We start from the raw sequence: 60948 nt of genomic DNA on the forward strand, positions 1-60948 counted from the left end.
CTCCTGTGTGATTATGACTGCGTCTAAAACTTACTGTCTTAAAAAGGTATAACACTACCTCCTAGAAATTGAGATACTGCTCAAATTGGATATGTTGCTTCAATTTGGAAGAATGGATTGACAAAAACAAAAATATGGCGCTTATGGAATCCAACTAATTACCACATTAGTTAATCTAGAATTACCCAAGAGAATTAGACTTTATCAGGTTAACATGGCAGGGAAAAGTGACTATATCCAGTTAATTAAAATGTATGAGACACTACGGACAAAGGTGGAGAAAAGAGGACAGAGCTTGGAAAATTTTGAGGCAAACATAGAAGAAAAAAAAAAAAGACATCATCTCATTTTATTTTCAAACCTGAGCGTACCACTGAGAAAGAAACAGGCTCTGTTCTTCATCATTTCTTTGTTCGTTTTTGGCTGAAACAAATTAAGGTCATCCACCCTGGGAATAAATGAGATTTGCTCTGAGGTCGTTACCAAATCAGCAGTGGCACAAGTAGTCCTGCTAATGAAAATTATCCCAACCGTCTGACTCAGACATCATCTCAGTTTCAATTCCCTGCAGCCATTTGGTTGAAAAGATTTCATAATGATTTTTGAGAGACCATTTCAAGTTTGTATTTTATCTTAAGGAAAGAGGGGATGTGTTTGTTCTCTGTTTCGAATAAGAAATAAGCTTGACTTCATAAAGACTACATAGTGAGAACATTCACCCGTAGTTCCTTTCTTTCTTTTTTCTTTCTCTCTTTTTTCTTTCTTTCTTTTTTAGGTAAGAAGTAAGTTGATTGAGAGAGATACACAGTCCATAGACGGAGTGTGGACCATCTCAGAAAGGGAGAGGTCACACCTGTGGCTTCTTAAAAATTATTCCTCATTGCATCTTTCTTCCATTCAATTTCCCAGTAGTTGGAAAACCAACCCGTCAGCCTTTCCTTACCTACGTCTATGGTACTCTACTCTTCAATTATAACATCAGAGCTTATTATTCTTCTGCAGTGTGGTAAGACACATCAGTAAATCTCTAGTTATTATTGATTTATTTGGTACAGTTTGCTTCAGAACTTCTATGTGCCAGGTACTGTGTTGATGCTAGGGATCCAAAAATGGATGAAATAGATCCTTACCTTCAAAGTGGTCACTGTCTAGTGGGAGTTAGACAGATAAGTAGATAAATATTTCTTTGATGTGTTCATATTATCAACAATATGAGCAGCTATTGCATTCTAGGTGTTCATGGTAGGTGCTGGGCATCTGTTCTTCACCAAAAAAAAAAAAAAAGTATTATGACCCAAGTTAAGCAAAGATAAATTCAGAAAAAGAAGTAATTTAAAAAGTAGGAAATGAGCATTCTGATATGAGCTATGTGAAAATGAGACAGACTTTGTCTGAGATAGTCCTAAGCCTTTGAAAATGAGACAAAAGAACATGAAAAGGGCAGTCAGGAAGAAAGAATGAGAAAGAAAAGTCAATACCCCAGAAGCTCTGCCTGGTGAATTAGTAGCCTGACAAGGTGCCCCCATCTGGCTTTAAGGAGGCAGGCCAACCTAGGTTCTCCTTTGAGATTTTTCCATCAGTTGCATTAATGCAGCAAATTAGCATATTATTTACACTACAATCAAACCTGGGTATTGAGGGGTGGGGATGGAGGGAATTGGTGGTTAGTAGTTGAGTGTAAAATTATCCTAACACTACTATTCTGGTGAGAATTATCAACTGCTTTTTAGACACATCCTATTACCCATTTACTTTGATTCCAATCCAGCACCATTCTTTATGTTTACTAAGCTTTGGGGCTTATATTGACTTCCAGTTATTTCACTTGAGTAATACCCTTAATTAGTATAAGCATGAGTCCTTTATTTTCTCTGAAACACTGCCAAATTCAGTTTTCCCCTCAGCAAGGGGAAACTTAATTAACATTTTGTTAATTTCTAGAACCATTTCAATTTTCCCTTCTCTGGGGTTTCCACCTGCTTAGAGAAGGAGGAAATGTTCATAGATAAAGAAAACAGTAGATGAGGCATAAAAATTAACATGGAACTAATCCAATTCTCAAGATGATTCAGAAAACCTAGACTGTTTTGAGAACTATTGTGTATATGAAGTATTAATTCATATATAACAGGGAAAGGGGAGCCTTGAGACACCCTTGCAATCCCTTTGTTTACCCTATAGCTCCCACCACCTCTTTAAACTAATCCTGGCCTCTGCTGCCCTAGGAAATCTTAGACCATCATTGAAATTCAAATAGGAACAAAAGAAGTTAATTTTTAGCTTTTAAACATACAGAGTTGAGGTCCTGCCATAAGCAATAGATTTGGAAAACTATTTAACCATCCACCTCTTCCATCCCTTCCCCATTCACCAATGAGGAGAACAAATAAACCTTTGCGGATTGGAGAGGGTGGCAAGAGTTTGGAGAAAAGGCAAAAAAATAAAAAATTAGAAATTATATGAGAGTTCTGTTCTTTGTCCTGCCCAGCCAGGGACCTGTGGGATAAAAGGGAGGTGGTTCTTCCTTTAAGACTAAGGATATGAGACAGACCTCAGTAAGAAACTCCCCTGCTGCTGCTGCTGCTGCTAAGTTGCTTCAGTCATGTCCGACTCTTAGCGACCCCATGGACTGCAGCCCACCAGACTTCTCCATCCATGGGATTTTCCAGGCAAGAGTGCTGGAGTGGGGTGCCATTGCCTTCTCCAAGAAACCCCCCAGGTAAAATTGTGGGCTGTCTGGAAAGCCTGGAAAGAGCCCTAAGTTTCCTCCCAGTCCTTGAGTGGCATAGCAAAGCATCTGAACTTCCTATGCCTCAGATGCCAAGAGACACAGAAGTTAGCACAGAGAATTACAGCCCTGAGGGTCCCACAGTGTAGCTGGCAGAATTCTGATTAATCCCAAGATTCACACCCCCTTGTGTCTGCCCTGTATTCTCTCCTTCCCTTGAGTGTCGGGAACATTGGTGAATATAATGAAATTTTACAACTGGAATTATGCTATCTCGTATCATAAAAGTGAAGGTAATTTGAAGATGTAATTAAGGTGCCTAATCTGTTGACTTTGAGTTAATCAAGAAGGAGATTAACCTGCATGGCCTTGGCATAACCAGGTGAGCCCTTTAAAAGGCCTTCCCTGTAGGGAGAGATTGGAAGTGAGAGTTTCTTCTATTCACCTTGAAGAAGAAAACAGCCATGTTTGAGGAGGACCTGTGAGAGGGCCACATGGCAAGAACACCCAGGGCAGCACTAGATGCTGAGAGTGGCCCCTGGCCAGCAGCTAGCAAGAAAATGAAGACCTCAGTCATAACACCACAAGAAAATGAATTCTGCGAACAGCCTGAATGAGCATAGAAGCAAATGTTTCCCCAGAACCTCCAGGTGAGAATATAGCCTGGCTGACCTCTTGAGTTCAGCCTTGGAAGACATAGAAAAGCGGACCCAACTAAACTGTGCCTGGACTTCTGAGTCATAGAAATTGTTGGATAATACATGGATCTTGTACAAACAGGCCACTCAAGATGGCTATTCTCTTGCCCTCTGTACACCCCATGCTCAACCAGTTCCTGCTTCACCTACACCCTACCCTCCTAGCTGACCTTCCTTCTTAATTATAGAGCCGCATCAGTAACTCCCCTCCACCATCTGCCCCTGCTGGTGGTTGTTCTAATCTTTGATCAGAACGTCTCCACCATGATAGTTTATCAAAGCGGAAGTGAGGGACATGCCCCTCTGCTGATTTCCCTGGTAATCAATGAGCCAGAAAGTGTTACGTCACTCAGTCATGTCCAACTCTTTCCGACCCCAGGGACAGAGCCTGCCAGGATCCTCTGGCCGTGGGATTTACCAGGCAAGGATACTGGAGAGGGTTACCATTTCCTTCTCCAGGAGATCTTCCTGACCCAGGGGTCAAACCTGCATCTCCTGTATTACAGGTAGATTCTTTACCATCTGAGCCACCCGGGAAGCCCCATCCTAATGTCAGTCCTACCTGTAAGTGGTAACCTCTCTTTCCCCCAGCTAGAGAAGACTGAGACTGCTGCCGTGACCTGCCTGTAATCTGCTATAGATGGTGGAGTGTTGCTTCAGGAACTTACTTCAGACATGTAAGAGCCCCATCCAATAAACCATGATGTCTCCATTGCTAACTCCCAGCTCTTTTTTCAGTCTTACAGCTGGGCAGTTCTAGGGCTTGCGGGCTTGCAGGGTGCAGTCCATATGCCACTAGATGTGTGGTCATTTGTTATCCAGCAATAAAAAGCTAATTCACATAGCCAGGTATGAGAGAATACAGGCTTGTACCATGAGGCTAAAGACTGGATGGGTAACAACTGGGTAACAATTCTGTGGATGCTGGCCAGGATGGGAGAGCCAGAGGCTCCACAGGAAAAGCCCTTTCTCGGGGAATAGCAACAAAGACCTAGACACGCAGAACTCTCCTACCTATTTGGGATGGAATTTGAACCTCTCCACAAGTAAATCTTAGTGGTAACTCCAGGGACAATAAAGTTGTGGAAGGTGCTGTTAAAAATCCTAAATTTTCAGGTTAACAAGGAAATCAAAAGAAGAACTCTAAGTTGTGTGTACCTAAATGACAAATTCAATATAAAACCCTGAAAATTATATCCAAATTTATAACACTCATATTAAGAAAATTGTAAGAATAAAAATAAACATAAATATTTTAAAATAAATAAAATTGTTTTAATTTTTAAATAAATTTTAAAAATAAAAATCCTAAATTTTACTGAAATGTGTAAGAAAAATGTCAGAAGTATCTGAATTTATTCCTAAATGTTGGGAGTAAGATATCTGCCTTATAGTAGGGATTCAGGCTAGAAATTCTCAGTTGTGGGGGAGGGAAAAGTTTCATTTTTGTGGCATGTGCTAAATCCATTTCCAGCAGGGCTCATCTTGCTACAATGGGCCCTCCTAGAGAAACACAGAGTCAAGGGTAGATAAATCTTTTCTCCAACATTGTTACCCTGAGAAAATCAGTTTAAAATGAATGCAAGGGCAGCCTTTAAAAGTTGCCTTGAAACTCCCAGGGTAAAATGGCAGAATGAAGCCAGAACACAGGCCCTTGCCCACTCCAAACTTAACAAGGAGAATAGCAGACACAGATTAAGAACCAGCAGCCCTCAGAGGAAGGAACACAGCTTCAATGCAACATTTGAAATAGTGACTGGACGATAGAGAAATAGAAGATTCCAGGGATCAAGGTATGGAGTGTGCCTCTCCCTGCACACTCTCACCCTCAGCCATCCCCTACCTCCACTCTTCAAGCAACCTATGGGACACATGGTGAGGTGAGAGTCCTGGGCAAAGTTCACCAGTTTTCAATGATGCAAGAGGTTCATGGAGAGGGAAAATAGCAGCCAGAGAAATATCCAGGGGACCCCTTGATATGAGAATCTTCTTCACATAAGCTCACCATTTTCCTTCTAGCCAAAAGAAAGCAAGCAAAGGAGGGTTCTACCGAAAATACAGAAATAGCATCAAAAGAGCTTTAAGAAAAATGTAAAAACCCAACAGAAAGATGTATAATATTCAGACACAAATGTCTCAAAAGAGAGGAAACAAAAATTATAAATATGTAAAAAAGTTTAACCTCATTAGTAATTAGTAAAATTGCATTAACATCATAGTGAGATTTTCTTTTATGTCTAGCTGACTGGTAAACACTAAAATGTGTGGCAATAATGAGCATAGGTATGGATGTAAAGGAATGAGGATTCTCATAAACTTCCAGTGGGGATAGAAATTATAAGCCCTGGAAAGCAGTTCAGCTTTGTTTTGGATTGGAAGAACTCATACCACATTTGGGTGTGTGCTCTGATCCATTGACCAAATAACCCTTAGGCTACCAGTTTTGAGGGGAGCCCAGAATTAAAGAAGTCTCTGCAGCAACTGCTATGGAAAATAGTATGATGTTTCATCCAAAAAATTAAAAACAGAACTACTCTATGAACCTGTAATTCCACTTCTGGGTATTTATCCAAAGAAAACAAGAACACTAATCAAAAATATTTATGTATCCCCATGTTCACTGCAGCATTATTCATAGTAGCCAAGCTATGGAAGCAATCTAATTGCCTATGGATAGATGAATGAATAAAGATGTGAGATACATGTATACATATGAATACTACTCAGCAGTGAAAAAAGAATGAAATCTTGTTGTTTGTGACAACATGAATGGATTTACACTAAGTGAAATAAATCAGACAGAAAAAAATATTGCATGATCTAACTTATATGTGGAATGTAAAAAACAAACAAACTCATAGGTACAAACAGGTGGTTGCCAGAGAAATTGTGTACAAAAGGTTCAAATTTTCAGTTATAAAATAAATTGTGCACAAAAGGTTCAAACTTTCAGTTATAAAATAAGTAAGTCTTGGGACATTAATGTTCAACATGGTGACTACAGCTAAATGAAAAGACCTCCTCTCTGCAGGAGGTCCAGGTTTCTATGCACTGCCGCCTTCCACTCACTGCTCATCATCAGTAAATTCAGGGAGCTCCAGGATTAATAGAGAAACGGTATGGAGTCACTGGTAAGCCCTAATAAAAGAATGACAGCAAAGACCCTTAGGGTCCTCATCTGTTGCTAACTACTCATCTTTTTAAAAATAACATCTCCTAGCTTACTCCTGGGCCAGTTGAGACTAAATGCTCAACAAGACCCCATTGCCCATCATCATCTGTTGGATCCACTGTTAATGGCACCTATTGCTGCAAAACAAATCACCCCAAAACATACTGGCTTACAACAAGAACCCAGATTAACAGAGTTTACCATGCAACAATCAGAAACGAGAAATGTGCTCAAATGATTCTTAAATCCCCTGATGATTTTTAAGACAGTCACAGATTTTAGTAACTTTTGAACTGTGGTGTTGGAGAAGACTCTTGAGAGTCCCTTGGATGGCAAGGAGATCCAACATGTCCATTCTAAAGGAGATCAGTCCTGGGTGTTCTTTGGAAGGAATGATGCTAAAGCTGAAACTCCAGTACTTTGGCCACCTCATGCGAAGAGTTGACTCATTGAAAAAGACTCTGATGCTGGGAGGGATTGAGGGCAGAAGAAGAAGGGGACGACAGAGGATGAGATGGCTGGATGGCATCACTGACTTGATGGACGTGAGTTTGAGTGAACTCCGGGAGTTGGTGATGGACAGGGAGGCCTGGCATGCTGCAATTCTTGGGGTCGCAAAAAGTCGGACACGATTGAGCAACTGAACTGAACTGAACTGAACCAGTGAGAACTTTCTGCCTCACTCTGCAAATAATTTCCAGACTTTCATTGACTTAAACAGTTATGTCTATGAACTGTGGGAATAGGAAACTGTAGGAACAATAGGTAGTGTGAAGTAGGTAAAATATGTCCTATATAAATCCTCACTTTCCCATAGTACAGTGCTTGAGAAAATTTTGGAACATCATTACTCTGAAATCATAATGTCAACAAAAGACACTGTTGCTGCTTATTCTCAAATGAGTCCTTACTAGGAAATCAATCTTGGCTTGCAAATCTTGGCTGCAGAAAAAGATGGCAAATACTTCTAGTCTCTCCAGCATAACTCTCTCAGCTGCATCTTTTCCCAGACAGTCACAGAAATGGGTCTTCTGAGAGTGCATTTTAAAGAAAAGGGAATTAATACAACACCAATAATCAGGGCTTCCCAGTGGCACTAGTGGTAAAGACTCTGCCTGCAAATCCAGGAGACACAAGAGATGTTGGTTCAATCTCTGGGTTAGGAACTCTGGGTTAGGAAGATCCCCTGGAGTAGGCAATAGCAACTCACTCCAGTATTCTTGCCTGGAAAATTCCATGGACAGAGGAGCCTGGCAGGCTACAGCACACGGAGCCACAAAGAGTTGGACACAACTGAGCACACAGACACAAACACACAAAACACAATAAGCAGAACTGAACAAATGACTGTCTCCAGCTCCTTAGATGAGCTATGTGCTCTCTGACAGACATATCAGCATCTGGAGGCACATTCATGCTATATCTGTACTGTTAGAAATTGCCAGACACGGTGAACAGAAGAACCCAATCTGTATAACTTCTGAGACCCCAGAACTACCACAAAAAAATCTTTGGTGAGATTTCCAGCTAAGATTTAGAATACTTAGCCAACTTTCAAAACTATTCCCAAGCACAGCAGTCCACTGGAATTTCTGAGGTAAAAAATAAGTGGCTCACTGCCATTTCTCCCGTTCCATAAAATCAGCAAAAATTTTGATTAAAAGGTAAATCTTATCCTGCTTGGGGCCACATCCAACAGAAATTACATATGAACCATTTCAGGTCACTAGAGTCATTCATATCATTTCTACTTCAAGTTAATGAAGACAAGGTCAAGTTTTCAGCCCCCTGTTGGATCAGGCAGCATCTCTGTTCTCTGAGCAGTGTTCAGCCCTCTAGACGGCATCCCACAGATATTATCAGAACCAACCTAAGTATCTTGTTTCCTTGCTTCCTTGCAAGGTCCCTTTAAGAACCAGAAACATCATTTGAAACTATTTCTCACTGTCTGACCTGCAACTTACCTTCCCATCATCATTACTGTTAAACTACTGATTTAATTATTGGCTCAGGTGTGAGTTTCTTAAATTCTGTGCTTCCTATACCTCTCCAGGAAGTATAACTAGTCCTATCTCCTTCAAACTCCCAGACCCTTGCACACTTTTCCTGCTTAGCAACATTATGCTAGCACTTACCTCACTGCAGTATCATTGTGGGGCTCCCCTGTACACCAGAAGACCCTGAAACTGTGTTTGGATCACTGCAGTGAATTCACTGCTTAGCACAGGGCCCAACACATGGCAGTTTCTAGTCAGTGTTTTTTGAATGAATGATCTGGTTTCTTGATTATAACCCTGAATTGCACTTTTGAATTTAGCGTCCAACCACAATTTCTTCCCCATGGTTTGGACCTTTTACTTAAATTCTGGCCTGGCGTTCAGTTAGGAGCCCAACCAGTTGTAGAGCATTCTGATCAAAACAGTCTGCTGCTCTCTCCTGGCCACAGCCAGCCTTGTGCCACCAGCAACTTTTTCTCTATCCCAAGTGAGAAATCTAACATGGTGGCTCAGATGGTAAAGAATCTGCCTACAATGCAGATTCAGGAAGATCCCCTGGAGAAGGGAATGGCTACCCACTCCTGTATTCTTGCCTGGAGAATCCCATGGACAGAGGAGCCTGGCGGGCTACAGGCCATGGGGTTGCACAGATTCAGACAGGACTCAGTGACTAACACTGTGTTCTCTACTACTATGAAGGGAATGGCAGAGACTAACACTTTTCAAGTGAGAAATAAAAGTATCCTTGAATACAAAGGTAGAAGAACCAATGCAAATCGATATCTGTTCATTGAAATACAATTCTAAGTAGTCTATCTGATCTGATCTGCCAGAGACCACATACACAGTTGACTACCTACCAAGTGATAGGCACATGCTATGTTTTACAGTCATCCTCTCATTTAAAGCCAACTTTGAGAGGAAGAGATCATTATGTCCATTCTATACATGAAAAAGTAAGATTCAAAAGTTTATGTAACTAGGACTTCCCTGGTGGTCTATTGGGTAAGACTCTGCCTGCCAATGCAGGGTACATAGATTTGATCCCTGGTCTGGGAAGATTCCACATATCACAGGGCAACTAAACCTGTGTATTGCAACTACTGAGCCCTCAAGCTGCGACTACTGAAGCCAGTGCATCTAGAGCCTGAGCTCTGCAACAAGAGAGGCCACTGCAATGGGAAGCTTACGCACCACAGTCAAGAGTACCCTCCACTCACCACAACTAGAGAAAGCCCAGGCACACAATGAAGACCCAGCACAATGAAATATTCATTAATTAATTACTTTTAAAACTTATGGAACTAACCAAAGATGACATAGCTAAGTCAATAGTGGGGTTGGGATTCACATCCAGGTCTGTCCAACACTAAGGCCAATGCTATTTCCACTATATTGCTAAGTCATACTACACTGATCTTAAAAACTGGGCTCTGTTTACAAATATCCCTTCCCTCTTGGACCTCCCTTTTAACACAACATTGCAAAGCAGTTATATTCCAATTAAAAAAATGAAAAAATACTGGGCTCTACCAATTAATGCTCTTGAAATAGTGAAAAACAGCTTCAAATAGAAGACACCAAGACAGAAAAGGATAAATCTTGGTAAATAAATAAAAACAAAATCCTTTGGTCAAAGAAATTTAATGACAGTTAAGATAGACATAGCAATGCAAAATGTTGTGACTATGGATGAATTGAAAATGATGGTGCAACACATTAATGAGTCATAGTAAGGTTTTAAATAATTAGGAAAAATCAGACTAGGCTTTACAAATAAGAATCTCTTATTTTCTTTAATAACAGTATCTTAGCAAAGAGAACACTACAAAGAACCAAGAGTTAATTATAAAATTGTAATAGTTTTTCCCACTCTGCTTTTTCAAGCACACAAACTATCTCACTAGTTGTTGTGAATACTAAATAACCCAGGCCAGAAATTAGCTAGCACACAAATAACTGTGCGACACAAAATGTTCTCCTACAATCAGATGACTGAGCAAGATTACTCAGAGAAAGCATTTTCACTTTCAGATAATATTCGAATACTTACCTAGAGAAAGTATTTAACTATTTCCTTGATCAAATGACAGATAATAATACAGACAGAATTTACATGTTTTAGAGAAAGCTGGAGTTTTCATATATAAATCTGGCTCCTTAAACTAGCTCCAAGTCCCCCAATTTGCCTTCTCTCCCAACACCCCTTCCCAACAAATTGACTGCTTTAATTTATTGCCAGCATAAAAAAAAAATAAAAGTTTACTTACTCAAAAATTCCAGCCACACTGCCTTTCTTCTGGTCCCTCAACCATTCCAGCTCTTTCCCATGTCAAAGCCATCATTCCCTCCGCCTCAGTCTCGGATGCCTCTGCATCCTTCTGTCCCAGACTACAGATGTTACTTCCTTGGAGCGGCCTTTCCCGTCCACTGGATGTGAAACCATCTCTCACGCTGTTTTCTCTTGCCACTCCCCTCTCTTTTCCACCAAAGCACTGGCCACTGTTTGGAAGGATATGTTCCTATGTGAGTTTACTTGCTTAACTGTATCCATCCCTAACCCCATGAGGATAGGAATCTGGGGATTTGTTCATCACTGTTTATCCAAGATCTAGCCTAGTGTCCATTAGTTAATAGGAGCTCAAAAATATTTGCTAGGTGGTGGATATACAAGTGTCAAATACAGGGGAAACATTTGGATTAGAAATTGGACTTTAGGAGTCATTAGCATATTCACGATATCTAGAGCCATGAGGCTTACATTAAAGAAATGTTCTTGAAATGTGTGTGAAATATGTCTGTTCATTAATCATGGTCCTTCCCTCTGCTCTAGGCACAGGGGGGACCACTGATGGATCTCAGGCCCCCTAAATAGGATGCTGAGCTTCCAGTCAGTCTCAGAACAGAGGTGACTGTGGGCAGGCCATACATCCATTCACTACCCTATCCTTTGATTCTCCACTGTACCAATAGTACCAATGGTACCAACTTTACTAAGAAGTGAGGTATACGCAAAGGAAATTATAATGTGGAGGGTGAATATTCTTAACTCTATGGTAACCCAGCATACGGAGAAGGCAATGGCAACCCACTCCAGTACTCTCGCCTGGAAAATCCCATGGACGGCAGAGCCTGGTGGGCTGCCATCTGTGGGGTCGCACAGAGTCGGACACGACTGAAGCGACTTAGCAGCAGCAGCAGCAACCCAGCACATATGAAGGTTAAGAGACATTCTATCAGACTCAATCAGGGCTCAATCGGGGAAGCAGAATCACAGTGACTGATGATTTGTCATAGAGATGAAATCTTACACAACTGTAGTTAGGGAAATAAAAGCCTGGAAGGGGAAGGAAGGAATCAAAGAAAAAAATTAGCAGAGACCATGAAAATGGGGGCTTGTGAAGAAAGAAATGAAAGTGATTTCCTCTATGTCTGGTAGTCAGTTTAAAGTCACTGTGAGTCAAAAGAGTTGGCAGATGAGGGGGAAAAAACCTGGACATACATCATGGGAGAGCAAGAACAATCCAGAACCTGAAGACAAACAGGAACCTGAAAGGAAGACTGAAACACACAAAGCAGAACCAGCATCTGTCTCTAACCCACAAAACAGGCACTGTGTGTGAGAAACTGATCTCCTTCACCAAGGAATACATGTATTTCTGGCCCAAGACTCAGAGAAATTGAAGGAAGAGATCTGGTAAGAGCTGGAAGAGCTGCGGGCCCTGCTGCCCCACAACAACTAGAGGAGTCAGCATATCAGACAATATACAGGGCCTTCAGCAACACTCTGGACCCTGCACTGCCCTCTGAACATGAAGCCCAATGCTTCACCTCCACCACTGGTGCTGGAAAAACAAGGATCCTGGTCTTCACATGTAGACTGGCCCAGTAAAAAGAACACAGGCCTTAACAATAGAAATAAAAGCAAAAATAAACAAATGGGATCTAATAAAACTTTCAAATTTTTTTTCATGCCACTTGTTTGCAGCCTTTATCTGCCCTTTAGGGCCCTAAGGCCCTAGCTTGGGGCAATCAGAGTGACACCCAGTAGAACTAAAAGCCATTCCAGAATTATCAAAAACTGAACAACAGCCTTGGGGGACCTGGGTCATCACTGTACTTCCACAGCTGGAATGTTTTTCTCTGGCCTCAATTCATGTCTCAGGACCCCACCTTCCACCAACAGCGGAGTCTTCCACACACAGCACATCAACCTCTACCAGGAGGCCTTCCCACCAGATGTCCCACACTGGATGCCGAAGCCTTGGGAGCCAACAGGGCCACCTTCCGCTCCTGAAAGGTAGAGGAGTCTGGGTCCCAAGGGGACAAGGAGCCTAGATTGCCCCCACCCCTCTAAGGGAATTCTCTTTGCCCTCTACCCCACTGGTGGGAAACCATAAACAAAAGGAAAAGTCAGGGACACCCTTGATAACCCAGTGGCTAAGATTCTGTGCTCCCGATGCAAGGAGCCTGGGTTCAATCCCCGGTCAGGGAAATAATTCCCACACGCCCCAACTAAGAGTTTGCATGCCACAACTAAAGATCCTGCATGCTGCAGCAAAGATCAGAGATCCCGCATGAGGCAACTAAGACTCAGCACAGCCAAATAATTAAATTTTTTTTTCTAAAAAAAAAGACAGCCCACAGACTGGAAGAAAATATTTGCAAATGATGCAACTGACAAGAGCTTAATTTCCAAAATATACAAGAAGCTCATACAATGCAACAACAACCAAAAAAACAACTCAATCAAAAATGGACAGAAGACCTAAATAGACATTTCTCCAAAGACATACAGATGAACAATGAGCACACAAAAAGATGCTCAGCATCTCTAATTATTAGAGAAATGCAAATCAAAACTACAGCGAGGTACCACTTTATAATGAATGGTCATCATCAAAGAATCTAGAAATAATAAATGCTGGAGAGGGTGTGGAGAAAAGGAAACCCTCTTATACTGTTGATGGAAATCTAAATTAGTACAGCCACTATGGAAAACAGTATGGAGGTTCCTTTGAAAACTAAAAATAGAGTTGCTACATGATCCAGCAATCCCACTCCTGGGCATACATTCAGACAAAACTATAATTTGAAAGAATAGGCAACCCCTATGTTCATAGAAGCACTATTCACAATAGCCAAGATGGAAACAACCTAAGTGTCCATCAACAGATGAATGGATAAAGATGTGATTTGTGTGTGTGTGTGTGTGTGTGTGTGTGTGTGTGTGTGTATAATAATGGAATAGTAGTAAGCCGTTAAGAAGAATGAAATAATGTCATATGCAGCAGCATGGATGTAACTAGAGATATCATGCTAAGTGAAGTAAGTCAGAGGAGAAAGAAGTATCACATGATATCACATATGTGGAACCTTAAATATGACACAAATCAGCTTTTCTACAAAACAAACTCACAAACAAAGAATAGACTCGTGGTTGCGGTTAGGTGGGAGAAGGATAGACTGGGAGTTAAAGGTTAGCAGATGCAGACTATCAAATATAGAATGAATAAATAAAAAGGTCCTACTACATAGCATGGGGAACTATATCCTGAAACTCCAGTACTTTGGCCACCTCATGAGAAGAGTTGACTCATTGGAAAAGACTCTGATGCTGGGAGGGATTGAGGGCAGGAGGAGAAGGGGACGACAGAGGATGAGATGGCTGGATGGCATCGCTGACTCGATGGACATGAGTCTGAGTGAACTCTGGGAGTTGGTGATGGACAGGGAGGCCTGGCATGCTGCGATTCATGGGGTCGCAAAGAGTCGGACACGACTGAGCGACTGATCTGATCTGATCTGATCTGATCTATCTCAGTATATCCTCCAAGAATACTGGAATGGGTAGCCTATCCCTTCTCCAGTGAATCTTCCAGACCCAGGAATCAAACCAGGGTCTCCTACATTGCAGGCAGATTCTTTACCAACTGAGCTATCAGGGAAGACCACAATGAACCATAATGAAGAAGAATATGGAAAAGAATATATGTGTATGTATAACTGAGACACTTTGCTGTATGTCAGAAATTAACACAACATTATAAATAAAATATACTTCAATGAAATTTAAAGAAAAAAGAGCACAGGCTTTAGAATCTGCTATACATGGATTCAAGCCTAGCTTTACCCATTTGAGGCAGGAGAATTCTAACCTATTCTCAGTGACTCACACCCTTTTATAATTCCCCCCTTGACTTGTGAATAGGAAGGGATATCAGTTTCTTCATTAGTTTTTACTATATGACACAGCTGACTTTTAAAAAGAGCTTTAGTGGGCCTGACCTAATCAGGTAAACCCTTTAAAGGGATGGGGCTTTTCCTGGCTAAAGAGATTTAGGGCATGAAAAGAATTCAGCACAAAGAAGACTCTTTATTATTGGATTTGAAGATGGGAGGAACCATGTGGCAAGGAATGCAAGTGGCTTCTAGGGGTTGAGACTGGCCCAGCTGACAGCTAGCAAGAACACAGGGATTTCAGTCTTATAACCACAAGGAATTGAATTTCACCAACAAGAATGAGCTTATAAACAGATTCTTCCCTAGAGACTCCAGGGGGAAAAGAAAATCCTGGCCAACACCCGAATTTCAGCCTTTGAGAACATAAGCAGAGAACCCAGCCTCACTGTGACCAAGCTTCTGACCTACAGAACAGTAAGCTAATAAATGGACACTGTTCTAAGTTGCTAAATTTGTGGCAATTTACTATGTCACAAAGGGAACTAACACACAATAGCTAAATGAACTTGGATCCACTCCATAACTGCTGAGCTTGTGTATCCTCACATGTAAGTCCAGTTTAGTTCAATCGCTCAGTCGTGTCTGACTCCTTGTGACCCCATGGACTGCAACACACCAGGCTTCCCTGTCCATCACCAATTCATGTCCATCGAGTCAGTGATGCCATTCAACCATCTCATCCTCTGTCGTCCCCTTCTCCTCCTGCCTTCAATCTTTCTCAGCATCAGGGTCTTTTCTAATGAGTCAGTTCTTCGCATCAGGTGGCCAAAGTATTGGAGTTTCAGCTTCACCATCAGTTCTTCCAATTAATATTCAGGACTGATTTCCTTCAGGACTGACTGGTTTGATATCATTGCTATCCAAGGGACTCTCAAGAGTCTTCTCCAACACCACAGTTCAAAAGCATCAATTCTTCTGTGCTCAGCTTTCTTTATAGTCCAACTCTCACACCCATACATGACTACTGGAAAAACCATAGCTTTGACTATATGGATCTCATGTAAAATGGGCATAATAGCTGCACTGCAAGATTCTGGTGGAGTTTGAATGGAGTGATGGTAGCAAAGTGTTTGCTGTGGCTGCTTTGGAATGTTATACATAGGCACTTAATAAAGTCTAAATTCTTTTACTGTATTTATTTATTTTTTTGGTTGCACTAGGTCTTTGTTGCTGCAAGCAGGCTTTCTCTAGTTGCAGTGAGCAGATGCCACCCTTCATTGCAGTGCATGGGCTTCTCATTGTGATGGCTGCTCTTGTTGTGGAGCACGGGCTCTAGGGCTCATGGGCTTCAGTAGATGCAGCATTCAGGCTCAGTGGTTGTGGCCTGTGGGCTCCAGAGCATGTGGGCTTCAGTAGTTGTGCTGCAGGAGCTCAGTAGTTGTGGCTTGCAGGCTCTAGTGCTCAGGCTCGGCAGTTGTGGCACACAGGTTTACTTGGTCCATGACATGTGGAATCTTCCTGGACCAGCTATTGAACCTGTGTCCCCTGCATTGGCAGGCCGACTCCTATCCACTGTACCACAAGGAAAGTCCAAGTCTGCATTCTTTAATGTCAGAATAGTGAGATTTGACCCTATAAAGAGAGTCTCCTGGGATAGGAGATACATGGCTATTCCACAGGCCCCAGCAAGAAGGATTTAATTTCTTGTGGAAGGAAGAACATGGGTGTTAATACTCACATCCAATTCTTGGAACCTGTGACTATGTTAGGATATATGGCAAAGGGGAATTAAAGCTGTAGATGGATTTAAGATTACTAACCAGATGACTTTGAAATAAACTGATTATTCTAGATTATGTGGATATGTGTGTGCATTCATGTTGAGTCGCTTCAGTCATTTCCGACTCTTTGCAACCCTATGGACTGTAGCCCACCAGGCTCTCTGTCCATGAGATTCTCCATGCAAAAAAACTGGAGCAGGTTTCCATGTCCTTCTGGGGATCTTCCTGACCCAGGGATAGAACCCATAGCTCCCGAGTCTCCTGCATTGCAGGCTGATTCTTTACCCACTGAGCCACCTGCAAGCCCAGATACATATGTGTATAACTCCAAAAATGAAAACCATAATGTCTGAAAAATATACTGCTAAGATTAATAGCAAATTAGACATTCCAGAATAAAATTTCAAGTAAACTTGAAGATTGGATAAGAAAGTTACACCCAATTAAAAACTGCCTACTAGAAACTCACTTTAAATATAAAGACACAAACAGGTTAAAAATAAAAGGATGGGAGAAAATATACAATACTAACACTAGTCAAAAGATTCAGTGATCACTTTGCTATACACCTGAAACTGAAAACATTGTCAATCAACCATTCTCCAATATAAAGCAAAAAATTTTTAAATAAATAAATAGGATGGGATTATCACAAAGAAAGAAAGGTTCAGTGGCTATATTAACACCAAAGTAGAATTCAGAGCAAAAAATATTACCAGGACAGAGTCATTTCATAGTAATAATTGAGTTATTTAATTCAATGAACATAATAATCACAAAATTTTATGTACCAAATAACAGAACACAATTCATGAAACAAAGCCAACTAGAACTGCAAGGACAATAAACAAATCCACAAATTATCATCAGAGATTTCAATATCCCTCTCAAAAATTGATAAAACAAGTACACAGGAAAAGCAGTAACAATATGGAAAAAGGTTATTGATGCGGGTTGTATTCCCAAAAAAGATATGTTCAAGCCCTAGCCCCTAATGCCCATGAATGTGACTTTATTTTAGAAATAGTGTTTTTGCAGATATAATCAAGTTAAAATGAAGTTGTACTAGATGTACTATATGAGGGAGTCCTAATCCAATTATTGGTGTCTTTATCAGAAAAGGGAAATCAGGACATAGACAGGGAGAAAACCATGTGATAATGACCAGAGAGACTACAGTGATACATCTTCAAGCAGAAGAACACCAAGGATTGCCAGCAACCACCAGAAGCTAGGAAAAGCCAAAGAAATCCTCCCCAAGTGCCTTCAGAGAGAGCATGACCCTGTTGACGTCTTGGTTTTTTATTTCTAGCTTCAAAAACGTCAGAGAATAAATTCCTACTGGTTTAAGCCACCCAGTCTGTGGTACTTTGTTGCAGTAGCCCTAGGAAACTAATACGACTGTCAACTAATTTGTCCTAATTGACATTTATATGACACTCCACCCACCAATAGCGGAAAACATGCTCTTTTCAAGTGCAAAGTCAAAATATGGCTCATATTCCGGACCTTAAAACAAGCCCCAGTACATTTAACAACAAGAACAAGTATATTCTCTGATCAGAAATAAAGTAAATGACGGGACTTCTCTGGTTGCTCAGTGGTAAATAATCCAGCTGCCAATGCAGGAGACACAGGTTCAATCCCTAATCCAGGAAGACCCTACATGTCCAGGAGTAACTAAGCCCGTGCACTGCGACTACTGAGCCTGTGCTCTAGTGCCCAGGAGCCCACCCAGCACATCTACTGAAGCTGCACGCCTTAGAGCCCCTGCTCTGCAACAAGAGAAGCCATCACAATGGGACTGTGCACCGCGACTGGAGAGTAGCCCCTTCTCACCAAAACTAGAGAAACGCCTGTGCACCCGCCATGACCCAGCACAGTCAAAAATAAATAAATAAATATTTTTTTTAAAAAAAGAAAGTAAACTATAAGTCACTGGCTGAAGAATAGCTGGGAAATCCCCAGACATTTTTAAACTAAATAACATACTTCCAAATAATCTGTAGATAAAAGAAGATTGAGATAAAATATTTGGAAATCATATATCTGACAAATGTCTTTTATCTAGAATATATAAAGAATCTCAAAACTCATTAATAAGAAAATACGTAGTCTCAGAAAAAAGGGGCAAAAGATTTTAATCAGCAAAATGAAGAGGCAATCTACTGAATGGGAGAAAACATTTGCAAACTACACATCTGACAAGGGCTTAATATCTAAAAATATATTTTAAACTCATGTAACTCAATAACAAATAATCCAATTAAAAATTAGCAAAGGCATTATTATAGAAATACAGATCAAAACTACAATGAGTTATCACCTCACACTGGTCAGAATGGACATCATTTAAAAATCTACAAACAATAAATGCTGGAAATGATGTGGAGAAAAGGGAAACTTCTTACACTGTTGGTGGGAATGCAAATTGATATAGCCACTATGGAAAACAGTATGGAGATTCCTTTAAAAACTAGGAATAGAACTACCATATGACCAACAATCCCACTTCTATAAATATACCCTGAGAAAGCCATAATTGAAAGAGACTTGTATACCCCAATGTTTGTTGCAGAACTTTTTACAATAGCTAGGACATGGAAGCAACCTAGATGCCCATCAACAGATGAATGGAAATAGAAATTGTGGTACATATACACAGTGGGATATTATTTAGCTATAAAAAAGAACACATTTGATGCAATTCTAATGAGGTGAATGTACCTGGAGCCTATTGTACAGAATGAAGTAGATCAGAAAAAGAAAGACAAATATTGTATATTAACACGTGTATGGAATCTTGAAAGATGGTACTGATGAATTTAGAAAGATGGTACTATTTGCAGGGCAGCAATGGAGATGCAGGCATAGAGACCAGACTTGTGGACATAGAAGGGGAAGGAGAGAGTGGGACAAATTGAGAGAGTAGCATGGAACCACATGCATTACCGTATGTAAAGTAGATAGCCAGTGGGAATTTGCTGTGTAACACAGGGAGCTCAACCCCGTGCTCTGTGACAACCTAGATGGGTAGGATGGGGTGGGAGATGTGAGTGAGGTTCAAGAGGGAGGAGATATATGTATACCTGAGGCTGATTCATGTTGATGTATGGCAGAAACCAGCACAATATTCTAAAGCAATTATCCTCCAATTAAAAAAAAAAAATTTTAATGAACAAAGAACCTACTTGACATTTTTCCAAAGGAGATATTCAAATGGTCAACAGGTACATGAAAATGTGCCAAATATCACTAACCATTAGGGAAATGCAAGTCAAAACTAAAATGAGAAGATCACCTCATACCTGTTAGGGTAGCTAGCATCAAAAACATAAGAGATAACAAATCCTGGTGAGGATGTGGAGAAAAAGGAACACCTGGTGCATTATTGGGAATGCACAAATTGGAATGTGAATTGGTGCAGCCACTGTGAAAAACAGTATGGAATTTCCTCAAAAATTAAAAGGAGAATTACCATATGATCCAGTGATTCCACTTCTGATTATATATACAAAGAAGTAAAATCACTGTCCTAAAGAGACATCTGCATCCCCACACTCACTGTGGCATTATTTACAATAGCCAAAACCTGGAAGAAATGGGTGAAATTAGTCAAAAGGTACAAATTTCCAGTTATAAGATGAATAAGTCTGGAGATGTAATGCAGAGCATAGTGACTATAGTTAACAACAGTGTACAGTATACATATATATATATATATATACACTATGATTCTAGTTATATAAAAATCTAGAAAATACAAACCAATCTCTTGTGACAGAGAGAAGGGGAAGCAAGAGGGAGGAGGCAGACAGAAAGGATAAGGAGGGAGAGATTACAAAAGAACATGAGGATAATAATAATAATAAAGAGAGGACACGAGGAAATGGCTAGTGGGAAGCTGCGGGGAGCTCCGTTTAGTGCTCTGTGGTGACCTAGAGGGTGGGATTGGCAGGGAGAAGTGGAAAGAAGATCCAATAGGCAGAGGATATATGTATACATACAGTTGACTCACTTCATTGTACAGCAGAAAGTAACACAATATTGTAAAGAAAATATACCTCAATAAAAATAAATAAATATTTTTTAAAGAAAAAAGAACATGAGGAAACTTTGGGGGCTGATAGATACGTTCACTGTCTTGATTGTGGTAATGATTTCACAGGTACACTATGTCAAAAGCCATTAAATTGTATGCCTTTGAAAAAGTATAGTATAGTTTATTGTATGCCAGTTATATGTTTTTAGGTGTGGAGAAAAGATCAAGGCAAACAGTGAGCCACAGATCACAGTCACAATTGACTGAGTCAAAAGCTGATCTGATACTATCCAGAAGACTCACAAATTTCTGCTGCCTAGGACCTGCTCACAGACACCACTCCCTGAAATCCACCTTTCTGTTCTTAGGAGCCTGCTTTGTTCCTCACAGCTACATGTAATCTTATAATAAAGCTTTCTCCATAATCTAGAGTTAAGGGTTGACTGTTTCTTAAAGCCAAAAATCCAAACTAAAAACTGGTTGACTCTCTGTTTCTTAAAGCCAAAAATCCAAGCTAAAAACGTCTTTGATGGAAACCTAGACTGTCAAGGCAAGTGGGCAGATTACAACAGGTAGGATTTAAATGTTTAATATAAAGGTGTCTGCTGCTGCTGCTGCTGCTAAGTCGATTCAGTCGTGTCCGACTCTGTGCAACCCCATAGACGGCAGCCCACCAGGCTCCCCCATCCCTGGGATTCTCCAGGCAAGAACACTGGAGTGGGTTGCTATTTCCTTCTCCAATGCATGAAAGTGAAAAATGAAAGTGAAGTTGCTCAGTCGTGTCTGACTCTTCGCGACCCCATGGACTGAAGCCTACCAGGCTCCTCCACCCATGGGATTTTCCAGGCAAGAGTACTAGCCTAAATAAATTCCTCAGAATCCAAAAACTTGCAAATATGAATGAGAAAAGTTCCATTAAGTGGTATTTGATACATGTTTATGGAACTACTATAGATCTCTAAAGAATCAGTGTGAACTAGAAAGGGATCAAAAGATAAAAGGGAAATCATATCTTTTTATTGAAATATAGCTGATTTAAAATGTATTAGTTTTGGTGTACAGCATGGGAAATGATATCTTAATTTCCCAAATATGTAAGGGATAGATTCTACAACTTTCACATCATGAGTTTGACATCAGTTCCAGGAAGAACTCTGAAAGACACAAAGTGGATGCATATGAGTTCATTCAAAAGAAAGCAGCTGTCACCAAAAGCCAATATAGAGCCAGTCACAGCAAGTTACACTACTCTGAAATCATTTCCTTTATGACAGAATTTATAATCTGGAAGATCATCAAAGTGTCTTTCTCTTTCATTAAAAGTTGGTTTTTCTCCAGAATTCTGTCCTTAGCATCGAGTAGAGTTGCTAATTCAGTCAGATGTAAACTTGAAGCTTCTAAGAAGAAATGACTGAAGAGAATCTGCCTGGGTGTGAAGAAAACACAAAAGAAAACAGAATTCAGCAATGAAGACAGAGTTCAGATGATATTTGAGCCCCTGGATCTCCAGCTCTACTTAGAGTTGGACCTACCTTTGACTTTTTAGACGTTCGTCGATATTCCTCCATCACTTTCTTACTTGCTTGACAGCTTGCTTGCTTATTTGCTTACCTCATTTATTTGTGTATTTCGTCATTTTGGCGGACCTTTTGTTGATCTGAGCTGTAGCTTTTGTCATTTGCAACCAGTTGTTCATACTAATACATTTGTATTATTTGTATTTGTTTTTTTAATATAAATTTATTTATTTTAATTGGATTTGAATGAATATTTGTTCAACATCATACTTAGTTAAAAGTTTCTCCGCACTTCATTTTATCAGACTTGATTAGCAGCACTATGAGCCACTTTGGCACTAACATTTTAAAACTATATAGTGAAGTTGCATTTCATCCAAAACAGGGTGCCCAGCATGATGAAGAATCTTGAACCAGCTAGATAAGAAACTGAGGGTGTTTACTCTGCAGAAGAGAAGACACGGTAGCTGCCTTCAAATATTTGACAGGCTCTCATGTATTAAAGTGTATAGATTTGTACTGGAGTGCCAAGGAGTAAAATTTAGAGGAAAGCAGATTTTAGTTCACCTGTGCTCATTTTTTGTGCTCAACTCATTTTGGCTAACCTGTAAAGAACACTAAAGATGAGGTTCAGGACTTTGCTGGTGGTCCAGTGGTTAAGAATCCACCTGCCAATGCAAGGGATAAGGGTTTGATCCCTGGCCCAGGAAGACTTAACACATCATGGGGCAACTAGGTCCATACAGCAAAACTACTTAGGCCATGCTCTGCAACTACTGAGCCCGTGAGACCTAAAGCCTGTGCTCTGCAACAAGAGAAACTACTTCAATGAGAAGCCCATGCACTACAGCTAGAGAGGAGCCCACACTCACCACAACTAGAGAAAGCCCACACACAGTGACAAAGATCCAGCACAGTTCAGTTCAGTTCAGTAGCTCAGTTGTGTCTGACACTTTGCAACGCCATGGACTGCAGCACGCCAGGTTTCCCTGTCCATCATCAATCCCCACAGCTTGCTCAAACTCATGTCCATCGAGTCAGTGATGCCATTCAACCATCTCATCTTCTGTTGTCCCCTTCTTTTTCTGCCTTCAACCTTTCCCAGCATCAGAGTCTTTTCCAATGAGTCAGTTCTTCATATCAGGTGGCCAAAGTATCAGAGTTTCAGCTTCAGCATCAGTCCTTCCAATTAATAGTCAGGATTGATTTCCTTTAGAATTGACTGGTTTGATCTCCTTGCCATCTAAGAGACTCTCAAGAGTCTTCTCCAATACCACAGTTCAAAATAGACCCAGCACAGCCAAAAATAAATAAATAAAAAGGAAGCACATCATTCCAGCCCATTCCAACAGTAAGATACTATGATATAGTCAATATACTCTATCACATGTTTCTCTGATTACTTGTACAGATAAGAATAGCCTTAAGAAGGACTTCCCTGGTGGCCCAGTGGTTAAACTCCACCTTGCAATGCAGGGGCATGCATTAAGTCACTAAGTTATGTCTGACTCTTTGCAACAACATAGACCATAGCTCACCAGGCTCCTCTGTCCATTGGATTTTCCCAGCAAGAACACTGGGGTGGGTTACCATGCCCTCCTCTGGGTGATCTTCCTGACCCAGGAATCAAACCCACACCTCCTGCGTCTCTTGCATTGCAAGTGGATTCTTTATGCTGAGCCACCTGGTCCCTTCCAAGGCAGGGAGTCCAGGTTCAATTCCTGATCGGGGACCTAAGATCCCACATGCCACAGAGTGTAGCCAAAAAAAGAAAATAGCCCTAGGAAAATTTTAGCAGATGTTTATTGAGTGTTCCCTATGTGCCAGGAACCAAGTGTCTTTATACATACTTATACCTCCATCCTTCCATCGCTGATACCATGGCATCTCTGTAAAACTAAAAACATTTCAATACTACCACTAGTTCATACATACATACAGAATTTCATATTCTTGTTAATCCATAAAGAATTTCATGTTCTTGTTAAAATTAAAATAAGTTCAGGAAATAAAATGTAGCTCCTATTTAATTTGAGTATCAGATTTGGATAAAAGCTCAAATAACTCTGCACATGGTCCATAATCCAATTTCCCCAGTGTGTAGTTGAGCATCTTAGAATCCAAGTCAGATATTGTTAACTGACCATCCAACAGCTACTCTCTATTGTTTCTTGCTAAGAGATCCTGATTCAATTACATAGGTGATATGCTCAGCCTTAATGAGTGAATCATATATTCGTTCCATACATATTTATTCAGTACCTCTTATGCACCAAGCACTCAAGACTCTAAGGCTATAAGTGAAATAGCAGACAAAGTCCTATTGGTTTGAAGTTTTAATTCTGGTATAGAAAGACAGATCAGAAACAATAAATATACTACTACAGCAAATTAAATGGTTAATTACATGATTTATGGCATTATGAAGAAAAAGTAGAGCAGAATAAAGGGAATGGAAATGCCAGTGGTAGAGTTTGGAAGCAGGTTGCAGTATTAAATAGAGTGATCAGAATAGGCCTCATTGAGAAGGTGAGAGAGTTGAGCAAAGCCTTGAAGGAGGTGGTGTAGGAGTGAAACAGGCTGATATCAAAGGGAAAATCATTCCATGCAAATCAAAACTACAATGAGCTACCACTTCATATCTGTCAGAATGACCATTATTAAAAAGTCTACAAATAAATGCTGGAAAAGATACAGAGAAAAGGAAATCTTCCTACACTCTTGGTGAAAATGTAAGTTGGTGCAGCCACTATGTAAGACAGTTTGGAGTTTCCTCAAAACACTGAAAACATAATTACCATATGATGAGCAATCCCACTCTTGGACATATAACTAAAGTATAATTTGAAGATACATGCACCCCAATATTCACAGCAATACTATTCACAATAGGCAAAACATGGAAACAACCTAAATATCCATCAACAAAGGAATGGATGAAGAAGATGTGATACATATATACAATGGAATACTGCTCAGCCATAAAGAAGAATGAAATAACGCCATTTGCAGCAAAATGGATGGACCTAGAGACTATCATACTAAGTTAATTAAGTCAGACAGAGAAAGACAAATAGTATATTACATCACTTATATGTGCAATCTAAAATATGCAACAAATGAACTTACCGGCAAAGCACAAATAGATTCACAGACATAGAGAATAGACTTGTTGTTGGAAAGGGAGTTGGGGGAGGAAGAATTGGGAGTTTGGGTTAGTGGATACAAACTACTATATGTAGAATGGATAGACAACAAGGTCTTACTGTATAGCACAGGGAACTATATTCAATATCCTATAATAAACCATAATGGAAAAGGATATGAAAGAGAATGTATGTAGATGTATACCTGAATCACTTTGCCATACAGCAAAAATTAACACATTATAAATCAGCCATACATCAATTTTTTTTTAAGATAGAGAAAAGCATTCCAGACACAGGACACAACTTGAGCAAAGATGCTGAGGTGGGATAACTGGCAAGTCAGAGGCAGAGCAAGGAGGCCAGTAGGACAGCAGTGGATCTCACAGAGGGGAGAGCAGTAGATGATGAAGTCAGAGAAGACACAAGGGTCGGATGAAGCAAGACCCTGTAAGCATTAGAAGTCTTTGCATTTGAAGTAAGCATTGAAGGGACCCTTCAATGGGTTTTGAACAGAGAACTGAAATCAGTTTTTAATCAGTTAAAAATTGATTTCAATTTTGGAAGGCTCACTCTGACTACTGTATTGAGAATAGGCTGTATAATGGCTAATATAGACACAGAAAGACTAGTTTGGAAGCTACCACAGTGACCCAAATGGAAGAGGATGGTGTTTTGTATCAGAATGGTAGCAATATAGGTGGTTAATAGGGATCAGATTTTGAATATATTTTGAAAGTAGAACCAACACAATTGCTCATGGGTTGGATGTAAAGTATGAGAGAGAAGTTGTTTGCCTCCAAGGTTTTTAGTCTGGCCAACTAGAAGAATGAAAGTAGTCATCAAGTAAAAAGAAAGAAGTTAGAACAAATTTATAAAAGAACAGCAGGAGTTCACTTTTAGACATAAACTGCATGAGAGATCTGACCTGGAGATATAAATGTGGACAGTATTGCCTTCAGTTCAGTTCAGTTCAGTCGCTCAGTCGTGTCTGACTCTTTGCGACCCCATGAATCCCAGCATGCCAGGCCTCCCTATCCATCACCAACTCCCGGAGTTCACTCAAACTCACGTCCATCTAGTCGGTGATGCCATCCAGCCATCTCATCCTCTGTCATCCCCTTCTCCTCCTGCCCTCAATCCCTCCCAGCATCAGAGTCTTTTCCAATGAGTCAACTCCTCACATGAGGTGGCCAAAGTACTGGAGTTTCAGCTTTAGCATCATTCCTTCCAAAGAACACCCAGGACTGATCTCCTTCAGAATGGACTGGTTGGATCTCCTTGCAGTCCAAGGGACTCTCAAGAGTCTTCTTGCCTTATTAATGGTATTTAAACCATAAGACTGGAAGACATCTCTAAGGGTGACTATGGATAAAGAAGAGAATCAAAGACCGAGAGCAAGCCAACATAAGAGGTCAGGAGAAGAGAAGGGACACCATGGGAGGCTGACAGAAACAACAGTGAGATGGAAAAAAGGCATGAAACGCTGCCAAGAGCCTTATCCCCATCATCCTGACAGAAAGATTGGGAAAGGATGCAGGAGCCTGCAAGTGACTCAAGCCTCCACAATAAAGGCCTAGCAAAAGAGTCAGAATGCTCATTTCCAAATGTCTGGCTCTCCATGAAAACTTTTGAATTGAGTGAAAATGAAAATACAGCATATCAAAATTTGAAGGTTGCAGCTTAAACAATACTTAGAAGGAAATTTAGAGCATTAAATCTTTATGTTAGAAAGGAAGAAAATTCTCAAATCAGTTATCTAAGTTTCTGACTTTAGAAACTAGAAAAGATGAGCATAGTAAAACCAAGCAGAAAGATAGAAAAAATAAGGATAACAGCAGAAATCTATAAGGAAAGAAAAGCAATAAGATAGAAAAGCAATAGAAAAAGCTAAATAAAACAAAAAGCTGATTCTTAGAAAAGATCAGTAACATTTGTAAACTCCTAGCCAGACTGATCAAGAAAAGAAGAGAGAAGACACAAATTATAAAATATCAGGAATGGAAGGGAGCATATCATTAGATAAATCTACACCTAGGAAAAGACTAATAAAAGAATATTATTTTATAAAAACTCCATGCCTATAAATAAAATGGATGAATTCCTTGAAAGTCACACTGCCCAAACTCACTCAAGAGAAAACAGATAACCAGTCCTACACCTATGGGAATTTATCTGTATTTGCTATTCATGTACCTGCAAGGTTTTGCCCCAGATCTTTATATTCAGCACCCAGCTCAAGAGTGAAAAGGCTTTCTCTGACCCCTCTAACTAAAGTAGGAATTTGGTGTTACAGTCTTCAAAGTATTTATACCATGTGAAGTTATCTTGTTTACATTTTATGTATGTGTTCCTGTCTGTCTCCCTACTTGACTGTCTTGTTCACTAGTGTAGCTGCAGGACTTAGCCCAGTGCATGTAAGGCGGCAGACCTTCCACAATAAAATGAAGAGTACTTCAAAGTCCATTTCCTAACAGTCTCCAATTTCTCTGGACTAAGATGGATCCACCTGGAGTGCAGACTTCAACAGTCCAACTTCTCCATCTAAAGCCCAAGCGGATGACTCCTTCTACTAGGTATTGTTCTCCTAGTCCCACTACCCCGAAGACTGAAGGAATTAAATAAATTCAACTAATCTGAAATTCTGGGAAAAGACGGCAGGAGGAGAAGGGGATGACAGAGGATGAGAGGGTTGGATGGCATCACTGATTTAATGGACATGAGTTTGAGTAAACTCTGGGAGTTGGTGATGGACAAAGAGGCCCAGCATGCTGCATTCCATGGGGTCGCAAAGAGTCGGACACGACTGAGCGACTGAACTGGACTGAACTGAAATCTGCAATAAAACACCAACCAGGAAACAGAGGCAAACAAAATATTCTTTTGCTTAAATGTCTAAATGTGGTAGAAAAAATCTTTTTTCCCTTCCTGCTTCCCATTTACATACACATTTAATCATCACAACAAACCTGAAGATTAGGTATTATTATATTTCTTTTTTTTTTTTTTTTACAAATCCACACTTTTATTTATTTTAAGAAGTTTTAAGCATCACACGAATTCTGTGTCCAATGGCCTTAGCAGGAAGGTTGCTTCGGAATTTGGCACAAACCATGCCACTGTTTCCATGAGCTTGAGTTATCTTTCCCCAGATTACTCTGGTTTTGTTAGGTTTTCCACCAGGAGTTACTGTGTTGTTCTTTGCTTTGTACACATAAGCACATCTCTTGCCTAAATAGAATTCAGTTTCATCTCGAGCATATACACCTTCAATTTTCAGGACAGCAGTGTGTTCCCTTTGGTTCCATAGACCCCGTTTATAGCCAGCAAAGATGGCCTTGGACCACAGCCTTCCAGACATATTTGTCATTTTAGAAGTCCCGTTCCCAGCAGGCCTTCACAGGGTCCAAGATAGCTGAAAGAGCAGGTATTATATTTCTTTTTATAGATGAGGAAGCTGAAATAAGTCACACAACTATTAATTGCAGAGCCAGAGGTGAAATCCTGGCTGATGGGTGCCAGAAACTGGGCCCTCAAAAACCAACAAACAATACTGAGCTCCTAACATTAAAAGGTAGATTCCCTGCCTGAAAGATCCAGGGCACTTTTCTCTTCCCTCCATCCTATTCAACAAACCATCCATACCAGAGCAGACTAAGAGGACAGTCCCTGGGGCAGCATGATCCTATCTAGACAAGGCAGGGAGAGAGGGGGATTCCAGATAAAAGGGGGCCCAAAGGAGGAAGAGAAAAGTTTTTCCTTACTGACCATAATAGATGTCTGCACATGGCATGACCCTGTACAAAGAACTCACTCTTTTTTACTCAAGCCCAAAGTGAAATACTATTTTTTACCTTATCTCAACAATTTCTATATGACTGACTGCAGATGGGGCTTTCCCAGTGGCTCAAGAGGCCCAGGTTTAATCGCTGGGCAGGAAGATTCCCTGGAGAAGGGAATGGCAACCCACTCTAATGTTCTTGCCTGGAGAATCCCATAGACAGAGGAGCCTGGTGGGTTACTGCCCATGGAGTTAGGACATTTTGCCCAAAGCCCTTCGGATGCCAGCTTCCTCATAACAATTAGTAACCGTGAGGGTTTTGAGCTGCAGCATGAATGTCCTGCATAGTTCTTTCACTGAAAAAAAAGTAAACCTAAATCAAAAGAGATTTTCTGCCAAATTTGTTCCCTCAAATAAAAAGCACAATTTTTTGTCCAGCCAAGAGGAAAAAATTTAACTTAAAAAAAAAACTCACCTGAAAAGCCCAATTCCTTGGGTAAATAAGGTCAGATAACTTGACACCTAACACACAACATATAATCTCCTGAAAGACTTAATAATTCTTTCACATCAGGCCCAGTAATGTTGCCAATGTAGCCAATAAGCCCGTCAGGAAAAGTCAACAACTCTGGGTTTTCTTGCTAAAAGAGATCTGCTCTTTACTGATTCCAAATACTGCATCTACTTCCAAGGTTCTCAACCTACTAGACTTACCCCTTCCCATTTCAACACTACTCCCTGGACAGCCCTAAAATGGAATTTATGCAAAACTATAACCTATCTACTGGAGAAGGCGATGGCACCCCACTCCAGTACTCTTGCCTGAAGAATCCCATGGACGGAGGAGCCTGGTAGGCTGCAGTCCATGGGGTCGCTAAGAGTCGGACACGATTGAGCGACTTCACTTTCACTTTTCACTTTCATGCATTGGAGAAGGAAATGGCAACCCACTCCAGTGTTCTTGCCTGGAGAATCCCAGGGATGGGGAAGCCTGATGGCCTGCCATCTATGGGGTCGCACAAAGTCGGATTTAGCAGCAGCATAACCTATCTACACACATGACTTTTAATAAACCAACATAATGCCCTGACTATAACACAAAGGAGAAACAAAAATAATAGAATTTTTAATAAAATGCTCAGGTACAGCAATACACGAAGATTAGTGAAACAGTTGATGCATCTACATGTGGAATCCACGGGAATTTGACTTCTAACAAAGATTGATTTAGGTATGTTGTGTTGGGCATGCAAATGCCAAAAGCAGCCTGGCCACTGGGTGATGAGGTTTTCCAAAATGGGGAACAACCCTTGGTAAAGTCTGAAGCTAATCATGTACACTCTTCCTTCAATTTACACAACTTTTGTGGTCACAGAAAATCCAACCTATTTTTAACCCATAGAAAAAGTACTATGAGTAATATGTAAAGCTACTTCCCAGGTGATGAAAAGAATCTGCCTGTCAATGAAAGGGATGCAAGAGACACTGATTCAATCCCTGGGTTGGGAAGATTCCCTGGCTCTGGAGTAAGAAATGGCAACCTACTCAACTATTCTTGCCTGGAAAATTCCATGGAGTGGGAAGCCTGATGGGCTACAGCCCATGGGGTCACAGAGTGGGACACAACTGAGAACACACACAGCACATATATGCAAAGTGTCATTAGGTTCCAGACTCATAAACAACCTTTTCACCTACTTGAGTGACTGATGGGACATTCAAAAGTTATGTAGGATATCAAGCAATTCTTCCTTGTAAAAGACTGTCCTGCAGATTGCAAACTCGTTATAGCCCTGGCCCATAAGATGCCGATAGCAATGTCTCACACAACCAAAACATCCCCCAATTTTCCAACACGCCCTCTAGGTACAGTATCATTCCTGTGATGATCAGACATACTTTTATCCATGTGTTTATGAAAATAAGAACATTTTAAAAGAAATCCACTTCAAAGTTCAATTTTTTTCAGACTTAGCTTTGACTCTATATCTATTACCTACATCAGAAGAGTACAAATAGGAGTTTTGGAGTCATATCTGAGTTTAAGGGCTTCCCAGGTGGCACTAGTGGTAAAGAACATGCTTGCCAATGCAGGAGACCTAAGAGACACAAGTTCAATCCCCGGGAAAGGAAAATCCTCTGGAGGAGGGAATGGCAACTCACTCCAGTATTCTTGCCTGGAGAATCTCACAGACAGAAGAGCCTGGTGGGCTACAGTCCATAGGGTCGTAAAGAGTCAGACATGACTGAAGCAACTTAGCACGCACACATCTGTGTTTAAATCTCAATTTCATCACTAACTACCTGCGTGACCTTAAGCAATCCCTTAATCTCTCTGATCTCCAGCTCTTTTCAATGAAAGAAAGAAAGGATGCCTTGGTAGCAGGACCACAAACTTGACTCACACCCAACTCAGTGATGTCTTGATTGTCCATAAACAAATCTGGTACTTCTCCCAGGCTCCCATTCACTAGTTAATGGAAAAGAATTAACTGCAGTTTAAATTCAATCCAATGTGCTAATTTAAACAATCCCTTTGGGCAGTATTGAGAATCTTTAGTCAGAAAAAAAATGTTTAGATTCTCAGCCTGTGTTCTGTGTTTGAGACCTGTGAAGTTGGGCCTCTCATCTGGTTTAAGGCTCTGCTATCACAATCTTGGGCTTCCCAAGTGGCACAATGGTAAAGAATCTGCCTGCCAAAGCAGAAGACACAAGAGACTCCAGCCCAATCCCTGAGTCTGGACGATCCCTGGAAGAGAAAATGGTAACCTGCTTGAGTATTCTCCCCTGGGAAATCCCATGGACAGAGGAGACTGCCAGGCTGCAGTCCATGGGGTGGCTACAGTTTATGGGGTCACAATGAGTCAGACACAATTGAGCACATCACAGTCCTAAAATCATTAGTCTTTGAACAAAGTGTTTGTATTTCTGTTTTGCACTAGGCCCAGAAAATTATATAGCCAGTCTGGGCCTTCAGACAGCTGCCTCCTTGCCTAGCTTCTCTCCTGAAGATAACAACTGGGCATATGAAGACGAGGTATGAATGAGTCCTCATGACACTGATGGAAGGCTCTCCTGGCTTCACAGAGTCATTGGAATGCATTAGAAAGTTACTACTGGTCTCAAGATAGTGACCATTACTCACTGGGGCTTCTAGCTTGGTCAGGATCCAGCAACACTTCGGCATGACTCAACCTCGCCCCTGTGATGCTGGCTGCAGACTGTACAGTGATTTCTCAGTCCATTATCCAGTCTACTGGCCTGGCAGTCCACCCTGTCTTGTCAGGGCAGGATGGAAAGATGGTGCCTTGGGAAGCCTACTGGCTTTTGTCACATCGTCCATAAAATATGGGAAGTAGGAGCATCGTAGGAAAAATAAAACTGCAAGATCTCCTTTTGACCCTGGTGTTGTGGTCATACCCTCAAGTTGGTACAGATGGACAGAATAAAGATGAGATTTCTAGAGCCCCCAACTTGGAAACAGGCAACATCTCCCCTCTTTACCCTTACTATTGCTCTCATTTTTGAGATATAATTTGTTTCAAGCCATGGGGGAAAGTTACAAGACATAAATTATTATCTTCTCTTCCTATTTCCTTCCACAATCTCCTTGGCCAAAAAGTATGTGTGTTGGGGGTGGGGGGATCTTTACATTTAGTACATCATATCCTCCTACTTCTTGATGTCAATTCTGTTAAGCCTTAACTGTGGACAAGGTGCCTTCTCTATATGATGGGAACCCCCTATGATCTGAGCTTTCTAGGCTCAGCTAGTGATGTGTGAAATGGAAATAATTTGGCAAACCCTCCATCTCCACAGCAACTGACTAAGAGGGTCAAAGCTCACCTTCTCCTTCTCTAGGACAATAAACCTCATGGCTCCCCCTCAGAAGTCTGCCCTTTGCAAATAAAACTATGACAGAAGAGGGAAATTTAAAGGCATCTATTTAATATTTGCAAAAATATTAAGCCAAGAACATTTATTTTGCAGATTAGTTTTGGTTTTTAGGTTTCTTCTCTTTCAGCAACCCAACATTTTCCTTGGGCTTCCCTGGTGGCTCAGCAGTAAAGAATCCACCTGCAATGCAGGAGACCCAGGTTCAATCCCTTAGTCGGGAAGATCCCCTGGAGGTGGGCATGGCAACCCACTCCAGTATTCTTGCCTGGAAGAATTCCATGGACAGAGGAGGCTGGGAGACTACAATCCATGAGGTCACAAAGAGTTGGATACAACTGAGCAACTAAATACACACCTTTTCCTTTTACAACTAATTCTTGAGTATAGACACTATCCAAAGCAATCCAAAAGAGATTCTACACAATATTTAGGGATGGAATCAGCTCCACTCCTAATCTCCTCTCTGAATCATAGCTCTGTATCTTTCTTTAAGTGGTCCATTGGGTCCTGACTTTGCATATACAAAATCTAATCCATTCATCTTTCCCAAAAACGAGCTTTCCTTTTTGACTTTCTTTTCTTATAAGCAGTAAAAAAAAAAAAAAAAAAAGTAAATTTATAACAATAGTTCACAACCTTTCCTGGTTCATGGCATCCTTAGTATTTTGTTCATTTTTTCACAGTGCCCCTGGACCAAAAGAAATACTTAATCGTTCCATTAATTAAGTAGCTAGATCCAAATAAATTTGTAAGTATGTATGTCCTAACAATTTAATTATATTTTAAAAGCAATACATTTAAAAATATTTAAAAGTAATACAAAATTTTAAATAATATTTTGTTTTTTAACCACATTTACTTAATAGCAGGACATATGCACCTGTTGGGACCATACAACTTCTGCAATCTTGGAACCAACTTGGACACCACCATACTCACGTCCTGCTTTACAATCATTTTCATGCAGTGCTTGCTTTTAATCACAGAAACCACCAAAAATCCACTTTGCAAAGATACAACACCACCAAAAGGAGCTTATCATTATGATGTTGACATCGTGACCTGCATCAAGCTAGTAGTTTTTGTGATGTCCAGCAGTCTTAGAATATAATTATGTTTCCCTCAAAATGGTGAACTATCCTGCAACAGTCCCTGAGAATTCACTGTGGTGTCCCAGGCCACCTCCCTCACAGTTTAGGGACTGCAGGGTTAGAATGACAGCTTGGAACATGCTTTGATAGATGAATGCAGTAATGACTCCCATGAGTTATGCCTCCTTGTACCCCTACTCTCAAGCCAACATGACTTGCTTTGACCGAGACATTAGTAAATGTGACATAGGCAAAGGCTTAAAAAATATATGTACTTTGGGGTTTCTCCTCTCTTGCTGCTAGAAAACCTTCTGCTGCCATGTGGGTATACCCAGGCTATCCTCCTGAAGGATAAAACACTTGGTGGGCAGAGGGTCCAGTCATTCCAACCATCCCAGACATGTGACCATTCAGCTCAAGCCAAGATAACCCAGACTGAAAGAGCTGCCCACTGACCATAGAAAATCATAAAACTTTTTTCATTTTAAACTACTATGTTTGGGGCATTTTTTTTAGGTGATTAAACTAAACGATACAATGTTAAAATAACTGTATTTTATACTTTAGTCAATAGGAAAATCAACAAGAGAACTACTTTCTTAATTGAATTGAATAGAGTTATTAAATAAATGAATGCATGATCATTTAATTATCCCTTTAAAATTCTTTTAGAAATATCTTATGATTTCTAGTTATAGTCTCAGCAACAGATCTTGAAGTTGATAAGCATTTCATTGACAACAAGATTAGAAACTTGACTTCATTTGTTTGAACCACAGTTCCTAAAATTATAATGTAAGTGATTGTTAATCTATAAGGAAGCCTGATTGTAAAGGAAAACTGTGAATTTTAATTTCGTTGTCAAAAAGGTGACTATAAATTTTGTTGCAAAGTATAAGAATAGCCCCTTCAACAAGGTCAGACCACTGACCACTATAACTAAGTGGCCAAAACCCAGCTGCAAACTCAGAACTAAGTGAAAATGGCCTTAGAGCAACAGAAATGTTTGCCACAAGATGCTGAACCTTGCTACTAATCAGAGCCATTCCCAACCAAATGCTTTTTTGACATAGCATAGTCTCAACCACATCACACAGATGGTCAGATGGAACAGCTGTCAGCAGGGAAAGTAGGCCATGACCGTGAAGGTACAACACGGAGCTGCTCTTTGGAACTACCTGTTTCTGTGGACTCAGAGAACATCACCATTCCACAGCACAATAAGACATGTTCTTCGTAAGAATGAGACTGCATATCAAGAAAATATTGAAGGCTTGAGGAAATAAATTGAAAGCCCTTCAGTAAGATTTCCATTAAAAATGATGAAGAAAAATAGTATACATTTTTGAGGTAGTAAATGCTAGTTATCTAGAAACTTGTGTGGAAAATTCCGTTTCCCAGGAGCCATTGAGAATGATGATGATTTGGGCATCTCCATGAATTAGAGGTCTTTCTCTGCACCAGCTCACCCTGGGCTTGTTAGTATCTACAGTTTTATTCTCTTGAGTAGAAGAATTCTCCCACCCCTCAATGGCCCCAAGATGTCTGAGGCACTGGCTCTTCTCAGACTTCAGCCCATCTTCCCAGGAAGGAGACCAAATGGGGCAGCGGGGGAACAGGATGAATATGGTCTCATTTCGGCCTACGTTCCTTTCTGACCAGGTGAGGCTCTGCAGAAAATGGAAAGGAATGGAGTCAGTAGCCACAGATCATGAGGGGGCTGGTTCCTGTGTGAGCGTCCACGTAAGGAGGTGTCCAGATGGAAAGAGATGACCCAATTCCAGATCTCCTCCTTGTGGCCAAGACCCTGCTCATGCCACCAAGAAAATCAAGACAAAAGAATAAGGGAAAGCACACACTAGCCACCATGAACACAGAAAGCACAGTGGTGAAAACAGCCTGAAAAAACTGAAAACATTAATTGCTCAGTTATGTCTGACTCTATGCGACCCCATAGTCTGTAGCCCACCAGGCTCTTCTGTCCATGGGATTCTCCAGGCAAGAATACTGGGGTGGGTCTCTATGCCCTCCTCCAGGGGATCTTCCTGACCCAGGGATTGAACCCAGGTCTCCCACATTGCAGGTGGATTCTTTACCATCTGAGCCACCAGGGAAACCCAAAATACTGGAGTGGGTAGCCATTCCCTTCTCAAGGGAATCTTCCAGACCCAGGGAAGCCTATACAGAAGCAAACATGTAATGAACCTATTTTATGTCATTACAGAAACTTTCTAAAATAGAGATGAGAAAAGAGAGAGGAAAAGAGCAAACTGTATACATAGATATAATAAGTGTGTTTATACATGAAGTACTATATTAAAATCTTTCCTTTATGTGTCAATATGGGCAACAATGGATTGTTTTGAATTGCTACATCATATCCAATTTTATTGACACACCTTTTAAATCCACCCCATGTTTTTTAATGTTTGAATTCTATTTTGTTGTTATTGTGATTTCTTGCAGGCATCAGGAAGCCCCAATTCAAGGCTATTTGAGCAATAAAGAGGAGACTGACAGGTGGAAATCAAGATATCAACCTTAGTTTTGATTTAAATTGCATAAAGAACATGGGTCAGGTATGCAACCCTTTGAGATTCCTAAAGCAGAAGCTGGAATTAAACAGAATTTCCCAAAAATGCACAGACCAGGCTGGGAAACCACAGCCTTCCCAGTGGAGGAACGCCTTCCCATAAAAGCGCCCCCTGCAGGAAGCTGATGAGAGCATATACTCTCCACAGGCAGACATTCCAAAGCCTCCTAAAAGTGGGATTCCTAGTCAAAGCTGAAAGCATTTCTGAAACTTTGCACACATACTATCCAACTGCAGAGAAAGGTGGTACAGACATACTCCCAACAGCGATGATGAAAGTGCTTCCTCTTCACACCTTTTGTTATTGTGACAGGTTCAAATGGTATCACGTTGTTTGGTTTGCATTTCTCCTTGTGTAAATTGTTCCATATAAGTATTGGCCATTTTTATTTCTTCTCTTCTGACTGCTTTCATACGCCCTTTATCCATTTCCCTAGTAAGAGCTTCATATTCTTATTCATTTGTAAGATGCAAACATACTCAAGCAAGTCGCTCTTCTTAATCTTGAAATTATGATGCATGGAGTAGTAGTTAGCATCATAAGCCTGACAAAGCATGATGCTGATGTTAAGAGTGATCATTTCCATATTTATTAAAACTTTTACTTGGGCCAAAACAAGAACCTATTTGAAGAAGAGATGGGTTTTCAGAAAAGACCAAGGTTTATTGCCCATAGAAGTTCTCAGATTTAGTATCTTCTGATATTTAGAATGCATTGACATTTTTATTCCAAATCTTAAGAAACTTGATTATTGATCCAGAAATTTCTGGATGTACCTTATTTCATTACATATTCAACACATATAAATTTTAAATTTTGGATAAAAATGTAACTACTTGTTCTTTTTTTTTTTTAACTTTACAATATTGTATTGGTTTTGCCATATATCAAAATGAATCTGCCACAGGTATACATGTGTTCCCCATCCTGAACCCTCCACCCTCCTCCCTCCCCATACCTTCCCTCTGGGTCATCCCAGTGCACCAGCCCCAAGCATCCAGTATCGTGCATTGAACCTGGACTGGAGACTCGTTTCATATATGATATTATACATATTTCAATGCCATTCTCCCAAATCATCCCACCCTCTCCCTCTCCCACAGAGTCCAAAAGACTGTTCTATACATCAGTGTCTCTTTTGCTGTCTCGTATACAGGGTTATTGTTACCATCTTTCTAAATTCCATATATATGCATTAGTATACTGTATTGGTGTTTGTCCTTCTGGCTTACTTCACTCTGTATAATAGGCTCCAGTTTCATCCACCTCATTAGAACTGATTCAAATGTATTCTTTTTAATGGCTGAGTAATACTCCATTGTGTATATGTACCACAGCATTCTTATCCATTCATCTGCTGATGGACATCTAGGTTGCTTCCATGTCCTGGCTATTATAAACAGTGCTGCGATGAACATTGGGGTACATGTGTCTCTTTCCCTTCTGGTTTCCTCAGTGTGTATGCCCAGCAGTGGGAATGCTGGATCATAAGGCAGTTCTATTTCCAGTTTTTTAAGGAATCTCCACACTGTTCTCCATAGTGGCTGTACTAGTTTGCATTCCCACCAACAATGTAAGAGGGTTCCCTTTTTTCCACACCCTCTCCAGCATTTATTGCTTGTAGACTTTTGGATCGCAGCCATTCTGACTGGTGTGAAATGGTACCTCATAGTGGTTTTGATTTGCATTTCTCTGATAATGAGTGATGTTGAGCATCTTTTCATGTGTTTGTTAGCCATCTGTATGTCTTCTTTGGAGAAATGTCTATTTAGTTCTTTGGCCCTTTTTTGATTGGGTCATTTATTTTTCTGGAATTGAGCTGTAGGAGTTGCTTGGATATTTTTGAGATTAGTTGTTTGTCTGTTGCTTCATTTGCTATTATTTTCTCCCATTCTGAAGGCTGTCTTTTCACCTTGCTTATAGTTTCCTTTGTTGTGCAGAAGCTTTTAGATTGCCATCAGAAACTTCAGGTATAAACTAATGACTCAGGCAAGTTGCAATGTCAAAATGATTGAACTTATACAGACGTTATGGAACTAACAGTTCCAGGATGTTGATCCATAACTTGCCAAGAATAGCTACTTTATATTTTTTGGTATTACCACTGACAAACAGAATACTCTTCAAAGAACTTTTATGGTTTATTCAATAGTAGTTTTATAAAAGGTCATAAAGCAGTGGATATTGAACAGTCACTCATAAACAATGCCTTAACAAAAATGACTTCAGCCATTCTTTCTATTAAGAAAATCACCAAATCATTAAATTTCAGAATTCTAGGATTCCTGCTATTATGCTGTTCCCAAATCTTTCCTATATCATCTTTATGTTTCTCCATAACAAAAATGATGAGAGCTCTCATCATTCATCACCATTCATTAATTCAATAGACATTTTTAAGAGCCTACTAACATCCCTAAGAACTTAACCACATTTGGAGCTAAGGATAAAGGCAAGTAAAATAGTTCCTGCTGCTGCTGCTAAGTCGCTTCAGTCATGTCTGACTCTGTGTGACCCCAGAGACAGCAGCCCAACAGGCTCCCCCATCCCTGAGATTCTACAGGCAAGAACACTGGAGTGGGTTGCCATTTCCTTCTCCAATGCATAAAAGTGGAAATGAAAGTGAAGTCACTCAGTCGTGTCTGACTCCTAGTGACCCCATGGACTGCACCCTACCAGGCTCCTCCATCCATAGGATTTTCCAGGCAAGAGTACTGGAGTGGGGTGCCATTTCCTTCTCCAAAAATATTTCCTACCCTCAAGGAAAACATGGTCTATAGCAGTGGTCCCCAACCTTTTTGACAACGGGACCAGTTTCCATGGACAACTTTTCCATGGACTGGGTCATGGGATGATTTAGGGTTAATTCAAGTGCATTACATTTATTGTATACTTTATTTCTATTTTGTGGCAATCTCAGGATATTCTGCCTTGACTTAGGGTTAGGGTTCAGGCTCCTATAAGAATCTAATGCCACTGCTGATGTGACAGGACATGGAGCTCAGGTGATAATGTTAGCAGAGGGGAGTGGCTCTAAATATAGATAAAGCTTCACTCACTTGCCCATCACTCATTTCCTGCTGTGCGCCCCATTTCCTAACAGGCCACAGACCAGTATCAGTCTGTGGGGCCCAGGGGTTGGGAACCCCTAGTCTATAGTTTACGGTCCAGCAGAGGAGATAGTCTACAGCTTACATAATGAGGGAGATAGGTAAGTATTAAAGAGAATGCACTGTGATATAATCAAGCACTAAGACAGGCACTGAGTCTGAGGGAATCAGAGGAGGCTTCCAGGAGGAAGTGATGAATCGCTGAATCCTGGAGAATGAGCAGGTTCTAGCCAGGAAAAGAAAACAAGGGTAATTCAGGGGAGCTTGTGTATAAAGGCACAGAGGCAGGATGGGCCACAAGGTGGAGAACCGCTATAAGAGGTTCAGTTCAGTTGAAACAGAGTAGGGGAGAGGACAGACAATGGTGAGAGACTGCATTACGGAAAGAATATTCCATCTTTATCCTCAATGAATGCTGACAAAAATTGATGACAAAAAGGCTATTCTTACCCTCCTCTTCCATCTCACAAAGAAACAAGCCCAGGGAGACTAAGTGACTTGCCGAGGGTTGTATATTTCACAAATGACTAAGATAAGATTTCAGTTTAGAAATTTTTATTCCAGAGCCACAACTCATCTGCTCAGCATAAACGGATTTTATACTATGCTAGGAGTTAAAATTTGACCTGGGAGGTGATGGGAGGCCAAGAATTTTGGAGAATGACGTGGTCCGCTGTGCCTTTCAAAAGGATGGCCCAAGTTACTGAGGGGAAGAAACAGGGCTACATATGAGATGGAACCACTACATATAGTTATATGTGTTGTATCCTCTACAAGCTAGGAAGAGTCATGAAATGGCACCTTTGACATGGTACAGCGCCTGACCTACACGGCCAGATTTAGTGTAGTTGCAAGTAAGGAGGCTAATAAGGTACTCCAGACATAAAATTTAGGAAGAGTTGAAATAGAAAAGGGCAGTGGCAGAGACAGGAAGGGTTCATAACACAGAAATAATGATATCAAATCAACAGGAGTTAGTGGCTGGTTGGTTGAAGAAGGTGATGCAGAGAGAACAAACATAAAATGGCTTTATTTTGTGTGAATCTTAAGTTGTAACCACATTTTAGAATCCCCTTCCCTATTTAATTCTGAGTTAGATGTGGTTCTTTTCTTTTTTAATTACTTTACAATATTGTGGTGGTTTTTGCCATACATTCACATGAATCAGCCATGGGTGTACATGTGTTCCCCATTCTGAACCTCCCTCCCACCTCCTGTGCTAGAAACTTGCACGAATTTGCATATGATTTCAAAAGTGAAAGGAAGCTGCAGCCCTTATGCTCTGAAGGTCGTCACAGTTAGAGGTAAGGTGAGGCAGACCCAGAAAAGTGGCAGATGCCAGTCTGTCCTCTTCCTCCTTCCCCACACTACAGCCTTCAGGGCCAGCTGTTCATCCTGTCTGCCTCCTCTGCTGACCAAAGGCTGGAATCCACAGAGGCTATATCTAGGACCAGGTCCCAGCCTTGCACAGACTTCTGCACTTGGCCCCTTAGCGGTCCCTCACAGCAGACTCCCCTCAAGCTCTGACTTGACCATGCCACTGCTACAGAAGGATGACTTAGTGACTCCCCTGATTCATCCACTCTCCTTTCTGGACCCCTCCTTCTCCAGCTTCAGTTTCTGGTCCCAGCAGGCTCTGTTGCAGCAATCTGAATAAATTGAGTCTTGTCTCCTGCTGTCCCTGACAGCACTATGGGGCCTCCATCCACTCATCATGAGAGGAAACACAGTCCTAATGCAAAGAAATTTGGATCAGAGAAAAAGCATACCGGGGCCATGCCAGTCCTCCAGGAACTGCAGGCCCTGAGGCTGCCTAACCTCCCAAAGTGCCTTTGCAACCAGATAGACAGGAGAAGGACCTTGCCTTCATTCTGGAGATCCATATCTAGAGATTCATACCCAGACAAATGCCATGTCTAAAGGATATGCTGAAAATCCAAACTCCAGAAAAGTGTGAAATTTCTCTTGGAACTGGGCCTCTAAATAATTTTCAAACCAGGCTTTTCTAAGAAAAATGTGCTCAAAATCCAGTAAGCTTAGTTACTGGTATTCTTAGCAGGATTTTCCATTCTCTTTCATTCTTGGTCTCTTTATTACAACTTAATCTTTTTAAAATCCTATTTTGGATCATTTGAACTTCTCAGAAGTACTTTGGATTATTGGAATTACAGACTTCATTTTGAAATTGCTTTTCATGGCTCAAAAAGTCTTATTATAGTGGTGCCTTCTTTCATCATGCTTTTTAAAGTCAAGGGTTCCTGGGATATGCTCTTAGAAGAATTAAGTCAGTTTTACTGAATTTTATCCCCTACCAGTTTTGGTTTTATTACCTTATTTGCCTCAGGGAGTTTAATAGTATGATTAAATAGGTTCTTTAGATATTAGTTGCTTTATTCTACCTCATTTTAAAGCTTTTGGATTTTTTGGAAATCTAAGAACTTTCAGATAGGTTTGTGAATATTTTTTACACAACCAAGTTACGGAGTGACTTATTCAGATGTGGGTGATATTTGTTCAATATGTGAAGCTGAATTTCAGAAAAGTATTCTTCCCTTCTGTCAGCATATATTTTTTGAAGAGTGCATTACCTTATGGTTTTACAAAAAGAATGTATGTCCACTGCACAAGACTGTGATTTTAGACCATAGTCCCAAATGGAAAGATGGGGCTGTCTCATCACACCTTCAAATATAATTAAGTATTATAAACTATTAAAACCACAAAGTACTAATTTCATTTGGTTACAGTCACTATTGCTAAAGGCATTAGGATGGATTTCAGTACTAAAAACTAAGAAAAATATTTCCAAACATTTTTAGAACACTGGACTAAGATTTAAGCATGTTTTAATTTTTGTTAATTTAAATGAGTGAAAGAACTCTGTTTTTGAAAATAAAACAGTCAACCTAATTTGTATGTCAACAATACTTCTTCAGTCCTAATTACTTGGCCTATGATTGCCATGTAAAATTGTAAATATGTTTTCTTGTTAATTTTACCAAAAACAGCAACTGGATAGCTAACTAGAACTAATAGTTTTAAAGGAATTTGGGTCTTCTTTTCTGACACTGTTTCAGAATAATGAATATTTTTCATAATATTTTAAGATAGATTTCTATTCAAAATCTGAAATTTTAATTTTCATAAGATATATTTTATATGAAAGTTTCATATGCTATATTTTACCTAAAACCATTAGGTTTTCTAAGTGCATATTAATTTACTGAGGATGATATATTTTAATATTGTATTACTTTTTGTTCTATGATTAGCAATCAGTAAGAATTAACCATCAAATTATCTCAAAACCTCAGTGTTAGTGCAAAGATTACATTATGGTGTGGCTTCCACCCAAACCTACTGTCCTCAAGGTAACCACCATCAAGCTGAAACAGAAGGGCATACGGGCAAGGAAGCAAATAAATAAACTTGAGAACAACATCTAGGCAAAACTTTGAATGTAAATACTGGCATGTGGAACTGACTAGAAACTAACAGATCAAAAACGTTTTAAACTTCTAGGTAAACTGTACTGCCAAATAAACATTATTTTAACCTGAAAATGCCTTTGGCTGTTGCCCCCCAACATTGAGAACTTGAAATGTGATCACTAAGCTGACAACAGCTTTTGCAGTCTGCTAAAGCTACAACTCATACCAAAATGGACCCTGCTGAATTCAATAAGAAAATTAAGAATCAATAACCTCGAGAAGAAAAATTCTTTTAAAGAAGTTTTTTAAAAAAGATTTTAAAAAAATTTTAAACCTGCTTCTTTATGAAACTGTGTATATGCACGCATACACACACACATGTGTGGTATGTTTCCAGACAATGAATGACATTCATGCAACAGAACATAATGAGATGGTCTTCATTTAATGCCACATTTGTCAAGCTCCCTCTATGTGGCAAGTATCCTGCAGGTGTCTATGGTTGGAAGATAAATAAATGATTTACCAGGACTTAGAATCACTCACAGACTAAGACAATTGGTAGGGACATAGACAGCTTAACCAGGATACATGAGGGCACATGCTATTATAAAAATAGAAACCACCAGAACTACAAAGGTTGAGAAAGAATCAGGAGCAACTGAATTTCCTTAACCCAATAATGAAGATCATTCTTGATCAGACCCAATCTGCCTTTGAAGGCTGAAATCTTACTACTTTTCTTCACACAATTACTTGCTCTCATACCCAAGCTCCACTTTTCCACTTCCATGCCTTGCCCTCTGCCTCAAATTCTCTATGACCTATTGCTGGGCACCGTTTAAAGTGCTACTAAAATTTCACCCATGAAATCATCTCTGGTGCCAATGGGGTGGACTGTTCCCTCTCTGAGCTCCCATCAGCTCTTACTGCCTCTCAGGAAGTTACCATTCTCTGCCATGTAGCATAGCTATTTTCTCACTTGCTGTCTTTTCTGTGGAGACTAAACTGTAAACCCCCTGAGAACCAGGAACATTTCTAGTCATTTTTTATATTCCCAGTACCAGGTATGGCACTTTGTAGGTACATAGTGGATGTTCAATAGGTATTTTCTGAATTTAGAATTTTAAGCCCACAACTCACTCCCTGAGGATGCTGCCTCAGCACATATCAGTAGTCACTGTATGCTTTGGTCCAGAGCCTAAATGTTGGTTGATATATCATGTTTTCTCATGGGAGGAGGGCAACTGTGTAAGAGGATTCAGTAATAATGAACAAGAAAATAAAAATAATGCTTACTTGTTTCACAAAAATTAAGAAAGTTCAATAGACAGTAGTTTACTGGTTAGAAAAGATTGAAATCTCCAAGTTTTCTGTACTGTAAAGGAATCTTTTCTGGAAGAATCTCTATTAACTTTCAAAATATCATGTTCAGCATTTGCTCTTGAACAATCAGAAAGAAGAAAATGGGTGACCACCTCCCTTTTGAATATCAATACCATTAGCAAATGCTATTGGGAGTGAGGATAGGTAGGTGAGGAGAAAATATTGATGATAAGGTTCCCACAATGATGTCATAAGAGAGCTAGAAGCTAAAAGTTTTAGTATGCATAAGTTTATTTAACTGAGGTGAACTTTAAGTTTTTGTTAACAAGAGCAGACAAGAAAGAAAATATAAATAAATCAATCCATGGATAACATCTCCGTAAAGTATATGGATAGTAGAGAGATTTTTGTGGAAGTAGTCCCAATCTGTTGGGTTCTGGAGCCCCTTGACAACGGTAATTATTATAAGGAGATGTTAAACAGGAACAGCAAATCTTGCCTGTGGATATACCTACACGTACGTGCTACCATTTGACACAAACATGTAGATATTTCACTGATGAGTAACAGAATGTACGACAGGTTGGAGGAGCCAGGTAGGCTGATGTAGCTTCTCACATAGGAAGAGCTGTCAGAGGCAGAGATGGGACTCTACTCATCACCATCATGAGTGCACATGATCAGTGCGTGTGATCATGGCAGGAGCATGGGCTTTGAAAGCCTTGAGCAGAAAAGAGAGGTGGTAGAGTCAGCACAATGGCATAGGCTTCGTAGTGAACAATAGGATTGCTCAGATCTTTAGAAAGCTACCACATTCATAAAGTTCTGTGTATGGTTACTTTTTTGTGGGAAATGGTTAAGGGGCTGAGCTTCTGGATTTGGCCCTTGGGCTCATTTGAAATAGAAAAAAAAAAAAATAGTGGGAGTAAAAGGAAGCATGAGGCATTAAAGAGGGGAAACTCAAGGAATCGTGAGTAGCACTTTGCCTGTTACAGATCCTAGAAATAGAGCTCAAGCCTAATTTAATCTGATCTTCAGGGGACCTTGAGCAGTATCTGAGTTTCTTATATAAATTCACTTAAAAGTGTTCCTGAATTCTTAGAAGCGTTTTGTCATTGCGTGTTTCCTCAATTCCAATTGATGGGATAATGCAGAAAAAAGTTTTATATTAAAAAAATCAATTTTCATACTATATGAGTTCAGAATTAGTACTTTCAGAGCATTGACCTGTTATGACTGGTATCAAGACAAACACGAATTTGTTAGCTTCATCAGAGAGGGAAGGCTGAACTGGATCCACTGCAGACTATAAAATGCCATGGAGGCCATAGTCTTTTCTGAAAGCATCTATAAAACTAAACACACCCTGCCCCATGTTCTATGAATAAATAGAACTGTTGGTCACAAGGAAGGCCCAGAATGGATGTAAATGGTCCAGTTCAGTTCAGTTCATTCACTCAGTCATGTCCAACTCTTTGGGACTCCATGGACTGCAGCACGCCAGGCTTCCCTGTCCATCACCAACTCCCAGAGCTTATTCAAACTCATGTCCATTGAGTCAGTGATGCCATCCAACCATCTCATCCTCTGTCGTTCCCTTCTCCTCCCGCCTTCAACCTTTCCTAGCATCAGGGTCTTTTTCAATGAGTCAGTTCTTTGCATCAGGTGGCCAAAATATTGGAGTTTCAGCTTTAGCATCAGTCCCTCCAATGAATACTCAGGACTGATTTCCTTTAAGATTGATTGGTTTGATTTCCTTGCAGTCCAAGGGACTCTCAAGACTTTTCTCGAAAACACAGTTCAAAAGCATCAATTCTTCAGTGCTCAGCTTTCTTTATAGTTCAACTCTTTACATTCATACATGACTACTGGAAAAACCATAGCTTTGACTAGATGGACCTTTGTTAGCAAAGTAAATGGTCCAAGCTTTCATCAAAGCTTCTGCTTTCCTTTTCTGTCACTATTTCATTTAATCCTCACAACAACTTTACATGGAAGTTAATATTATCTTGGTATTAAATATGGAGAAACTGAGGAACAGAACTGACCAAGTTCACACAGTTAGTAAATAGCAGGACCAGAGTCCAAAACTATTTATATGACTGTGAAGCCCATGAGCATAATGATTAATAAGTCAATTAATCAACTACTTTTTGAGCATCTACACTGTATAAAGTACTAAAATAAGCATACTGTTAGCAAATGCTACATACATTATTGTATTACTCATCATTCTCCAAAAAAACAGAACCAATAGGATATATGTATGTGTGTATATGTATATATTTATTATGGAAGTTGGCTCACATGAAAACAGAGGCTGGTAAGTCCAAATCTGCAGTGTGGACTGGCAGGCTTGAGACCCAGGAGAAATGATGCATCTCTAGTCCCAAGCCCAGCAGGCACAGGCCCAGGAAAGCTGATGGTAGCTATGAAGTCCAAAGACCGTCTGCTAATGACTTTCCCTCACTTGGGTGAGGGTTGGCCTTCTTGTTCTGTTTAGGCCTTTAACTGATTGGATGATGCCGACTCACATTATAGAGGTCAGTCTGCTTCACCCGACCCATTAAAATGTTACTCTCCTCCGAAAACACCCTCACAGAAATGCCCAAAATATGTTTGACCAAATATTTGCACACCCTATGGTCCAGTCAAGTTGACACATAAAATTAATCGTCACAATTATATTTAAAATGAGCCTTCCTCTCTCAAACCTTTTTTATAGTAACTTCATAATTTATATACTTTACTAGCCTGGGATTTAATCCAAGTACTTTTTAGTCTCAAACACTTGCTGCTGCTGCTGCTGCTGCTAAGTCGTTTCAGTCTCTGTGCAACCCCACAGATGGCAGCCCACTAGGCTCCTCTGTCCCTGGGATTCTCCAGGCAAGAACACTGGAGTGGGTTGCCATTTCCTTCTCCAATGCATGAAAGTGAAAAGTGAAAGTGAAGTTGCTCAGGCGTGTTCGACTCTTAGCAACCCCATGGACTGCAGCCCACCAGGCTCCTCCATCCATGGGATTTTCCAGGCAAGAGTACTGGAGTGGGGTGCCATTGCCTTCAGGATATCATTTACATTTGTACCTCTTATTTTTAAACTTTAAATTAGATTTTAAATGAAGATTTTTCAATTACTGTGTCCTCAGGAAACTTGTAAATATACTAAGACATAAGTCTGAAATTAATACTGTCAGGATTAAGCTCCTATCTAATAAAAACATTACTTAAATAAGTATTTTTTTTCCACATTTACCGTATAGATAAAGATAAGAAAAAAAAGTCAGGGAAATGAGTACTGAGGAGGCACAATGTGAAAGTGAACATGAACTTGCTCAGTCGTGTCTGACTCTTTGCGACCCCATGGACTGTAGCCTACCAGGCTCCTCCGTCCACGGAATTTTCCAAGCAACAGTACTGGAGTAGGTTGTCATTTCCTTCTCCAAGAGATCTTCCCGACCCAGGGATCAAACCCAGGTCTCCCGCATTGCAGGCAGATGCTTTACCTTCTGAGCCACCAGGGAGGAGGCATAAAAGAAAACTTAAATCAGGTGGCAAGAAATATTACTAATAACAGAATTAAAAATAGCAGTTAATAGAACGTCTGGTGAAAAAGAAAGCAAACCTTAGAACTATGAGAACAAAATCTAGAACAATGAGTCCCTACTCTCCTGCTCAGAGCAAAGGATTAGTGCAAGGGTTAGGACTAGGTCTCAGTTTTTAGGCTCCCTGAGGGCAGGAATCACATCTTTATGTACCCTGTATGTGGTAAAATACAGGCCTTACAATAACAATTCAATAATTGTTCAATAATTTTTTAAGTTAATAAATGGATATTTGAAGAAAAATAAACTAACAGAGGGAACAGAAAAAATCAGAAAGGCACATAGGGACTTCCCGGACAGTCCAGTGGTTAAGACTCCACACTCCCAATGCAGGTGGCACAGGTTTGATCCCTGGTCAGGGAACTAATATCCTATATGCCATGTGGGCAAAAATAAATAAATAAAAGGGATATGATGTGGTTTGGTTACAGCCCCACTAAGTACACAGGCTGAGACTCCAAGAGCTCTTTAGATCATCAAAATTGAAGGATTTACATGAGAGCAAGTGGAAGAAAAGTTATGACCAACCTAGATAGCATATTCAAAAGCAGAGACATTACTTTGCCAACAAAGGTCCGTCTAGTCAAGGCTATGGTTTTTCCAGTGGTCATGTATGGATGTGAGAGTTGGACTGTGAAGAAAGCTGAGCGCCAAAGAATTGATGCTTTTGAACTGTGGTGTTGGAGAAGACTCTTGAGAGTCCCCTAGACTGCAAGGAGATCCAACCAGTCCATTCTGAAGGAGATGAGCCCTGGGATTTCTTTGGAGGGAATGATGCTAAAGCTGAAACTCCAGTACTTTGGCCACCCCATGCGAAGAGTTGACTCATTGGAAAGGACTCTGATGCTGGGAGGGATTGGGGGCAGGAGGAGAAGGGGACGACAGAGGATGAGATGGCTGGATGGCATCACTGACTTGATGGATGTGAGTCTGAGTGAACTCCGGGAGTTGGTGATGGACAGGGAGGCCTGGCATGCTGCGATTCATGGGGTGGCAAAAAGTCAGACACAACTGAGTGACTGAACTGAACTGAAGTTCCCAAGGCCTGCTGGACTTGCTCAAGTCAAGAAAACACTTTGTTCCCTAGAGCAATGTGCTCATGCTCAGTTGTTTCCGTTGTGTCCGACTGTGACCCTATGGACTGCAGCCCGCCATGCTCCTCAGTCCATGGGATTCTCCAAGCAACAGTACTGGAGCAATAGGACATATCAAAAATGAGCTATGTAAGAACTTTACTGCTTTCTTTTATTCATCCACCCACCTGGTTTTTTCTTTTTTTCTAAAAAGCTAGTTATTTTTCTAGGTTAATTAAGAAGAGTGTTCATTTGTAATTCTTTTCTAATATTTATTTCTACCACCTTCAAATATTTGCACTTTGCTTTTCATCTTGAAAAGTCCTTTTTGAAGCACTCGTATCTAATCCCTGTGCGCTGTTAGAAATGCAAGGTCAGTTTCACTTTATGTGTAGCATTATGGAAATTCTGATGCAATCACAAGTCAGACACTCCTTCAAAGCTCCAAGAATTCTCCTGCAGATATATAGATATAAAGAGAGATGCAGGCTTGATCCCTGGGTCAGGAAGATCCCCTGGAGAAGGAAATAGCAATCCACTCCAATATTCTTACCTGGGAAATCCCATGGACGGTGGAATCTAGTGAGCTACAGGCCACGGGGCCGCAAAAAGTTGGACATGACTGAACAACTGAGATTTATTCATAGCATATATACAAATACATATACAGCAAACCAAAAAGCTTTTCACTTCATAGAGTACATTTTTGGGGGAAGAAACCCAAAGTTTTATCATCAATATATGTAAAGCACCAATTAAATAAAGCTATCATTTCACAGCTTTCAGAGCAAGAGCAGAATTCCTCGCCTAGGGTCCAGACTATTACATCTGAGGAAACTGCCTTGAGATTCTTCAAACTCCAACATCTCATCCACAAGAATTTGTTGTTGTTGTTCAGTCACTCAGTTGTGTCCCACTCTTTGTGACCCCATGGACTTCAGCTCTCCAGGCTTCCCTGTCCTTCACCAACTCCTGGAGCTTACTCAAACTCATGTCCATTGAGTTGATTATGCCACCCAACCATCTCATCCTCTGTTATCCCCTTCTCCTCATACCTTCAATCTTTCCCAGCATCAGAGTCTTTTCCAATGAGTCAGCTGTTCCCATCAGGTGGCCAAAGTATTTCAGCTTCAAGCTCAGCATCAACTCTTCCAATGAATATTCAGGATTGATTTCCTTTAGGATTGATTTGTTGGATCTCTTTACAGTCCAAGGGACTCTCAAGAGTCTTCTCCAACACCACAGTTCAAAAGCATCAACACTTCGGGGCTCAGACTTCCTTATGGTCCAACTCTCGCATCCATACATGACTACTGGAAAAACAGTAGCTTTTACTAGATGGACCTTTGTTGGAAAAGTAATGTCTCTGCTTTTTAATATGCTGTCTAGGTTGGTCATAGCTTTTCTTCCAAGGAGCAAGCATCTTTTAATGTCAAGGCTGCAGTCACCATCTGCAGTGACTTTGGAGCCCAGGAAAAAGTCTGTCACTATGGATATTCTCTGTCAAATGTGAACATCATGTCACAACACGTGTCCCTGCTGGTTGTCGTGCTCACAATGGGGTCTCTGTCCCACTTACATAGGGCCGCTGTGTGATCCTTCAAGCTCAACTAAGGCCAACACAGGCAGGTGTTTTATTATAACATTTCTCTATTTCTTTGTTTCAGCTTCATTTCAAAAGATGATTTCCTTTTACCTTGGAGTCCAAAACTTTGTTTAAATAAGGAGGTCATAGATGACTCACGCTTTACTACTTCCCAATACTTCTTTCCACTAGTCAGTTACTTGATTATATCTAAGCCCTTTCATTTAACACTAGACAGAAATGCCCTTGATGAGATTTTCTGGAGAGTAATGTGCTTTTTGCCTGGGAAAGCTGGCTATAAAAGTTATATCCTCCTTTAGCTTGGAAAATTTACCACTTATGTCTATGAGATAAAGCAAAGCATGAAACAAAATACAAGTGCCATCCTGGTAACCTTGATTTTCTGGGACAGTTCAAATTTCATGCATTAAAATATAGTATTAATGTCAACTAATAGAGGTTTGGTTAAATAAATTGCAATATATTAAACAACGGGCAACTGTACAGTCATTTAAAAGATGGATAGAAGAATATGAAATGGAAAATATAGTACATGTTTAGGTTAGGAGCAAGATTATAAAATATTATTAGAGAATAATTTAACTTTGAGAGAAAGAACTGAAAAATGTGTATCAACATAATTTTAATTATGTATTTGTGGTAAAATTATGCATGATTTTTATTTTTTCCTTGAACTTTTCCATATTCCTAACTTTTCTATGGTGCTTAAATAGATTTAAAGTGTTTAAATACAGTCAGTATCATCCATTCAGCAAAAGATACCTAAAAAGCAAGTTACTGTTTCCTATTAAATCAAGTACAAGCCTCTTTTCCATGATCTTTGAACTCATTCTTGCCCTTTCTTTCTAGTCAAATGTAAGACAATGTATTCCAAAACTTAGCAGGTGGAAACAGTGCAGATTTTCAGCTCACAGTCTCCATAGGTCATGAGTCTGGGCACAGCTTATCTGGACTCTCTGCTTCATGGTCTCTCAGTCAAGCGGTTGGCCCAGGATCTACAGGTTCAAATCGGGAAGGACTGACTTCCCAAGCTCACTCCATGGTTGCTGGAGCATTCAGCTTCTCACACGCAGTTGGACTAAAGACCTCAATTCCTTGCTGCCTGTGAGCCAGAAGTTTCTCTCATCTCCTGGCCACATGTGCCTCGCCCACTCAGCAGCTGTTCACCAAAGCATGAGAGAAGACAACAGAGAGGATCTGTTAGCAACAGGGAAGTCGCAGTATTTTTTAACTCAATCTCAGAAGTCCGGCCATAGTCTATTGTCTAGAACTAACTCATGAAGCCCAGCCAACTCTCAAGGAGAAATTTGCACCAGGACATGAATACCAATAGGTGGGATCCCTGGGAGCCATCTTAGGAATGTGCCTACCACATCATCCTATCTAATTGGTCTTTTTGCAATTTCTCTGCTTTACCTTAGAAGTCTCTTTTATTTCCCTCAACTCCCTTCCTTCACAGTCTGTAAGTATATAAAAGTAAATAACAAAAGTCAAGTTTTTTTATTTTACACTTAAGTTTTTAGATAAGATAAAATCATATTTTTCTGATGATAAATTGATGGATTTTTTTGGAATGTGTATGTCTTTAGGGGATTTTGTGTTCCCCTAATGTGAAATTTTAAAAAAACTCTATCACCACATTATTTATAATACCTAAAAGCTATTTTTAAAATATAAATATAAATTTTCACTGTATATAAATTATTATCTGAAGAGTAAAAATGTTAGTCACTCAGTTATGTCCAACTCTTTGCAACCCCATAAACTGTAACCCACCAGGCTCCTCTGTCCATGGAATTCTCCAGGCAAGAATACTAGAGTGGGTAGCCATTCCGTGCTCCAGGGGATTTTCCAGATTCGGAGATTGAACCAGAGAATCCTTCACTGCAGGCAGATTCTTTACTGTCTGAGCCACCAAGGAAGCGCATGTAAATTATGATATCAGATCAGATCAGATCAGTCGCTCAGTCGTGTCCGACTCTTTGAAACCCCATGAATCACAGCAGGCCAGGCTTCCCTGTCCATCACCAGCTCCCGGAGTTCACTCAGACTCACGTCCATCGAGTCACTGACGCCATCCAGCTATCTCATCCTCTGTCGTCCCCTTCTCCTCCTGCCCCCAATCCCTCCCAGCATCAGAGTCTTTTCCAATGAGTCAACTCTTCGTATGAGGTGGCCAAAGTACTGGAGTTTCAGCTTTAGCATCATTCCTTCCAAAGAAATCCCAGGGCTCATCTCCTTCAGAATGGACTGGTTGGATCTCCTTGCAGTCCAAGGGACTCTCAAGAGTCTTCTCCAACACCACAGTTCAAAAGCATCAATTCTTCGGCGCTCAGCCTTCTTCACAGTCCAACTCTCACATCCATACATGACCACAGGGAAAACCATAGCCTTGACTAGATGAACCTTTGTTAGCAAAGTAATGTCTCTGCTTTTGAATATGCTATCTAGGTTGGTCATAACTTTCCTTCCAAGGAGTAAGCGTCTTTTAATTTCATAGCTGCAGTCACCATCTGCAGTGTAGAATAGTCATCATTAATTAATAATAATATTAAAGTATTAAAATCATCTAGTAGAAGAACATTTAGAACATTGGAAATAATTATATTGTTAAATTTTTTTAAATCAAGATCTAAAGTAATATAGAAAGTGCTATACAAATAATATAATCACTTTGTTAAAATATATAAGTAACACATAGAAATAATATTGGAAGTATATGCATCAAAATATTAAGAATTTATCTTTGGGTATTAAAATCTCAAGTGTTTTTTCCCCTTCACAACTTTCAGAACTGAATATTTTATTAATACATTATTATTATATTTATTAAATGTTTATTATTATTTATAAATAATGTTTTATTTCCTCTCAGCAATGGAATATCTAAGATTAATGTCTATTACTAATATTTAATGTATACATGTGATCAATGTTATCCCAAAATTCCTAATGGAAGCTTTAAATAATCCTTATAGTGCCAAACAGTTTGAAATTCAAGTAATGTAAATGGATTTTAAAAGGTTTTAAAAATTCATAAAGTTACAGCGATCTTACACAGTAAACAGAATATTATGTTAAGGCAAAGAACAAGAGGGAAAATCAATACTCTAGGATTCTTCCAGATAAAATCTCTTTGGAGAAGAGCATTGAGTATAACAGTTTTTGAAGAAATTAATTTTTTTCATGTACTATTTGAGCAGCTATTATTGTGCAGGGAGATACTTCTACAGCTTTAAATTCAATTTGTTAGTTTGTAAACATAAGATCCAAGTTAGTATATAAATTTTTTTGTTCACTATATTAAATTATTTTAATGTGTCTAACAGTATTTTCTAATTTGTTCATTGAATTTATGTGTAAAACAAGTTGTTAATAAATTTATTTATATTTAATTGAAGGATAATTGCTTTACCATATTGTGTTACGTTTTTGATAAAAGTTATTTGTTTTTGTGTTTTTGGTAAATCAGCCTTCTCCTATTTTTGTTACATTATGGGAAGCAGGAAAAAAATTAAAAGAGAAAGCCCCCCAACCATTAAATATCCCCTAGAGAACACCACTATATTCCAAATTAGGATCATTCATAGCTTCTGGTAGATAAAATTCATCTGACTAAAAAAAAAATTTTTTAAGGAAAAAATAGAAAATGAAGAAAAATTAAACCCAGGTTTCCCAGATTTCTCTTTTAATGTTTCTTCATTTTCTATTTTATCCTTTAAAAATTAAAAAAAAAATTTAAGCAGATGAATTTTATCTACCAGAATCTGTGGATGATCCAACTGATAAAGAGCCTCTTGATGAAAGTGAAAGAGAAGAGTGAAAATGCTGGCTTTAAACTCAACATTCAGAAAACTAAGATCATGCCATCCAATCCCATCACTTCATGGCAAATAGATGGGGAAACAATGGAAACAGTGGCAGACTTTATTTTCTTGGGCTCCAAAATTACTGTGGATGGTGACTGCAGTCATGAAATTAAAAGACACTTGTTTCCTTGAAGAAAAGCTATGACCAACCTAAACAGCATATTAAAAAACAGAGACATTACTTTGCCAACAAAGTTCTGTATAGTCAAAGCTATGGTTTTTCCAGTAGTCGTGTATGGATGTGAGAGTTGGACTATAAAGAAATCTGAGCACTGAAGAATTGATGCTTTTGAACTGTGGTGTTGGAGAAGACTCTTGAGAGTCCCTTGGACTGCAAGGAGCTCAAACCAGTCCATCCTAAAGGAAATCAGTCCTGAATATTCATTGGAAGGACTGATGCTAAAGCTGACTCCAATACTTTGGCCACCTGATGTGAAGATCTGACTCAGTGGAAAAGACCCTGATGCTGGGAAAGACTGAAGGCAGGAGGAGAAGTGGATGACAGAGGATGAGATGGTTGGATGGCATCACCAACTCAATGGACATGAGTTTGAGTGAGCTCCGGGAGTTGGTGATGGACAGGGAAGTCTGGCTTGCTGCAGTCCATGGGGTCGCAAAGAGTCAGACATGACTGAGTGACTGAACTGAACTGAACTGATACATAGCAGTAACTGACACAATATTGCAAAGCAATTATCCTCCAATTAAAAAATAAATTAATTTAAATAAAAATTTAAAAATAGAAACCTTCCAAGCTTTCCAAAGGCAAATTTAGTCATGTGAAAGTGTCTAGCAAATCTTCTTTCATAAATATTATCAATTTTATTATATCTTTCATGATAATATTTTGATGTAGTCAGTCTTCTTTTATAGTAATGTTACTTTTCCAAGTATAGACATAATATATAATTCTCTCATTGTAGAGAATTTGGAAAACAGACAAAGGTGCAAGGGAGAAAACAAAAGTCACCCAAATTGTAATACTCAGATTTTACTACTGTTAATATTTATATTAATTACTTTCCTTTTATATACTTTGCTAACAAAATGTATCCTAAATGTAATATGTCTTTTCATTTCACTTAACATTATACATTTTCTCATTATAGTCAATGTTTTTAAATAAAGCATTTCAATGACATTCCATCATGTTGATCATCTTTGTATCCAAAACTCTGTTCAAGTGTTCAAAAATTTTATCAAGTTTTATATCAGTTCAGTTCAGTTCAGTCGCTTAGTCGTGTCTGACTCTTTGCGACCCCGTGAATCACAGCAGGCCAGGCCTCCCTGTCCATCACCAACTCCCGGAGTTCACTCAGACTCATGTCCATCGAGTCACTGATGCCATCCAGCCATCTCATCCTCTGTCGTCCCCTTCTCCTCCTGCCCCCAATCCCTCCCAGCATCAGAGTCTTTTCCAGTGAGTCAGCTCTTCGCATGGGGTGGCCAAAGTACTGGAGTTTCAGCTTTAGCATCATTCCTTCCAAAGAAATCCCAGGGCTCATCTCCTTCAGAAGGGACTGGTTGGATCTCCTTGCAGTCCAAGGGACTCTCAAGAGTCTTCTCCAACACCACAGTTCAAAACCATCAATTCTTCGGCACTCAGCCTTCTTCACAGTCCAACTCTCACATCCATACATGACCACTGGAAATACCATAGCCTTGACTAGACAGACCTTTGTTGGCAAAGTAATGTCTCTGCTTTTGAATATGCTATCTAGGTTGGTCATAACTTTCCTTCCAAGGAGTAAGCGTCTTTTAATTTCATGGGTGCAGTCACCATCTGCAGTATTATGCTATTTTAAATTAATTGATAAAAATTTAGCATTATGTTTTTATGCTCTGCAACAGGTTCTATAAAATGGGATTTATCTTTTTCCAAAACTTGAAAAAACTCACTTTTTCTAACTATGTGCATAAAGAGTCATTTGGGAGGTGATGAACTAGATTTTCTACTTACATTAAATCAATTTAGGTAATTTTTTCCAGAAAATTACATATTTTATTGGTGGTGGAAAGTCCTTCTCAACCAGGGAAGATTGTTGCTGAATATCATAGTTTTCCATATTCTTCAAGATTATTTAAATGGTAAGGTATGAGAAGGCAAATTAGGTACTTATAGCTCACTGCAATCATATACAAGAACCTCTCTACCAGCTTATAAAACTCAATGTCTAAAATACCGTATGATACCACTTACATGTGGAATCTAAAATAGGACACAAAATGAACTTTTCTATGAAACAGATGCAGACTCACAGACATAGAGAATAGACTTTGCCAAGGAGGAGGGGGCAAAAGGGGATGGATAGGTTAGGAGTTTGTGATTACTGGAAGCTTTCTATATATAAACTATCCATTGGTGTATAGAATGGATAAACAGCAAGGTCCTGTTTTATAACACAGAGAACTATATTCAGTATCCTGTAATAAATAATAATGGAGAAGAAGATGAAAATATAAATGCTGTTGTTCAGTTGCTAAATCATGTCCAACTCTTTTCAACCCTATGGACTGCAGCACGTCAAGCGATGCTGTCCTTCACCATCTCCCGTCCTGGAGTTTGTTCAAATTCATATCCATTGAGTCAGTGATGCCATCCAGCCATCTCATCCTGTCATATAAGTACAACTGAATCACTCTGATGACTAACAACATTACAATTTGATTTACAATACAACATTTACCATACAACACATTACAATACAATACAATACAACATTTACAATACAACATTACAATTTGATTTACAATACAACATTGTAAATCAACTATACTTCAGTAAAATAATTTTTTAAAAAAACTCAACATCTACCTGAAAGTGTAACAACAACAACAATACATTTGTTAAATATTTACTCTGCTCCAGATAAAATGCTAAGTGCTTTAGGTATATACTCTAATCTAATCCTTAGTACAACCCCACAGCAAGTAGGTATTATTATTCCCATTTAAGAGATGAGGAAATGGAATGTTGGAGAAGTAATTTATCCAATCTGTAGGTTGTGGCCCTGGTCTAGCACTCAAGTCTGAATGACTCCAAGTCATTTCTTTAACCATTTTGCAATACGTCTCCCATTATGAGCCATTTTTCCCTACTGTTCCTTTTGATATGTTTATATATATTAATTATTTCTCTCACTTATTGCAGATGAAAGAATCTAACTGAAAAAGAAGGAAAAAGAATTTGACACTATTAGATATAAAAGGCTTTATCATCATGTACGAGGGATAGGTGTACAAAATTTCAGACTTTCCCCAAAATTTAAAATGTTATACATTCCTACAGCATTGTCTTGCCACAATGGAATTCTAAGCAAAGCTTGTTCTATGGTACATTAAATGATATAGCAATGATATTATCACTCAACTTGACATCTTATAGCCAAGAGATTTGCAGACGCATGAATTTCTCAGTGTGTGGGTCATTTAAAATATTAATTATCTACAATTTTTAAAGCAAAAGTCAAAACACCTATTATGAGAATGGCCAAACTAGTATCACAACAATCAAATAGTCAGGGGTGGAATTATAGTAGCCACAAGTCAGTGACTAAAATAATTAGAGAATAAGCATTCAGTTAGATCAATTCTTAGCACAAATAAAGGAAAGTATCACTACCATTTAGCATCACTTGCATTAACAAAATCCAATTTGGAAAGTAAAAATGTAATTCATTGAGAAGATGCTTTGGCATGAACAACAGGGATGCAAGAAAGCCATTTGCTCATTTAGGTCAATTAGGAGCATACTAGTTCCCTAATATGATTTGTCGGTGCCCATTGCAATGAATCCCCTATAATAATGAAGTAAGCCTAAGAAAAGTCCACTTTTGTATAGGAACAAAGGATCTTTTTAAGGAAAAGTAAGAAAATTGAACCATTTGAATCACCAAACAAGTAAAATACAAATGAAACAAAAACGCAGTGAACGGTTGCCCGCTCCCTGAGTCCCAGACTAAAAACAGCCCTGATGTCCCATATGACCAATGAGAAATACAGAAAAGGGCGTATACCAACAAGTTGCCTCCCACCACACACCTCAACAATTAATCTATGAAGCTCACTTTTGCTTCATATCTTCAAAAAGAAAATCCTATAACGTACACAATGTTTTCTTAAGACAACAGGGTCTGCTTGGGTGGTACTATTTTATTCTATGTCCAATGTTTCACCAACTTTCACATAAATATCTGCAAAAGATGCTAGCTATTTCTAATTCACTAAAAAACTGGTTTTATTTAAAAGTAGAAGTGTGGTGGCACAGATAGTTTACCAATTTATATAAATACATTCTGGCTATCCAGAAAAACATCTACGTCTGCTTTATTGACTACACCAAAGCCTTTGACTGTGTGGATCACAGCAAACTGTGGAGAATTCTTCAAGAGATGGGAATACCATACCACCTTACCTGCCTCCTGACAAATCTGTATGCAGGTCAAGAAGTAACAGTTAGAACTGGACATGGAACAACAGACTGGTTCAAAACTGGGGAAAGAGTACATCAAGGCTGTATATTGTCATCCTGCTTATTTAACTTATATGCAGAGTACATCATGTGAAATGCCTGGCTGGATGAAGCACAAGCTGGAATCAAGATTGCCAGGAGAAATATCAATAATCTCAGATATGCAGAAGACAGCATCCTTATGGCAGAAAGGGAAGAAGAACTAAAGAGCCTCTTGATGAAAGTGAAAGAGGAGAGTGAAAAAGTTGGCTTAAAACTCAACATTCAGAAAACTAAGATCATGGCATCCAGTTCCATCACTTCACGGCAAATAGATGGAGAAACAATGGAAACAGTGACAGATTTTATTTCCTTGGGCTCCAAAATCACTGCAGATGGTGACTGCAGCCATGAAATTAAAAGACGCTTACTCCTTGGAAGAAAAGCTATGACCAAACTAGACAGCATATTAAAAAGCAGAGACATTACTTTGCCAGCAAAGGTCCATCTAGTCCAGACTATAGTTTTTCCAGTGGTCATGTATGGATGTGAGAGTTGGACTATAAAGAAAGCTGAGCGCAGAAAAATTGATGCTTTTGAACTGTGGTGTTGGAGAAGACTCTTGAGAGTCCCTTGGACTGCAAGGAGATCCAACCAGTCCATCCTAAAGGAGATTAGTCCTAGATGTTCATTGGAAGGACTGATGTTGAAGCTGAAACTCCAATACTTTGGCCACCTGATGTGGAGAGTTGACTCATCTGAAAAGACCCTGATGCTGGGAAAGATTGAGGGCAGGAGAAGGGGACAAAAGAGCATGAGATGGTTGGATGCCATCACCGACACAATGAACATGGGTTTGGGTGGACTCCAGAAGTTGGTGATGGACAGGGAGGCCTGGCATGCTGCGGTTCATGGGGTCGCAAAGAGCCAGACATGACTGAGCAACTGAACTATCATTAACCACCTAAGCATCCATGCTATTTCTGTAACCAATTACTAAACTCTAGGGATTATGAAATCCTTATAATCAAAACAACATAAAGACTTTGGATATTCAAAATAAAATCAATGCTTACAGCAGGGCTTTTCAGTAGGTCTAGTGAAGGGAAATTTTCTAGAAGCCACTGATTCCTGCCAACTTCCATTTGCTTTAATATCTCCATGACTGAGCGACTTCACTTTCACTTTTCACTTTTCACTTTCATGCATTAGAGAAGGAAATGGCAACCCACTCCAGTGTTCTTGCCTGGAGAATCCCAGGGACAGTGGAGCCTGGTGGGCTGCAGCCTATGGGGTTGCACGGAGTCAGACACGACTGAAGCGACTTAGCAGTAGCAGCAGCATTCTCTGTGAGCCTCTGTTGTACCATGACCAGTCATAAAACCCAAAGAAAACATTTTGAATTGATGGTGTTAATTTGTGATTCAACTGCTTCTTTTATGGGCAATTCTACCTCATACAGCAGCAGGAAATCATTCATACATACCCTGGACCTGAATTAACAGGTATGATCTGTAAGAAAGCCATTCTATATTATTATAATGAAAGGAAATTATTATAATTCCAACTCTAAACACTCTTGTTTCTAACAAATGCTCTTTAACGATAGTTGATGAGTCTCTCAAGTAACATCAGGTGTTAATAGAGCTAATATACAACAAGAAGGAAATATCCTATGATGAGCGTAAAAGTCCTTGATGTACCTCAAATTTGTTGGTAAATTATTCAAATGAGAAAAATATCAGAGAGAACAAAAGCTAGTTCAAGTAATAACTATTGAAAGAGTAACATATGAATCAATGTCTGGCCAGAATTCTATCTCAATGGAAACAAGCTTTTTAGTGATGTGAATCA

At 39.7% G+C, this 60948-nt stretch overlaps 1 protein-coding gene and 1 pseudogene across 1 annotated transcript; one reads left to right on the plus strand and one right to left on the minus strand.

Moving 5' to 3' along the window:
* Window positions 1-28283: 28283 nt before the first annotated feature.
* LOC133244391 (large ribosomal subunit protein eL33-like) lies at window positions 28284-28660 on the minus strand. Its single transcript, XM_061411493.1, has one exon. It carries the CDS (start codon window positions 28632-28634, stop codon window positions 28299-28301), a length of 336 nt encoding a protein of 111 aa, XP_061267477.1. The 5' UTR covers window positions 28635-28660; the 3' UTR covers window positions 28284-28298.
* An 11885-nt stretch (window positions 28661-40545) lies between these two features.
* On the plus strand, window positions 40546-42455 carry LOC133245201 (E3 ubiquitin-protein ligase RNFT1-like; annotated as a pseudogene).
* The last annotated feature ends 18493 nt before the right edge of the window (window positions 42456-60948 follow it).

Source organism: Bos javanicus, chromosome 3 (genome assembly GCF_032452875.1).
Source record: "Bos javanicus breed banteng chromosome 3, ARS-OSU_banteng_1.0, whole genome shotgun sequence".
NCBI lineage: Eukaryota > Metazoa > Chordata > Mammalia > Artiodactyla > Bovidae > Bos > Bos javanicus.

What these genes read in the sequence shown, in the direction of transcription:
- LOC133244391 (XM_061411493.1), bottom strand. Translation starts at nt 28,634, where the DNA reads ATGACAAATATGTCTGGAAGGCTGTGGTCCAAGGCCATCTTTGCTGGC.